The sequence below is a fragment of the Lissotriton helveticus genome, chromosome 10 (assembly GCF_964261635.1).
Source record: "Lissotriton helveticus chromosome 10, aLisHel1.1, whole genome shotgun sequence".
In the NCBI taxonomy this organism is placed as follows: domain Eukaryota; kingdom Metazoa; phylum Chordata; class Amphibia; order Caudata; family Salamandridae; genus Lissotriton; species Lissotriton helveticus.
In genome coordinates, this window is record NC_136071.1 from 162,820,949 (window position 1) to 162,893,037 (window position 72,089).

Sequence of the window (72,089 nt, forward strand, 5' to 3'; positions counted from 1 at the left end):
TTCCCAGTGCTTTCTCGATGGTTGCGTTCCCTCTAGCTCTGGATTGTATGGGGGTGGCCTTTCTGACAACAGCCTCTCTATCAGGCTGTCGTCTGTCTCACTGTCCTCATCCTCTGTATTCTTTTTCTGCCTGTCCCCTGCACTTTCCAGCAACGGATACAGCTTATCTACTGCAATGGTCTGGCCTCCATCTCTTTTCCATGGCATCCCATCTCGCTTCTTGGACCGCCCTTACCGATCATTTCACTCTTTCCTGTCTCCTGTCTCTGTTCCTGTCGTGGGCTGCCCTGATCCATGCATTTAGCGCTTCAAACTGGGTTGGTCTGGGCAAAGGTCACAATGCAGCCATAATCGCTTTCAACTGGTATAACACTTCTAGTCTAAACGTTCCATATTTAGGAAAAGTCAATTCCTCATTTCCATCTGTCATCTTACACCAATTATCAAGCCACAATATGGTATGCAACCCAACATTCGCTGCCATATAATAGGCTGGAGTATCCTCGGGTGGAGCCTCCTCCCCACCCCGAGGTTCTATCTTGTTTTCTCCTTTGAAACATTTCCGCAATATTTTAAAACATTTCATGATGAAACCCACAACGTTTCCTTGTTTACAACACTCGTTCACTTCCTGATGACAATCCACCAATCCCAGCGCGGCTTCACGCTAACCGCCCTATCCCAGCGCGACTTCACACTAACCGTCCTATCACAGCGCGGCTCATTGTGACGTCACTCGCCTCCGTTTCGCAGCAGTTCCCCTCCTTTCTCCGATGTCTCGCCGGTCACGCATGCGTCCCAATCATACACTAGAAATTATTACTTCCGACCAAGCAACCACTTCCTTGACTGTACGGCCACAGTCTAACTGTAATTGTCACCTTTCCCGGCAAATGCCTGTCCGCGAGCAAACAGACAATCACCTCAACTTTTCAACACCCGGTAACTTCCGACCAGCGTCCGTTACCCACACACTCCTTCGGGCGATCAATGGTACCTCATGACCCCCTTTCACAACAGTCGACAATTACTTTGGATGTTCGATACACCCGAACCACTTAAGCTCTCCTTGAGTTTAAGATTTTCACCGGTTGCGCGCGCTCACAACCTGATCTCCTTTCACGCTACAGGCATTCAACTCCGCAAGACATTACAACACAATGACACAACATAACACCGCAATCTAGCAACGCATGACCCTTTTCATACTCACTCTCCTCCGACCTGCTGCTTTCTGCCGCACTGTTACTCTCCGTCAGTTTTCATGGAACGCCATCCTCCGTCCGTGACTCTCTGGACACTCTTCATGTTCTTCTCTATAGGCCTCGGGGAAATCTCAACCTACTTCTAGATTACCCATACTCCAGAAGAGAAACCATCCTAAACTGCTACCAACTGAAAAGGCGGGATTTCACCTCTAGAGTCTGCTTACCATTCTCCAGAATCCCGTCACAGGTCGACTGGACCTTTTCTACCTGTCATAGACTGTATTAGGCAACCTAGTCCTAACTAAACAATTCAAATATCCCAATATCCAATTGCTTTCCCCAAAGAACCACTGACTAAAGACTGAATTTAAAAGGTTTATTACATAACCAAAAATAACTGAAGATACAGGCACCTCAACATGAGGTTCAGAAGATAAACCGGCACTAATACAAACACAATCCTTCGGAAAAGTCTCAACCGGCTAATGAACAGAACGAGAATCAACTCCAGAATCATTAAACTAAACAGAATAGCTATAACTTGAGTTCTGGTACTCATCAAGATATAAGACATTAATTCAGATTAGTCTGTCCCTACTCTATGCTAGATGACATCCCTACTCAACAATAGCCCAGCCTAACCAAAAGGTGTCAGCCGTGGTGACTTCCTAAGAAGTTCGTCACCTTCTCTCTTAGACTAGAATTTCCATCATCGCTGCTAAGCTCTTTGCCCATGCGACCGCTCTCTCTAGCTCCTCAGCCATCTGCTCTGTCTCCACCCTCGGGGTGCTGTCCCTAATACGAAACCCCACAATGTTGATGTCACACCTATAGGTACGCCCCTCTAGAAGGTGTTGGGTTCTGTAAAATTCCACATGGCGTGGATCCATCTGTGTCCGTTCAGCAGTCCTTGGGTCTCAGACTCTTCATCCTTTCAAGTTGCCTCCTTGAATTCCTGGTCTACTCCTCCATGTCTGAGTCTAGCATCCTAACCTACACACACAATGGGCCCTTCTACTCTACTATCTGCTCGATGAGGCGCCTGCAAAGGAATACCCGCAAGTAGCTCACAGTCTACAGATATTGCAACATTTTATAAAGGTTCATTTATAAATCATTTCTACAGTTAAATGTCAAACAAGGCATTTTCCAACAGGCCTACACCAATTCCAAAGGAACTAGGCCACAGCTTGTTTTATAGGCCCAACGCTTTACATTGGCATTCCTTCTTCTTAGTTCACTAGGCCTCCAACCTTAAACAGCAAATACATTTTCTACTTTAAGCAAAGCATTATATATATGTGTAGACCGTTACGTTTCAGATAAAGCAGATCTCAAGTTCAATTGCATTGCTAAACACACGTTGCATAAGAAGAAGGTTTCATTTTAAAAGCATCTATTTTCAGCAAGCATGGATTGCACTTTGTAACGTTGGCTCTGCACATTTTCTGATACCTATTTACTTTAGTACTCTTTCATACATTGCATCTAAACATGATTAACAGGCCTCTACATATGCGGGTGCTGACTACGTGTACATATGCTACACCCCTACAAATTTCACTTTAAATGGCGCTCTCTCATTGTCAACGCTCCGTCCATCATTTCCTTTGGTTTTAATCCTTTATGCATCCCACATTCTTATAAATAGAGCAACATTATAGTCTATTAAATGTCACACAATAGATAGGCAGCAGCGGCTCCTCCGTTATGGCGGAGGAGCGTCGCCCATTGCTGGCAGCCAGCACAGGCAAGCGCGGAAAATAAAATTATAACATCATTTTATTATCATTTAATTTTCTCAGAGACAGCTGAATCTTAGGGCGGGGGTGGGGCAATCACAACGAGTGTCAGCAGCAGGGAGGATGAGTGGCGGGGACTGTAAGTGTGCATGTCGGTTTGGCCGGCTGTCTTAGCAGGGCCAAACCGACATACGCACTTAGGAAATATCAACCCGATCTGTGTTGCACAGCTGGGGGGAGAACTGACACATGCTCCCAGGCCCTGTCTGAGTGCCAAACCTGCACTTCTCTCATGCTGGGTAATAGTATTCCCAGCATGAGATCAGCATCTCTTTTGGCACCTGGGAGGCTGTGCAGTGTGCACCAGTTCATGGACCTCCGGGACACGAGGATCAGGAAAGGAGCAGAGGACAAAGGCGGCGTACTGCAGAGGCATGTAGCTGCTCTTTTGTTTCATTATTTTGTCCATGTTTTTTTAAGTATTTCACCCGCGCTGCCCACCACTTGGGATTGAGAGCAGACACTACTGACAATAGGTTTTGTACAGCTGGTACTCTGAAATCATGTATTTGAAGGTGCTTTCATATATAATAGTGAAGAAAAAGGAAGAAGGGTAAAATAAATTATTTACCTAAGCTCACACAATTTGGTTCAGTGTGGAAGCCATAATTAATCCTAGTTTCTGGTTTCACTTTGTACAAATTAGCCATTAACTTGGTATTTATGTGCCTCTCCTTTTTAGCTCAAATGTTAATGTTTTGCTTTTACTTTTTTTGCATGAGGGTAGAGTGAGAGTGGCAGGCAGAAGCCAAGTGGAGCTTGGCTTCCAACGGGGCACCAGTCTAAGCCAGGGCCCGGCTTCAGGTCCGAGCATTGTTGAGCTTTTAGTGGTTCACCCTCTTCTGAGTTAATTATTACTTCAGATACCTGCATGTATTACCGGTTGTTGAACTGATGAAAAGTGACATATATGTTTATAGACCTACGTGGTCCCAGCCTGGGAGAGAAAGAATTGTGTATGTAGTACAATTTAAAACTGTGTTACAGGCTGCACACAATGTAAGATAGACTGCCAGAGAATGTGCAGAAAGAATCACGGCAGCAAGAGCCCATCCGTTTGGCCTGCAGGCCACCCCCCACCTTTATGCCCTGGCAAGAAGAGTGAGCAATGGTCTGTCTGACAGGCACTCTTCCTGTTCAGGCCAGGCAGCCAGGAGCTGCGCAGGCACTAAATACTCAGGCTCCAGGCTGCCTGAGCTGATCTTTGCCAGGCTGAGGATTTCACAGCCCTGTAGGCGCAACCTTGTCAGCCTGGCAAAAGTGCTTCAAGGCTCTCCCACTCATGACAAGGGGGAACGTCAATGATTGCATTGGACTTTGGCACTTTACCTTTAAGTCACAAAGTTCCCAGGGCCCCGTGTCAACGTTGTCACAGAGTGTGGTGGGTTCAGCAGTCTCACTGACCCCATCCCACTCTTTGACGAGTGAGGGGCTGCTGTCTTCCCTCATTGGCTGACCTATGGGAAGGAAGGCAACAGTCCCATCCCTCTTGGGACCTCCAAGGCTTCCTTCCCAGAGAGCGGCACAGAAAGTAAGTTTTGTTTGGGAAACATCCTTTACAACGCAACTTTTACCACGCAGTGCCTTTACGACGCAACTTTTACAACGCAAACCATTACAACGCATTGCGCTGGGGGGCGCTCTAGGCTAGGGAATAGATTTAATTTACTATCCAACACCTTCCCTACTATCCACGGGGACTGGAGTTGGAATAGTAAATTAAACTATTCACTATCCAGCACCCCTAAGCACTATGCGTTGTAAAGGCATGCCTTGTAAAAGCCGCGTTGTAAAGGCATGCGTGGTAAAAGCATGCGTTGTAATGTCATACATCCGTTTTGTATTTTAATGTTTGGTGCATGCATGAATGTATGTATATATGTGTATTTGACTGAGTGAGTGCTGTGAATGGGTGTGTATGTGTGTGGGTGTGAGTGTGTATGTATGCGTGTGCCATCCCCACTACCTTCCCTGCTAAAATTTCTCTCTGCCACTCCATCCAAGGGAAATTTACTAACTTTTTTTCACCAGGTTTTCGTCACAAAAAAGTGATGCAAACCCAGGACAAAGTGTTGTACTGTAATTTACTTTCCAACACACATCTCAATTGCATTGGAAAGTTACCCAATATAACTGAAAGTAGAGCTGAATGCTACTTTCCAGCATGGGTACGTTCCATGAGTTGTACATGCGCATTCCCGTTAGACGTGGGCAACCCAACTAATTAACAGGGAGAGCAAGACCTGAACCAGTGGTCTGGCTTGGAATTTTAAACCTCTACCGCTGTTTGAAGAAACAATCGATTAAATTGTTCCACCCGTTGAATGTAAACTATTCCTCCAATTCAGATATAGGGCCCTTCCCACTAAATTGTTCTGTAATAAGTGGCGAACTAATAATTATTCTGATGATAAATGTCCAGCTTGTAAAGGAAGCCCTGAATCCCTAGTCCACTTGATACTTTTCTGCCCCCATTATAAGAACTCGAGTGGAAAGTGGATAATCCCTTTGTGTAGGCTTATTGGTCATGGTCACTATCTTGATGTGCTGAGAATTCTTTCTAGAGGCACCTGAAGAGTGATAGTTTTTGGTTTACCAACATTTCTGTCACCTTTAAGGATCAAATGCTCAAAATGTATTGTATAATGATTTGTATTGCGTTTTAATTGTATATATGGAAGAGGTGTATCTTTTTTATTGCTTTTATGTTTTTACTAGCAGCCGTCCCGACGTTGTCAGGGTATGAATTGCTGCCGGCCAGTAGTATATTGTTTTGTAGGATTTCGTTTTGATAGCATTTCTTATCTGTGACAGGCCTGTGAAATGCTCCGATTCACAGTGCACTGCTGATGCACTTGAGAGTGCCCGTTCAGTAGTGTGTGAACTCGAGTTTCCCTAGTCTATTTTTCCTTGAAATATTATATAGCGCGAACTCGACAGCATGGCATGAGCACAATTTACATTACAGAAGAACACATTCATTTGTGGTAGGCACCAGGAGACAAAGCGATTTGCCTGGAATCACAGGATGTTGAGCTGATGCGGAGATTCGAACGTAGCTCCCCAGCTCTAAAGTTCGCAATTCTAGAACTTGTGGCGGGAGGTGTGTCTAAAAGTGTATGTCGGTGCTGGCCATCAATGAGAGAGACCTGTGCATTTTTCAAATGGGTGGTGAAAAAATATGAGTATGTTGCTGGAGATGTGGGCCGCCGTGCCACCAATGTACTTACCGGGGGAGGGTAAACACCCATTATTCTGCAACTTTCTTTCCGCATACCATCACTCTGCATACTTTCATTACGAAAGTACCATGTCTTCGCAATGCCATTATAACGCATGGCATTACATTTTATATGCTTTTACCACGCATACATTTACAACGAAATTCGTTGTAAATGCATGAATGGTAAAAGCATGTTTTTTTTAATGTTTGGATAAGGTAAGTATGGGTATAGGGGTATATGTTTTGGGGTACTGAGGTATATGTTTTGGGGTGTTTGGGTATTTTAAGGGTTCAGATATAGTTTTGGGTTATGGGGTTCAGGGGTAGTTTTAGGGTTTAGGGGAAGGTATGGGTTTTGGGGTACAGGGGTATTTTTAGGGATCAGGGCTAGGTTTGGGTTTTGGGGTATAGGGGTATTTTTAGGGTTCAGGGGTAGGTTTGGGTTTTGGGGTACAGGGGTATTTTAAGGGTTCAGGGCTAGGTTTGGGTGTCGGGGTACAGGGGTATTTTAGGGTTCAGGGGTAGGTTTGGGTTTTGGGGTACAGGGTTATTTTTAGGGTTCAGGGCTAGGTGTGGGTTTTGGGGTACAGGGGTATTTTTAGGGTTCAGGGGTAGGTTTGGGGTTTGGGGTACAGTGGTATTTTTAGGGTTCAGGGGTAGGTTTGGGTTTTGAGGTACAGGGGTATTTTTAGGGTTCAGGCCTAGGTTTGGGATTTGGGGTACAGGGGTATTTTTAGGGTTCAGGGGTAGGTTTGGGTTTTGAGGTACAGGGGTATTTGTAGGGTTTAGGGATAGGTTTGGGTTTTGGTGTACAGGGTATATTTATAGGGTTAAGATGGGTTAGTGTTTAAGGGTGTTGGGGTATTTTAAGGAGTATGGGTGGGTTATGATTATGGGGTGCAGGGGTATTTAAAGGGAGCAGGGTGGGATTAGCACACGATAGGACACATGGCATGAAGGGCGGAACATAATACACGCCCCCAGCGTTTGTCACGCCCCCAGCACACGCCCAGAGCACAACACAGACACGCCCACAAGGGACTACTTTGCTGGCACGGTTCTTTTACCTTTTAAATGTATATGGTGGGCGTCTGCATAGCCTATGTCTTTCTGCTGCAACTGCCCTTTCCAACGCTGTATTGGATGTTGTGATTGGTGCTGTGGTTCCTGAGATTACCCGCCTCAAAGGTTTGGGCTCTCACTTTATAGATGATACTTTTGACTGTCTTTTCCATGTACTTTTTAAGATCCTTGTGATCGAAATAAAGTTATGATGAGGATGTTGTACATGTGCATGGCTGTCTGCATTGGTGCAAGGCAGGTACATGTGCACCAGCACAGGGAAAGACAAAACTGGTGTCATAACTCAGTAGATCTGGATCTGTTCTACTCTCTCATATTGATGCAGGAGAGCAACCTTGGCTCCTGTGGTACGTTGTATACAAAATTACAAATTTGCCTCTAGGTGTTAAATGCTTACACTGCTTTAAAAAATATTTTTTTAAGTACGACACATTTGGACTGTACCTAGTGGAAACATTTTCAGGACTAGTAACAACCTTAGGAGTTCCTTTAAAAAAATAAAAACTCTGACACCAAGAAACCTCAAATGATTGTAGGAATTAAAGCCTGTACTGACCCCAAAGAAGACCTTTAGATTTGGTTAATAACCAAGCATCACCAACACTCATCTCGTTTTTCATTTTTCCCAATACTTAATATCTGTGAGCATCACACAAGCCGGTGACACATTTCTCATTGTTTCAAGCATCCCCCGATGTAGGGTTCTCTGTGTCTCACACAGCTAGCTTTATGCATTTGTATGACCTGTCACACACACTGTATCTCGTTTTCGCGAACATTTCACCCACACATACGCACTGCATCTTCTTTTTGATGGCATTTCTCATACTTGGCATTATGTATCTGTTTCTTTCACATTGGGTTTTTCATATTTGCAAATCATCTATCTTCAATACACACACACTGTGCATCTCATTGTGTGAGCATCTCATACAGAAGGCAAATTTCATGTCTGCGTCTTCAACTATTCATGTTTCTGAGCACTCATGGCAACCATCTGCACGAATTCTTCCTGCAGAGTAGACAGCAAAAGTTCAACGTTTTTTTATTGTGGTTTATATTTTGAGTGCATATAGTGCCTTGATCTCCGGCTTCCAGCCACAGGACAGCAAGCAATACACTTAAACTGTCTGTAGTAGTATCCTCACACTCTCTACCCCCTCCTGTGCAATGCTAAAGCAAATGGCAGCAGTTATGTGTCGAAAATATTATTGGCCAGAAGGACATGGTTTTTCAGTGGGGAGGCTGGGAATAATAATGATTTCTCTTAGTTTCACATTGCTCACAGCACTGCAGTTATGGAGGAGTTGGCTATACTGAAAATGCCCAGAGATTGCCTTCAGGGACAAATGCACTGTTGGGAGTGAAGATTTAAATGCAGTGCTTCTTATATCCTACTTTTTTTTTAAAAAAAGCAGAAGCTGGGATTAGAAATCTTATAGTTCTTTTACTAAAACGTACACACAGGACACTATCTAGTGGAGTGTGCTGTCTGCTATTGCAGTGAATTGCAGACTGGTGGTCTGGTCAAGGGTTTTTTAATAGCATTGTTTCTAAGCACTTTCATTCTTTGGGTCTTAGATTGTTGAGCCTCTTCTAGAGTTCTGGGGTTGTAGGTGGTTATGGAATGATGGATACTGTAAGAAATTGGGGTTTTGATTGAGTGAGGTGAAAATCTTTCTGAAGCAACAGCCACAATCCTGGTTAGTGTGAACCATAAAAGTCATTAAATTAACCTGTACTTACCCTCTGGTTGATTGGCACAAAAGTCATTAGAACTGGAGATACGCAATTTTAAAGTTTTAAGCAAAAATAGTACCAAAAAGCAGAAAGTTCTAAGTGTGGATATCTGGTCGCTAGACCGGGACAAGGTCAAACGTTCAGGCACAATACGTCAGAGTGCAGGCTGGACATAGGGACCAGGTTAGTTCTGCTGAATAAGGTTACCTTCTCAAAGTCACATGCGCATAGTTTAAAACTTCAGGATTTCACAAGAGGAGCGCAACTAATGTCAGCCAATGGCCCAGGACCTGGGAAACACCTCTTGGGGATCAAAAACTCACCACAGCTGAGGCCAGAAGGACTCAGGCATGTCCAGTTGCAGGTCCAGGCAGTGCCAGTTGCTGGTCAGCCCCTTAAGTTTGTCGTGCCCCTGGAGCTCAGAACATGAGGTCAGCTACCTGACCCTTAGAGTCACTCTGGTAGCCCTGGGTTCAAGGAGATTGTACTCTCTCTTTCAAGCAACAAGGCAAGCCTCAAGAAGCAGGGTAGTCCTTTGAAAAATAAGGCAGGTCCCAAACAACAGGGTAGTCCTCTGAAGAAGAAGGCAGTCTTCTGGTAGCAGCAGGGCAGACCTCTGTTAGCAGCAGGGCAGTCCTCTGAGAAACAATGCAGGCCTCAAGCAGCAGGGCTGTCCCCTGGACAATGCAGTCCTTCACTAGTGTGTAGCGGGAATTCCGTTCTCCTACAGAACTGTGCGTAGAGATTCGGAACCTCAGTGAATTAGGGTGCCCCAAAACTCACCTCAGTACCCAAAATCCCCTTACCGAGCTAGCTACAGTGTCTCATTGGTCAGTATGTCTTCCCAATGTTTAGACAGACCAGAACATGAACTTAGTATCCCTCAGGAATCATGGAACACATAAACACTCTTTCGTTATGCAATCATTTCAAACCAGAACGTGGAGTGATGGAGGACACGTGCATATTTGAAATATTTATTTACTAATGCAGGGTTCTCAAATGCAGTATCTTAGATAATACAAGCAAACATATTATCACAAGCAAAGTTATCAGCATAGTTAATAGTCCATAAAATGCGAAAGGTGATAGCATGCTAAAATGCTGAAATGAATAGGAGTTAGCAACACCTAATTCTCACCCTCCCTAACTAGCATAGTATATTATTATCTATGAAGGTCTCTTTGGATTTTAGCAGGGCGGGCCCATACCTCAAAATCTCAGTGGCAGAGGATCACATCATCTTCCACCAGCTCTCTGCATGCGAAGCACCATCAAGTGTGTTTCGTGTACCCTCAGCAAAGCAATATAAAACGCGCGTAAAGCCAGTTTTGGCAGCAGCTGCATTCATGTTATGTCTAGAAAGGTGCGAAGATCAGACCTTACAACAACACTGTGTCGAGTTATCCTGGGAAACTTCAGCACTCACTGTGCAGACATATTTTACCAAACAAAGCTGTTATCAGAGCAATAACATATTATTCTCATGTAAATCACACCGATCTTCTAGGTTGAAAGCTAAAATAACAATTATGTGTCGTGTGCAAAAGCAGCAAAAGGAAAAATAGCGTTTAAACACTTTAATAAGCTCATGCTAACTTAACACGGTATATAGGTAAGCAGTATCTATATGACTAGTGCTTATGTAGTCTTTCATAGGTCTAGGAGTGTACTGAAGAGTTTGTCTGAGGGTGCAATATTTATACATGGTGCCAGCCTTTGCAGTGGGAGCAACATATAGATTTTCCCACACTTGGTTCTAGAATTTCCTTCCTTCCACATCCCAGGCTCACAGGGGTCTTGGGTGACAATAGACTGGTGTCAAGTTCTCAAGTGTGCTGAGGCAGCCCCTTTGAAATATAATTGGACCAGGGAACAGCTCTTCTCCTCCCATTCTGCCAATACCCAATCCCCTTTGTCTCACTGTCAAGGAGGAATATTAAAAGGCCAACTGCTAACTACACTCAGTCATCTGACCAAGGACACAGGCACCAAATGGTTAGGACAATAAAATGCCAACATTCTAAAAGTGCCATTTTCAGAATTGTGTCTTAAAATCCAATCTACCATTAAAAAGGATTTTAAATTACAATTCTTTAGACTTGACCTTTCGAACTGTTCCCAATTGAAAGTTATCATTTACTAAATGTAATGAGGTAAACCAATGTTATGTTATGGGAGAGGAGGCCTCCAAAGTAGGGAAAAATGAATTTAAGAGTTTTTCATTTCCAAGACATATAGGGGCATATGTATCAAAAAATCAGTTTGTGATTCTCAATTTGCGATGTTTAGCTAACCGCAATTTGAGAATCGCAAACCGTGATGTAAATAAATAATCATAAAATTTTTGCAATGCCTTAAAATTTGCAGAATACGTTTGCGATTTCCATAATAGTGATTCCTCATTTGCGAATTCGCAAATAAGAGATCACAATTTTATAGAATCGGCAATTCAGGTGCAGCATGATGACATCACAACCAGCAAGCGTGACTGCCCATGCTGTTCCTATTGCCTAAGGCTGTGTGAGCGGCTGGGAGGAGAATCAAACCACTTTGGACTGAAACACCAAATGAATCCACAGGAGAACGATAGGGAGGAGGCTGGGAGGAAAAGGAAGCACAAATTCATTGAGAGGGAGCAGGAGGTTCCTATTGAAGAGATGGTCCATAGCCATAAGTTGCTGTTCGGGGAAAAACCCTTCATGTCCCAGAATCACAGAAAAGAAAAATAGGGCTGGACATACGGGCAAAGGTGAATGCCATCTGTGTAACCCAGCGCTCCATTGCGGACCTACGCAAGCGCTGGTATGACATTTGCTCCCGGTCCACGGACAAGGTGGCAACCTGGCATGTGGAGGCGAAGAAGACTGGTGGGGGTACATCCACTGAGACCGACTCCGTGCCCCTTGAGGAGTTGGTGGAGTCCCCTCTACAGCCTGAAAGTATCAGTGGTGTGGCTGACATTGACAGCTCTGACACTCCCAACACCAGAGAAGGTAAGATGCGTGCTAAATCAACCCTGACACATTACCAACTTAATCACACACTCAGGAATGCCCCAACTACAAAGTAAAAATACAACTCCATTCCCATTTTCCAGCATATCCAGTAATGCATCATGGGAGATGTAGTCACACACATAATACAGTGGAGCAGTAAAACACAGCAATGTATAAGCAGTTGTAGCAAATTTGTAAAGGAAAAAATGCAAGACAGTGCTTAGCTAACCTAAATTCAGAAAACTTTATTCAGTGAACAATGTGAAGCTGAACACAAAATAAAAAGTGCTTTCTTATTTACAGTTGGACCTGAAACACAGGCTGACAATACTGAAGCTGAGGAGGCTGCACACGCGGAGGACCAGGCAGGGCAAGAGGACACAAAGCAGACAACACTGCCAACACCTGTCCCACAGAGACACCGTCAGATTGTGCCTCTAATCCCTCTGTTGGAGGGAAACCAGAGTCCATAGGGGTTGAGGCCCTGCCAGAGCAGGAACAGCGTGCACAACAGCTCCAAGATTAGTCCCCTGTGCACCGTGGGGAAGTAACTTGCAGGAGACGCAGGCCAAGGGCACACACCAGCGCAGTTGCTGGAGAGGATCCAACTGTGTTTTCTGGCCTGGAAGGCACCATGGTTAAGGTACAGCGCCTACAAGAAAGAACCATGAAGTCAATACACAAGCAGCTGGTGTCTGTGAACCATAACCTGACTGACATGAAGGAGGGCATCAGAAAATTGAATGTTAAAATAGATGAGAGACATAAGGCCTGTGCGGACAGAATCAGTGAAATGATGGGAGCAATAAAAGAACTCTGTGCCACCATGAAAAGTGACCAGGCATCCGGAAGCAGGGGGAAACAACGTCTCTACACATGTCTAGACACTTATAGCAAGGCAGTCAACCGGTTAACAAATGCCACATCCGTGCTGTCACGCCGCACAGTGACCATGCTGGTCGAAATGGCACACTGCAGCCAGGATGTAGCCAAAGGGTTGGTGCATGTGATGGATGCAGAAGACCAGCTGCAGACAGCTACCATAAGTGGCTTAGGTCTCCCGGGCTCAGGGGACAGTGAGGGTCTCTCAAGCCGAAGCAGCATCACCCCACTAATTGCCGAACACAGACGGTGTAGTGTGAGGCAGGGTACACCATCGGATTCCTCGAGGGAGAGCAGTCAGCACCCTGAGCGTCCAACAGCAGAACGTGCACACAAAAAATAAACTGTCACCACAGCAGAATGCCAATGGGTGGAGTAACCCATAGCATATGGACTTTTGTTTACCCTTCATCCATGCACTGTGGACATGACATGTGCAACAGATTGTGCCACACATAAAGTGTGTTTGTAGGCTCTGTGACTGATATTTACGTGAAGCTAAAGGAAAAAAAAACCACAGTAATTGTCAAAACATAATTAGCATTATGTTATCATTACTCACCTAGAAATAGTTCTGTGTTATCTCATCACATCTCTGTCATCCCGCAGCTGCCCCTACACCACCTGCTGGTCTGCAATGTGGGCCTGGTACCACATCCTCATCTGATTCTGTGTCAGTTCCACAGGTATGTCTTTTCTAGTCGCAATGTTGTGCAGCATGGCACAAGTAGCCACAATCGCAAGGCTGTATTGCAGTGCTCCTCCACTGTTATGCGGGCAGCAGACCTGCTCTTCAGAATACCAAATGTCACCAAATTACACAGTGCGTTGACTTGTGCAGGCAATTGTATCTTTGCTCTCTTAGATTAGCCGGATTGAGGTACGGTATAAGGATGAATTCGCGGACTGCATATGCACTGCCGCTTGCAGGATGAAAGACATATGGTTATTCACTGTCCTCTCACTCCAGCCCTTAACTGTATGAAAGAGTGCTTGACATGCATTTACCTAGCAGGTAGCCCTCGCCAAATTCGCCCCCAGTGAGACGTTTGTATATCCCACTGTGTCTGAAAATGAAGGAATCGTGTGAACTTCCAGGGTATTTTGCCACTTTAATAGTTATGATATATTTGGCTTTGCAGCTGACCTGTATGTTGAGGGAATGGTATGATTTGCAGTTTCTGAATATATACTCATTGTTGGAGGGGGGTGAGAGGGCTACATGGGTACCATCTATGCAACCAATGACATGGGGAAATTGGGCAATCTGGTAGAAGTCCAGTTTGGTTTGCTGCAATGCCTGTTGTGTGGAGGGGAATGTGATGTGATGATGAATCTTCTGTACCATTGCATCCATGGAAGAAGCGCGACAGGCAACTCTGGGAGAACGCTCCTGCTGAAGCTATCACCCCCTGGAAGCTGCCTGATGCCAGTAGGTGCAGTGAACAGAGGACCTGCACATGTGGTGTATGGTTTGGTTCCTGCGGGTGGCGTCTTCAATATAGGTTTTATCTCTGCAATCAAGTTCAGTATGATAGCTGAGTCCAGCCTATACTTCTCATGTATCTCTTCCCCTGTCTGCTGGAACAGTGTGATATGCGCACTCTGAACACCCGTTCCTGTCGCCTGCTTCTCTGTGCTGCTGCTCGAATCTGCATCCTCCTGGCTATCCCATACAGTGCTGAGATTGTGGAAAGCCCTGTGGCATTGTGGGCCTGTTGAAATAGGTTGCACCTGGTTACCACCTGCTCAGAGTTGGTGGTAATAATCATGTGCAAAATTGCGAATTTTGTGAAATCGCTATTTGTGATTTTTTCATACATTGATTTTGCGAATACACAATTTGCGATAACGCTATTTGCAATTATCACAAATAGCATGTCTGTATTTGCGAATTCGCAAATTATTTTCACAGATTGCGATCCTCGCAAAATAGGTATTCGCAAATTTTGCGAATACCTACTTTGCACTGCGAAAATCTGTTCTACATAGGAGTAGGCTATTTTGCGATCGCAAACACTGTTTTTTAGCGAATCACAGTGTTTGCGACCTCAAAATAGCTTGATACATATGCCCTTTAGAACTTAAAAGCACATGATGAACTTATTAAATACACTAATCCCTGCCTTATGGTCTATTTAGCTCCTATCCCATGGATGACTAATATGAATTGCAAAGGAAGGTGTAGCCCTGGAATTTTTTTTTTGCCGAGTTGAAAAAGCAGTTTAAAACTGCACTACAGGCTATAGTGGCAAGTCTGAGACATGGCTTAATGAGCTACTTAAGTGGGTGGCACAAAAGGTGCTGCAGGCCCACTGGTAGCATTTAATTTACAGGCCCTGGTGACAAGTAGTAAAACTTTGCTAGGGACATATACGTAAATTAAATGTGCAAATTGAATGTGAGCCAATTTTATTGTGTTTAAAGAAGAGAGAGGGCACAAGCACTTTCCCACTGGTTAGAGGTGGAAAAGTGCACAGAGCCCTAAAACCCAACATAAATGGGTTAAAAAAACAGGATGGCAGTCGCGGCCGTCATGACTTCTGGGTGGGGGGACAGGGGTCGCTCGTGGGGGGGGTCATTTTAAATACAAAATAAAAGCTTACTTTCATCAGCCCGGTCCGGTCCCGTATCGCATCAACTCTCAGTTGTCCTCGCAGAAAGCAGGCTGCTTACCTCCCCTCCCCTAAGCCAATCACAACTCTGCAATGGCAGCGTTGTGATTCGCTGGGACGCCGACCACACAGGCATCTATGGGGAGGCCATTTTCTCCATGTAGGCTGCATGCAAGGGAGAGTGCGATTGACTGGTTTGGTCGGCCCTGGGGCCAACCAAACAGTCAGCGCCCACAAGAATGGGCAAGCCACTCCTCCCCTTCCCTGGAGCAGGACCGCCCACCCACCTGCCACCAACCAAACCATTCTGCTTTCTTGCAGTGTGAGAAGCAGAAACATAAAATGATATTTATAATACCATTTTATGTTTCTTTAGGTTGCACTGCGAGAAACCAGTGGCCGACCCTCCTAAGCCCACATGGAGGAGCCGCCCCTGCAGGAAGGTAGATGGCAAAATGTTTGGGGGTGACCCTGCATAGAGGGCCAAGTCCAACAGATACTGTTTTTATTATTCACGTCCCATTGCCTAAGATATTCTTACATTGCAATTCAATAAGCCTTTATACAACTAACTCTCCAAAAGTGTCAACAGCGTGCAGTCAAAATTCAGTTGAGGTCATAATATTTTATTCTATATTTTCAAAGACCCCTTGTCGGTCGAAATGCGTAACGCATGGATTTATGAGGAAATACATCTGTTTCTTGCATCCACCCTTTTCGCCTGAGAGCGTGCTGTACTGTTCTTTGGTGTGGAATAGTGACTAACCAGCTAGCTCTGCAGGCTAGCGCGCCACTTCCCGAGGGTCGCTGGTTTCCAGTAGGAGCAAACTGTGGTTACTATATATATATATATATATATGTTTTTTTTTTCAAAATCTTTATTTCGATCATAAAAGATCATGAAAGATATACAAGTTAATTATTCACTTTGAGCAATTTAAAAACTTTATATAAATATACTGTCCATTTTAAAAAGAATTTCCAAAAGTGGTATTTACGCCAATGGTTAATAAAATACCATGCCCTACAATTGCCTGTGATAACATTACATTTTAATTGATGCTTTGTCAAGGTGTATAGAGCAGACTACCAACAGACTTTCCCTGAGATGGGGTTCACACAAGTCTGAAAAAAAGTCCAACAGCTGGAGCTCTCACATGAAAAAATATACGTACTGAGGACTTTTACCCTCCTTGCTCTTACGGTGAATTGATAGCAAAATTGATAGATTGGCTTCTGCCTTTCAGTTGAGGAACTGGTAATGTAAAACAAGTTACAGAAAGTGTTATCCAGATTATAACTATAGGCACTCTGTCAAGTGGCACAGGCGTGGACTCATCAACGTTCTGTGCTAAGTGTATAATGATAGTTAAATGATTTTAGCCCATATTGGATTGCAGGTGATAAAGGTTTTAATGGCAGATCCTCCTGTCATGATAACCCGCTAAATGGGTGCTTGTCAAGAAAAATCACCGTTGCTGTCCTCTTCAAATCACTCTATCTCCCTAGTAAATATTTCTGCTAAGGTCTATAGCGATTAGACCAGTAAATCTCCTTAGCAACATAGTTGAGTCCCTGACTGTGATGCCTTCACACATATGGATATGGCTGTTTCACTAGCCAACTGAGCTGAATTGACCACCCTCCAGTCTGTGCCCATTATATTTTGAGCCACTGAAAAGGCACAAGTGTGTGTAGAATGGCACATGTGGGATGGTACTAGCCTATATTTGGTATAAAAATATTCCTTAATTTTCTTTTGTCAAAATATGTTAAGGTCCAGCATTAACACAGCAGATTTGCCATCAGCAACCGACGGTGTATGCCTTGTGGATGCAGCCATATATTTGCCATTTATTCAACTCTTGTCACATTCCTTTCAAATGCAGAGATCACAAGATCAGGGTGATGACATGAGAGTGTAACTCACTCACTATGACTGCATTTGTCTTTGTAGGTTTTTTTCTCCAAATTAGGCGAAGTTATTTCAAAATGTATTTTGTCATGACCAATGATTCGTGCCCCTGCCTTTGCCACATAAGGGTTAAGCCATTCTAAAATGAAGCTTTATTATTGGTCGCCATGGAAAAAATGTTGATGATGTTTATGCAACCAGATCTTTTTAATTTGTTGATTAATATCTTCTTGAGTATACCACATGTGTACACTCTTCGACATTTGTGAATTCAAAAACAGAGCCACAGAGAAAGGAAGGCGAAAAAACTAAAGCCAGGTACAATACATAACAAATCCAGCTCTGATAATACCATACACGAGACCCCACCATCAGCCAGAATGGAGCTCCCTCCCCCGGTAAAACCCCCCAACATCTCCATTGACCATCCGCCTTTCACAATAGAACACAACACTGAGACAGTTGAAGAGGATATTACACTGGCAGACATAGGAAACCTGCTTAGGTCACTGCTTAGTCCTATAGAAGCCCGCCTGATTAAAATAGAAGCGAGGCTTAATAAATTTGAGAAAACTGCCTCCCAGTTTATGGACAGTTGGAAACCTGTGAACTCCTGCCCCATAGCACCTAGCGCAGACTCAAAACATAAGAAGGACCTCGAGTCTCAGAATTCAACTAAGAACAATGAGGCTGGAAACGCGAAATCCACAACTACATCTACAAATCCAAAATTAGTTAATCGCCAGGCACCCAGTCTGAAGCAAAACAATCCCCTCGTTAGACCACAGCAACCACTGACACCTGCGGGTGAATCCCACAAACAACCCCCCAGCTCACAACAAACACCCGCACCCACCGATGCAACAAATTCACAGCCACAACATACAAGTGCATTCAAACCTCCACCAAACAAATCACAAAACCTTCAAGATCACAACATCACATTGCAAAAAATACAAAAAACAGTAACTGTAAATCTTCCACCAGAGGTAGCTGCATACACTGTCATTCTAGCTGGGGCACCTGAATTAAAACCTGCATCAAGCGAAACAGGGGCCTCGCTAAAAAATAAAGTAATTAACTGGTTATCTACATTCAGACCACTCCCCAGAGGCATGATCAGCGATATTCGCATGGTAAGAAGAGTTTCATGGGTAGGAAAGACGCCCAATCAATCAGTGGAGACTGTATACTGGTCAGTTTTAAAGAACCAGGAACAGTCTCCTATATTTGTGGTTGCTTCCCAGAGGACGAGGGAAATAACATCCAGCCACTTCCCCTCTCGTTTTTCTACCCATCAAACACCCACACATCCAATGATCAGAGATGAGGACACCCGCATGACCCACTAGGAAACTGGGGGGGAAACTTGGGAGTAAGGAGAAATCCTTACAACCAAATGCGAATGGCATCGGGTTACCCCTTAATTCATGATGATGCCCAGGAATGGGAGACTGTTAAAAGAAGAGGAATGGGAAGGGGTGGTTTCGAACGAGGATCAATTTGGCCCCTCAGACACTACCAGCCACCATTTCTGCCGACTTTCAATCAATTTGATTGTCTTGAAATAGTGGATTGACAGTTTGCTTCTGAAGATAGGGTACCCCCGCACCCACTCGAGCATGCCATACCTAATTTCATTCAAGATGCCGGCCATAAATCCTTTAACCCTACCCATGGGGACGAGCATTTTGCTCCCAGAAATTCAGAAAATTTCCAACAGAGTGTATATAGTGTAACTGAACCATAGGCCCTATACAGGGGACAGGGGCCGATACAGGGAACATCCCCAAAAGATCATATAAATTTAAAGCTAAATCAAGTCTACTCCAGACCAGTCTCCATATCTGCCACCTCTAAAACCATTGGCGAAGTGTCCTCTCTATTAGAAACCATTCCAGAGGGGATATCATACCTAGTAGGGGGAGACTTCAATTCGCATTTCAAACCATTACCCGGCTTACTTGATGGACCCTCCCTAGAGGAGGATTCAAGTTGGCAGGTTCCAGCGACAGAGGCTCCGCCCCCGAGAGCATGGACGCCATTAGCTGTCCAGATCAACATGCTTACCTTCACGCATGGCCTTAGGGCCTGCAATGGCCGTGTTAAGACCGATATCCCGAGCAAATGTACGTATAATAAAGTCGGGAGAGAATCCAGATTAGATTACTTTCTGGTACAGTTACATGCTTGGAAAAGGGTGGCTGACTTCAGAGTAACACCTAGAGAGGACAGCGACCACAATGCCTTGGAACTGGCATATGCCATCCCCCGTATGGGGGATCGGGTATCAAACGAACAAAAACCCAGAGAGGGATACCTCCTAGAAAACAATAGAAGGAGGATAAGATGGGAAAAGCTATCTACTAGTGAAGATAAGCTAGCTGCCCTCTACGCTAGGATCACTCCAATCCTCGCGGAGGCATTTGACCTAGGGGCCCCAGAGTGTACACAGGAAACAAGAGAGGATCTTGCACACGTACATGAGCAACCTATTAAAACACTTGAGGCAGACCTTTTCTGCACTAGACCTCACAGAACCCAGGGATCACATAAAGGCACATGGTTTAACACCTCCTGCCGAAATGCCAAACGTGACCTCCTAGTTACCATTAAAGCTGGAGGCCCGAGGGAAGAGATCCGCTTTAGAAGGAGGGCGTACAAAATACTCGTGACTAACGCTAAGATAGAGTGGGACCTCCAACACTGGGAGAATCTTTCTGAGTCATTAGCAATAAGAGACTCCCGCAAATTCTGGCGAGTAGTCAACCATGGTTCTGAAGACCTCCCCTCGGCAACCGAACCAAACATCGCCGCCAGTGTTTGGCAAAACCATTTCCAGTCACTATATTCTTCGGAGGCTGGAGGGATAGAACCACCGCCTCCCATCATCCAAGACAATCAGGCCTCGGATCCCTTTACTGAGAAAGAGATTAGGATGGCGATAGCAGGGTTATCCTATGGAAAGGCACCTAGCCTGGACGGGGTGCCGGGCGACCTATTTAAGCAGGAACCAGGAGTCTGGGCACCCTATCTGTTAGTGATATTCAATGCAGTGCTTGGGGTGATGGAAATACCTGATACTTGGCTGGGGCTCGCCCCTGCTCCAAGCCAATTATCGCCCAATAAGCCTCATTGATGTCTCCCAGAAGTTATTTGGCAGACTAATACTCAATAGGTTACAATCTTGGATAGAGGAGACCAACATCCTAAGTCCTTTGCAGGCGGGATTTAGAAAAGGAGTTTCCACAGTTGATCAAATACTCCGATTGAACATCATTTACTGGAAGACAGTACTTATCGAAGGCGGCACACTATACGCGGTCTTTGTGGACCTCCGTGCCGCCTTCGATTTGGTCCCACGGGCTAAACTGTGGGAGGTACTGGCTGAGCTGGATGTCCCAGGAGATATCCTCCATATCTTAATTAGATTGCATACTGACAATTATGCACAAGTTAGATGCGGGAAAGAGGGCAGGTTAACAGATAGGTTCCCCGTTCACAGAGGGGTACGGCAGGGTTGCGTACTGGCCCCGACCCTGTTTTGCCTATTTGTGAACGGGGTGATAGAGCACTTGAGTAGGATCCCTAACATCGATGCACCACAATTGAACAGCAGCAGGGTGCCCGCGATTATGTTCGCGGATGACACCCTGCTGCTGTCTAAATCGCCAATGGGGCTACAAAGGGTCTTGAATGGGTTCTTGGGGTTCTGTAGTGAAAGGGGCCTCGAAAGTAAACCCCTCAAAACCAAAATTTATGATCCTTAACCCCAAGCCCAAAAAGTGCCCAAACCCCCGCCTAGGCTCTACACTTCTGGAAAGGGTGCGTACAATAGAATATCTCGGAATAACCCTCAACCAGAATTTGACATGGCTGCCACATAAAACAAAAGCAACCACAAAACTAGCTCAGAGGGCGGGAGGCATTATAAGAATTGCTAAGAAATCCCCACTACGCCCGTTGGTACCTGCCATTCACATTTATAAAGCTCAAGCTCGGGGGGGTATCATTTATGGGGGCGAGCTTTGGGGCACATTTAGCTATATACCATACAGGTCGCAGAAAACAACTTCATCAGACAATTGGCTGCACTCCCCCCAAGCACTCCGCTTCTCCCCCTAAGATTGGACTTGGCACTGCGACCAATCACTGAGGAACTGGGCCTCAAACCCCTAACCTATTGGCGTCGCTTGTGGAGTAGTCAGGACCTTGTAAATTACAGAAATGAGCTGCAGGAATTTCTAAGATTAACTAATGCCACCAAAATCCCCTGGATAAAGTACATCAGGGAGATGTGTACGACTCTCGGAGTGCCAGAACTATGGACAGATCCGGAAACTGTGTCCGCAAGGATTTCTAGAAAAGCACTCTCAAAACTATTTTATAGTTTTATGCTTCAAAAAACATTGAATCCCACTCGGGAACGGTCTTTAACCGACACATTCATTAAAACAAAAGACTCATATTGGCACGAACATGTGTTGGATGGCATGACGCCAGTGCTCGCGCGGAAGATCTATATGCAATGGAGGTATGGATCTCTCCCTTTAAGGTCCCTCACAAAATCTTGGGCTGGTTGCTTGGACTCAGGGGTGTGTCCGGCCTGTGCTTACAAACTGGAAAGCGATTTGCACGTGGTCTTGTTCTGCAGAGCCTATAGCAGAATTAGGAGTTTCTGGCTGGTTCCTCTGTTAAAAAACCTGGGCTTCAGAACATATGCTCCGGCCTACAGAGTTCTTAAGACTGATTTATCTGCACCAACAGTGTTCGCTATGGCAAAATTCCTGACTGCAATGTGGCGACTGCGTGCAAGAATAATTATGGACACTACAACTGTGTGAAAAACCTTTTCTAACTCCCTCGTATAAATGCTGATTTTGTTCTTAAAAATGGTATTTTATTAACCATTGGCGTAATTACCACTTTTGGAAATTCTTTTTAAAATGGACAGTATATTTATATAAAGTTTTTAAATTGCTCAAAGTGAATAATTAACTTGTATATCTTTCATGATCTTTTATGATCGAAATAAAGATTTTGAAAAAAAATAAAATTGTAGGGCTTGTAGACGAAAATTTCTAACATAGTATGACTCAATCTCCAGCAAGAGATGGAGCAAAAATGTGGGGTATGATAACAGCAGAATTGCAATCAATCACTGATGGGGAAGTTAGATGGTCACGTCACTTACTATGATAGACAAAGATATTTATTGATGCATAACATTTTGTATGTAACAGTTCTATTACGGGAGCTGCACTTGTAATTATATGACAATATGTAGACCAAAAAACTATAGTGTATAAAAAGATCAGGTTAAGAACAATGGCCACAAAAAATGTACTTTGTATACTTATAACGAAAAGAACCAACATATGGTAGTCACAAATATTTTAGTAATAATATATAAACATTTGAATGGTATGTTTATATATGTATTTGTAATGAACATTATTATCACTTGAAACAAGAGTGTAATTATTGTTAATATAGTTACAAAATATATATGCCAATAAAAACATATAAATCTCATTTTATTAATGTTTGATTATAAAAATACATGTACATTTATAAAATATTTCCAATTAATGAAAAATATAAAGTAATAATACATAGTTATACATTACTTTAAATTTATCATGCACAAAATAATGTTTACGTGAAATTTATGTGTAATTTATGAGTGAATAAAATACCACATAAACATATAAATGTTAATTTAAAAAACATATTAAAACATATTGTATTCAAACATTATAAATTATTTATAAATGTGTAACAAGCAGATATTTTTAGGATACTGAAAAATGAAACATAGTAAATAATAAAAAAAATAGTAAATTAATTAACAAAGAAAATATTGTAAAAATATGTAGAATTTTGAATGCAATGTTATAAAAGTTTTATCATAAAATCCAAAAATGTAAATATGTATTAACCTCAATCTAATCCAAAATTAATTTAAAAAACAAATTAAAAAACAGTTAACAAACACTATTCTAGCAAGCATTGGAGGAAGTGCATACATTGGGACACGGAGGTCAGATTTGCAATTGTCATTCCAATCTAGCAAACATTGGGGTAAGTTTGTACATTTGGAGTTGGAGGTTACCTTAAGGACCTCATTACCATGTTGAGCGGAAAACATTCCGACCGACTCGGCTAAGGGGAGTCAGACCGACCGATTTCGATGTTTCTGAACATCGTTTGATCAGACTCTCATTTACTTCAATGGGAGCCTGTGTTCCGACCGACAACACAGGCTTCCATTGAAAAAAGGGGTGGTTGCGGAAAACCTTACACCTTGTGGCGGGCACCACCCCATGGTGCATGCCACACTGTGCATGGTTGTCAAGAGGGGTCCCATGGAACCCTCACGCGCCCCAACCTGAGACCTTCGGGTGAAGGGTGGCCTGCTACGGGTCCCCAAAGTCAGTTTCTGACAGCAGTTTCGTGTCGGACAGACCGATTCGAAAAGGCTGCCCGAATCCGACATGTAAATGTAAATGTATTTCGATTTATATAGCGCACGATTCACCCAGGGGTCTCAAGGCGCTTGCTTAGGGAACCCGTCCTGGCATTCCCCTGTGAGAGATACCCCGGCAGGGTATTCACAAGGTGAAAGCCAGGCATCCCGCTGCGAGGGGCCGTAGTGGAGATTAAGCAAGCTATTGCCCAGAGTCGCAGAGTGTGACCCCGTGAGTCGGGTAGGCACCGGAGCGAGAATTGTCAAGTCCGTGGAATTTTTTAACCCGAGACCCGTCGAGGTATCGAACCCTGGTCCACAGCTGATCTCAGCTTCCGGGTCTGCCGCCTCTAACCACTGAGCCACACTTCTCCACATCACAATATGTTGGTCGGAAACGCAGTCGATAGACCTGTACGATTCGCCTCAAACCGACTCGGAGTGAGAACCGAGTCGGAAAAACCAAATGGTTACCTTTCCATCGTAAACGGATGATCGAAAATGTTTCTGAGTCGGTCAGAAACATAGGTTCCTACACGGATTAGAACAATCCAAATGCCGTTCGGAGCCTTTCTGACCGATATGAGGCTCTAAATATTCTAACTCCAGTGTAACAAACAACTGAGCTTACAGTGGGGAGGTCAGATTTAATATTTTAACTTCATTCTAACAAACATTGAAGACAGTGGATACAGAGGGTCAGATAAACTATTCTAACTCGTATATAACAAGCAATGTTAAAAAATGGGGGCAAATGTATTATTCTAACATCAGTCTAACAAATGCTGGGAAATGTGAATACATTTGGAGCGGTAAAATTCAACACTTACAAATACAATAAATAAACATTTACATTTATTTCATAAATGTAAATAAAAAGATATAAAATCCTAAAAATAAAAAAATTAAAATGAATTATAAAAATAACAAATGTATGAGAACTGCACTGTTATTTTTTATTGTAATAAATAATAATTTTTAAAAGCATCCTAAATCACACGCCAACATAACACAAAAACAAACACATTTAAATATAGTCTGTAATGATAAAATGTCTGTTAATTCATGTTAAATTGTACTATTACTAATATTTAGATAAAAACACTACCCACTCATTCCCCAATGCACTCTTGTTACTAAAAAATCGAAATTGCATTAATACCAAATAATTCTCAAAGTGTAAAATTGATTAGCATTAAACAAGAAATAATAATTCATGTACAGTTTGTAAACCACAACACCCACCCAAACCCAATACAGACCATTATCCATAAAAAGTACATAAAGTAATAGCTTTACGGGCCCATATATACACAAACAGTTTTATAAATTCAAAATAATGAAACCTATAGATAATCATATTTAAATATAAAAATAGCATAGTTAATACATTAATCAATGTATGTGTATTTTACTTAAACACTACACACCAAATTCCCCAATAAGACCTGTAGCCCCAAATTAAAATGTACTAAATAGCTTAAATCATGTAAACAAATAAATTACAAGTAAAAAAAAAAAATAACACCGAATATAAATGAATAAAACTTATTGGCAAATTCCAATGAACCTCCAAATGAGCCATTTTTTAAACAATATCTTGAGTAATTGGTATTTTTATTTATTTATTTAAGTGTATTTTCTATAGCGCGCAGCTACCCCAACGGGGTGTCCTGGCGCTTTAGCCGCTGTGCATGATCATACTCAGATGAGGGGAAATTAACAGAAGAGGAGAGTTTTTAGAGCTCTGCGAAAGGGTAGTTCTTCATTAATTATACGAATAGAAACAGGCAGTTTGTTCCATAGGGCAGAGGCACTGACCTGAAAAGTTTTGCCCCCTGAGCGAGCTCTTTTGTATCTAGTAGTAGACAGCAAATGTTGAGAACTGGAGCGGGGACACCTTGCATTGCTGTAGGGTTGGAGGCAGGAGGCCAGATAGGTGCAACCTTTACCCCTAAGTGAACGATGTGCAAGGGTGAGAGCCTTAAATTCTGCTCTTCTTTGGATCGGTAGCCAGTGCAATGCCCGTCGGTGGGGGGAAATATGCTCTCGCAGAGAGATACCACACACTAACCGAACCGCTGCGTTTTGGACGATCTGGAGCCTGTCTAAAAGGCCAGAGGCCAACCCTAGGTAAAGACCATTCGCATAATCTAGATGCGAGGTGTTAAGGGCCTGGACAATCGTTTTCCTGGTGTTAGGGGGAAGGAAATTAATGAATTTCTTGATCATCCTGATCTTTGAAAAACAAGAGGAGGACACTGTTTGGACCTGGTTCTTAAAGGAAAGAGTGGTATCCCATCTAACCCCCAGGTTCCTAACTGAATCCTTCGGGAGAGGGGCAGAGCTCAAGTCGAGTGGCCACCAATGGTTAGAGTCCAAAGGTGATGGCTGATGAAAAAATAAGACCTCCGTTTTTCCGGCATTGAGTCGGAGGAAGTTGTCATCCATCCACTGAGCAACTTTACGGAGACAATTTTTTAATGGGTCAAAGGTAGTGGCAGTAGGGGTGTCATCATAAGCAAACAACAATTGAATGTGGTCTGCATATGAGATGGCCTTAATTCCCAGCTCCGAGATAAGCTCTGCAAGTGGGGAAAAATACACATTAAATAATAGCGGACTCAATGCCGAGCCCTGGGGGACTCCCCATTTTAGTGGGCGATGATTGGACTTGAAAGGGGAGTAGACACAGCCTGTGTCCGATTGGCGAGGAAAGAGGACAGCCAATCCAGAGCCTTACCTCGGATACACTTAGACCTAAGGCGGTCAATCAGGACGGGGTGAGAGACGGTGTCAAATGCTGCCGATAAATCGAGCAGCACCAACACCGCTCTACAGCCCCCGTCCAGTTTCCACCTTACAGAATCGGCCATTTCAATCAGTGCCGACTCAGTACTATGGCCAACCCTGAATCCATGCTGAGAGGTATGGAGAAGGCTATTGGTCTCAAGGAAACCGGCCAATTGCTGGTGTACGAGCTTTTCTAGCACCTTGGCAGGGGCAGGCAGTAGCGATATAGGCCTATAGTTGGCCGGTTCATCGGGGTCTGCATTAGCCTTTTTGAGGATAGGGACGAGGAGGGCATGTTTCCAGGAATCTGAGAAAAGCCCGGACCTCAGAGACTCATTCCAGATGTCATTAAGTGAGGGATTTAAGAGAGGAGCCAGCAATTTGTATTGTTTGACAGGCCACGGGTCAAGGGGTGAGCCTGATCTGCATTTAGACAGCTCAGTTAAGGAGCGTTCTAAGGTAATCTCCTCGAAGTCTGAGAAGACCGATACAGGGTCAGAGGGGGTATCAGTTTTTTTAACCATGACAGAGTTAGAGTTGCTCGGGAATGAATCATAAATATTAGCAATTTTTTCCTCGAAATAATCTGAGAGACGGTTACATAGGGCTTGAGATGTCATAACACGTTTAAGGGCTACTGGTTCTGAGAAAAACTTGACTGTATGAAAAATCTCTCTGGATGAGCCATGGGCCCTGTTAATTTTCTCTTCTAAGAAGATTCTTTGGGTGATTTATAATGTTCTTACGGTAGTCCTTAAGGGCTGTTTTATATATCCGCTTACACTCAGGAGAGTAAGACAATCTCCAGCGCCGCTCTAAAAGTTTGCAAGCGGATTTAGATTTGCGTAACTCATCAGAGTACCAGGGTGAAGAAGGGGCAGCTCGGTGCGTTTTTATAGGCCTGATAGGGGCAAGGGAATCAATAGCAGAAGATACCCAATTGTTAAAGGTGGTCAATCGGGAATCTAGATCCGGCACTTCCCATGGGGTAGCAGCCGGCAGGCAGGCGGCCATACTGTCAATGGTGACCTTGTTCCAATTACGACCTGTGGTCTTGGCAGGAACAGGATGTTTATCTCGGTGGTCAAAGGAAAAGGTAAAAGTTATTAATCTACATACTTTAGTATTCTGAAGATTCATTATTTAATCTGTGAAGATCAAATGCCAAGATTCAGAAGTCACAGATAGCCATGCAAATACCCAAAAGATTTAGAGAGTACTGACTTTTTTGGGCACAACTGGGAAAAAGGAACTTTGGTAAAAGGGCGTAGTTCAGGGATATCTGCACTGAAAGCATAAATAAAAAATATTAAGATAAATAACAATCCCCTTCAGCTTGAACTGAGAAAAGTTATACCCCAAAACACTGTCACCGGGTGGGAGGGATGCCACCATAGAAAGGCCTTTCCTATGCCCACATCCTAATTTGGTGGATGGTAACTGCTAGGCACTGCCACCACCCAGGGGCCCTGCACCGTCTGCCAGGCAATCGGCGCGATTGCCTTTGGCGGTGAGGCGGCGGACGCACCACCGCGGTACCCACCGCCATCCTAATTTGGCAGTGGGTAATATGCTTGGTGATGGCGGAAGTAGCCCCTTAGTCCTCAACCCCATTCTATTGAGAATAAGGATTAAATACAATTGGGCAATTTTGAGTTTTAAGATCAGGTGGATGTGATTTATTTCCTCTAGGCATCTAACTGTGGAGAAACCTCTGATGAGAATTCCTCAGAAGAATCTTCTGACTGCTCAAAGTCCCAAAGTTGATCGGGGGAGATACCCTACATTTTAACTTCAGAAATGGAAAAGAAAGTGAAAGTAAAATGTCAAATGATCCTGATAGCAGGAACATTCTCGATGCTCAGAAATGGAAGGTTTAGAAACAGCAATTTTGACTACCTCGCTAACAAAAGGAACAGGTATTATTCTTTTTAATGTAGTTGTCAAGAAAGTACAGGTTGAGGCTTTGATTGATACAGGGAGTATGTCTAATCTAATATTTGTCCACAAATGTAACAAATGAAATAAAGAATTACAAGGCCCTTGCAGAATAAATCATGAAAGGAATGAAAGGAACTGCAACCAACTATGAGGTAAGTCAGAGCTCATTATAGGGGTAACTCAGATACTAATAAAATATATCATTGTTCAATGTACAGATTCACATTTTTTATTTGATCAGACGTTCTAAAAAGACTGGCCCCCATCATTGACTGTAAGAATCACATCTAATTATAATCAAGATCTAATACGAAAGCACCAAATTGTCTAGAAGACATTGGAAAGGTTTAAGGGCCAGTATCATAAAGGTCAGGCAAAGGCAGTTCAGAGAAAATCTTATATGTGTGCATTTGAGTGAAGAATTGTAAAAATCATGTCATCGCAATGATTTCACATAATGACCAATTCACACCGAAGTCTTTCTCAGTTTGGCGTATTGTTGTTAAATAGAATGATTCTGAGCAGGCGACAATGAATTGCAAGATAAAATTTTGAGGTTCCAAAATCCTACATATGAGACAGACTAAATATTCATGCTTAGGAACCACATGGGATGAGATTGGTTAAGATTGTAATGGAGGATGCAAACCTCTTCTCCAAGTACCTTTGTGGAAAGGTGTCAAGGCTGTGATGGCTCCTATTGAATCAGGTAACGAAAGAAGTGTCATTAGAGAAATATTACGGTTAAAGTTTAATAGAGTATCTGAATTTAATCAGTATTCCTTCAAAGGGAAGAATTTCAAATATAGCAAAGGTATGCCATTCCCACTGAAGCTATTGGAATCGGTTATTTGGAAATCACAAGCATATCCAATAAGTCATTTCATGCATTTTGGATTATGGAAAAATCTTGTGTAGTTTCTATATAGGATGTGACATTCAAAATCATTGGCACTGAACCTAGAATGAATCAATAGCCAGTCACCACAAACCACCAGATTCTTTTCACATGCCAGATCAGGCACTGAATTATGCAAATGTGTGCCTTATGCAGCTGTGGCAAATGATACTAAAATTCCAGGGGAACCGGTAAGGTTCCACATTTCTGTTAAAAAGGTGATGGGGTACACTATGAGAGAAAGAGACATCTGGATTAATCGGTGTGTGCGTGTGTTTGGGGGAAGTGACCTAGGTTGTCCAGTCAATCAGACTCCCGGGGAAATATTATACATACTGTTGGACCTGGCCCTTTTTGCAGGGTTATCCCCAAACGTTTTGGCTTACTCCTATATTTTTGTACCTGTTTTTGTTGACTTTAGGACTCTGGGGGCCAGATGTACGACCAGTTTTGCAAGCGCAAATGGGTTTTCAAACCCGTTAGCACATGCAAAAATAGCATGGGGAATGTACAAACCCTATTTTGCTAGTCACAATTTTTTGCGACTTGCAAAATAGGGTTTTGCGACTCGCTATTAGAAAGGGGCGTTCCCTTCCTCATAGCGAGCACAACCCTTTGTAAGAATGTTTTGTGTCCGCAATTGCGGGCACAAAACACTCACAAATTACCACCCTCTTCAAGAGGGCGGTAATGGGTTCGCAAAAGTTAAAGGGTCCCCAAGGGACCCCTTCCCCTGTGCAAATGCAGGGGAAAATATTTTTTAAGGGCAGGCAGTGGTCCCAGGGGCCACTGCCTGCCCTCAAAAATGAAACAAAAACATTTCAGTTTTTTTCATTTTTAAATGCATCCCATTTTCCTTTAAGGAAAACGGGCTGCATCTAAAAAAAACTGCTTTATTTAAAGGCAGTCCCAGACATGGTGGTCTGCTGAGACCGGCAGTCCACCATACCTGGGAGGGCCTGCCATTCCCAATGGGGTCGCAAATTGCGAGAGGCTCATTAATATTCACGAGCCTCTCTATTTGCGACCCCATTGGGAATAGCTAACAGTGTGTTACACACTGCTGTACATCCTATATAGCGCCTAGCAAATTGTACTATTTTGGGTGTCGTACATCTGGCCCCGGGAACTTTACGTGTAATAGCACAAAGGAGCCAAGAGGGACAAGCAAGGTACAAAAAGGGATCGCCCTCCACTCAAGTAAATTCAATAACAAAAGATCCCTGTACCGTGGATAATGGTTAGCATATGTCAAATCACCATGAGTATACAAAAATCTGGATTATTTTACTGTCTAATACCAGAAACACCCCCTTTCTATTTACGGTGTGGTGTGTATTCTCTTATGACTTCCAGTCCACAACAAAACAATGTTTGTTACTTAAAACCAGGAGGATACGGGTTGAGTTCAACTCGACAAGTCCAATGATATCTGCCCCAGTGAGACAGTACATCCGCCCACACTCAAACAAATAATCAATGGAAAAATGTGTGGTGGAAAGGAAGGCACCTCACGGGCGAACAACCCTCGGGGACCTTGGCAGATGTTACCAATTCAATGCCCCTTTCTCATCATCGGTTACCATTCCTATTCCAAAGAAAAAGTGGTGTACAAAACAAACAAGTGCGTGCAAAGTAGTGCTAGACAAGGGGCTAAATCAATAGCTCCCTAGTGTGACCAACATAAAAGAGTGATATAAAACCATCAGAAACACTCAATATAGAACTTTATTATTCTTGCTAGTGTGAACTGGTGAATTAAAAAGGCTGGTGGCTTAATATTGCATACCACTACCTGACACCGTCATGTTTCGCTGCCCCATTACTTTTTGGCAGATTCATCAGGGTATTACCACTCTGTCACCACACCACTGTCAGACATCTTTTTAGGACACTGTCGAGTTGAAAAACAGACCCATTAAAAACCATATCTGAACCAATATCACTACCTTCTTAATGTTAACATCAATGTGGGAATCATTACCCTCAATCAGCCATGTCCACTCGTACCAGCTGATCAGGCAAAAGTCCGCCCTTATGTAGATTGTAGCATCAATCTAAAAAATAAAGGTCTATAGTTAAAGCTGTCCAAAAAGCTCTGCATCGATGTATAGAATATGAAATTACATCTACACAAGGTCACTCATTAAGTTGTGCCGGGGTCACACATTGCTCCGGTACTAGTCGTCTCTCTATCACATCCACCCAAGGGACGGGGCCCCAGTGTACAAGAGGCCGACATCACCCTGTAGAGATCGTTTGTGCATAGAGCATACATCTCTGGTAAACTACCCCGACTAGGTATTAGTGCCGTCTGTTACCTTGTCCGGCAGGACTAAATGATCGAAACCACAAGTATCGCTAATGCCGCCAAACACTCTCCTCACCGTACACGTATGGAGCCGGGGCGTTCTATCATCCCAGGAACGCCGCAGCCTGCCTCCCAGCGTTATTTAATGGGGTATCGATTCTGCCAAACCCTAAGCATTTCCGGACACGTGATTTACGGCGCATGCTCAGAAAGGAATGATTGTGTGTAGGAAAGGCGGGCGCCATCTTAGAGCGGGGTATTAAGACGTTTTCATATGTATTACTGAACCAGAATACGAGAAACGCCACTAACAGTCTACAGGTTCTGTAAGTATCGAGAATGATACAAATTGAGCACATGTAGCACAACTGTACTGTTTATTCCCACGCCAGTAGGGACAGTGGGGGAAAAACCTATCTGGAAAAAGCAATTCGGGCCGGATGTCCCAACCCAACTGTATTAGTGCATTGCAAAGACCTACTCTATTGCCTATAGTGAAAGACACCGTCAAAAACTTTATTAGCTAGATGATATAATGACAGAGTGTCTGACCATACACATGCAACATGGGTCTCAATGTCCCCAGTATTTAAGCAGGGGTCAGAAAGTTAATACATAGCCTCCAACACTATATCACTAATAGTGAACAGAAGGAGCATCCAACCTAGCAGAATGTTTGTTCAGTCAAAAAGACCATGAGTGGACAAAAATACCAAGGGATATTCATTTCACTCTATTCCACTCAATGATCTCGTTCAGGCCCTGTGTGTCACTGCGTTCTCTGTAAATCCATCTAGCTTCCTTGTTTAGTAGCACTGCCTCCATGTTCTTCGGGTTACCTTTTACTGTTTCTAGCACGGTCCAAGTAAAACCATGTTTCTCCTGATAACAGGGCTGAACAAGTTTAGTAGTGAGTTTACCTGACTTGATAGTGCTTAGGTGTTCTTGTATACGCACCTTAATTTTCCTTGTGGTTAATCCAATATATTGGAGACCACAACTGCACAATAGTCTATAAACCACATTAGCGGTGTTACAATTGCTAAAGTGGTTTAAAAACCATTCCCTTCCTGTTGTCAACGTAACACTGTTACTCTTCTTCGTTAGTGGGCAAACCGAGCACATCTCACACGGGTAGTGCCCATTGGGTACAGTTGTAGATTCATTTCTCTGGGGCACCCGGTCACGGGTATGGACAAGCCTGTCCTTTAGATTACCTGACCATTTAAAAGGTCCCAGGGGCCACTGCCTGCCCTAAAAAATGAAACAAAAACATTTCAGTTTTTTTCATTTTTAAATGCATCCCATTTTCCTTTAAGGAAAACGGGCTGCATCTAAAAAAAACTGCTTTATTTAAAGGCAGTCCCAGACATGGTGGTCTGCTGAGACCGGCAGTCCACCATATCTGGGAGGTCCTGCCATTCCCAATGGGGTCGCAAATTGCGAGAGGCTCATTAATATTCACGAGCCTCTCTATTTGCGACCCCATTGGGAATCGCTAACAGTGTGTTACACACTGCTGTACATCCTATATAGCGCCTCGCAAATTGTGCTATTTTGGGTGTCGTACATATGGCCCCGGGAACTTTACAACTGCTATTCAATGCTAAAGTGCATGTGCGCTCTCCTTTAAATTTGGTAAGATAGGTCTACACCTGTTTAGCTTATTTAAGTTACCTGTAGATCCCTTGTACGGTGGTATGCTATATACCCAGGGCCTATCATTTAAATACTACTAGTGGGCCTGCAGCACTGCTTGTGCCACCCACAGAAATAGCCTTTCAAACTTATCTCAGGCCTCTGCCACTGCAGAGCTGCGTGCGCAGTTTACTACCACAGTGACTCCCTATTTAAAGTTACTTGACAATCCCAAAAGTCCCCTTTTTCTACATATAGGTCATCCCTAAGGTAGACTCTTGGTAGCCCTATGGACAAACAGGGCGCTTTGTAGGTAAAAGGTAGGACATGTGCCTTTGTTATGTGGCATGCCCTGGTAGAGACAAACAGTCTATTTGGTTTCTCACTGCTGTGAGGCCTGCTCCTCTCATAGGTTTACATTGGGAATTCCCTGATAGATGTTCAGTGGTAATTTCTGATCTGAAAAGAGTAGCGTTGCCATGTTTGGTATATTTGGAATAGGTGTGATAAATCCTGCTTATTGGTGAGGATGGATTTTCATTACTATTTTAGAAATGCCACTTTTAGAAAGTGGGCATTTCTATGTGCTTATGCCTCTTTGTGCTTTACAGCCTGACTCCAATCAATGTCTGGTTTAGACTGACAGGGGCTGTTTGTGCATTCACTCTAGACAATCACACAATAGGATCTGTGGTGTGCCCTGCATCTCCTGATGTCCCATCGCCAGGCAGCGGAGTCTTCCTGAGCGAGAGTGGTGGGAGGAGTTGTCACTGTCCCCTGAATAGGGCTACGCCTGTCCTCTCACACAGCTGTCTCCACCCTCCTGTAGTGTGTCTGGACCCAGGGCTGAGATTGAATGGGGGTGTTGTGCTTTTCTAAAGTTAGTTTGAAGTTACCTCCTCATCAAAGACATTTTGAGTATAAGTACAGGGGCTCTAGCCCCACGTTTTTAGACACTGCATAGGGCTTGCAACCAGACGCTGCTGGCTCAACATTCTACACATTGTCGGAGAGAACTGTCTGGGCTGTCAGGTGAAACCACAAAGCTCCCCTTTTGCAATAAAACCACCACCATGTGTGTAGCACTGCATCACACCTCTGAACAATGTGCAGGACACTCTAAACCTGCTGCTGGCTAAGAGCACTCGGAAGGCTCACACTCTGTGCACCAACATCCTAAGCCACATCCCACCCTGAGTCAAGAGCACTCCTCAAGCTGCACTCCATATTGAAGAGTGTTGGCGTGGGTGTTTGCCTGAAGAGCCCAACTGTGCTTGCTGGCCCAGCAAAGACGCCACTAGCACTGCACCGGGTCCCTCCTTGCCTCAAAGCATGTCGCGTCCGGGTCGGGAGAGACCTTGGTGGTGCCAAAAGGTTACTAGGCTTGGCAGCTGCATCGCGCACTTGCAGGCAGCTGCCCTTTGGTCATTTTACATGTGGGGGCCAGCGAGGCCTTCCCGATTAAACCTGTAAATTATGTGTCTCCCCGTTGATGTACCGGGCAACACGTACCTCGGGGGTACTTGATTAGCATGGCAGGACAGGGTTTAACCTTGACGGAGGCCCCCATTTCATGCCTGAAGGAAATCCCTTCAGCTACCATATTACGAGTGATAGGTATGTGGGTGCCTCTGAGGCTTCACTTGTACTTTGATTACGATATTGCTGGAAGTGGAGGCACCGAAATTTCTGTGCCCACGTTTTCATGCCAAGTTACTGCACAATACCTAACAGGAGCACAGGAGTACTGTGCCGTATAGCTATAGGGAGAGATTGTCGGTACTAAGGTGCATGTGATAATTTACATGTTTTCCACCAAAGTGCTGCATGTCAGGCCCTGATGTTATGACGTATGTTGTTTTTCCTTATATTGTGGGGACTTGCATAGTATGCCTAGCAGTTATGGTTTATGTATGTTATAACCTGCATTTCATGCCTTGATGTTATCTAATATATGACGTTTTTTCTGTGCATTGTCAGGATAGTTAGCATTATTCCAGGATTCACATTTGCGTGTGCAGTGATGGTGTTTTTATGAAATGTGCAACATATAATGCTTTACTTTATCGCACTAACTGTGATGTTATGATAATTGCCTAGTTGGCAATGTGAATATTGTTTTATGTGGTTTTGGTCTATGTTTATATGCAATACAGATATGTATTTTTATATACTACTGTGGGGTGTCTCTTTTGTAGTGTATTTATTGTGTCACAGGTGTGTGTGTGTGTTTTGCGGAAACACTTTACACGCTGCCTCTGCGATAAGCCTGACTGCTCGTGCTAAGCTACCAAGGGAGTTAGCAGGGATTATCTTGGGTGTGTAACTCCCTTACCTGAGTATTGGGTTCTGCCTCACTTAGGTGCCTACCCTCGCCAACCAGAAACCCCATTTCTAACACATTCCAATTGACAATATGTTTAAGGGCAAAATGAAAGTAATGGAGGTATATTCATTGGTCTAGTAGAGGACTACGACTACCCCGCCCACTTTTTGAAAATCCCAGTACTTGATGCCTTAACCAGTTACCTTCCTCATGTTGAGGGGCCACATTTCCCGGTACAGTGTTTATAGTTGAAACAATATTCCTATTATTCCTAAGGATGTTGTTTGTTTCCATGGAAGTGAGGAATTGAGCATCTACGTGGTCACTGAGAAGATTCCTAAAATACTGAAAGAAAAGAAGGCCAATTGGCAAAGATGTGACCCTCTATGGCGCATAAATAAGCATTACCAACAAGGAAAGGAAGTAATTGAATGGAGAAATTCTGAGTTGTAATCTTTAGAAACATATAAATATATCATCTATATAAAGAAAATGTATACTTGCTTCCCAGCCACAGGTGTGCATGCACAAGATACTGTCCTGTTTCCTTCCTGGGGATCAGGTGATGTGAATGACTCTCAGTGCTGGGTTCGGACACCAAGCACAGCGCCGAATCCGTTAGCTGTGACAGGAGAGACCCCAAATGCCTTACGCTCGCTGGTACTTGGAGAGAGCTAAACTGAGTGTCAACTTGCTAGATGATTGCACCCAATATTCTGCTGCAACCCAGTTATGTTAAATGATTGGATTTTGTATAGTGCTTGAATACCCTACGGTGTCTTCGCGCTGCCTTGGGAAGGGAACACGTATCTAAGAAGAGTTGAGGACCACTATTGATTACAAAGCCATGTTTTCAAGGCTTTCCTGAATTACAGAAGATTTTGAGAATTTTTAATATCAAGGGGAAGAGAATTCCAGAATTTTGAAATACATATCAAGAGAAGATGACAGAGAAGAAAGACCACAAAGTGGTTCAGCATAAAAACAATGATGCTTCTGGGGAAGTCGCCAGTGAAAAATTACCATCAGGATTGGTTCCATCTGGACATTCGTTCCCAAACATGAAACAAATTGGGATCAAACGTTTGTCTCTGAAAGACTCCATGAACACAATGCCAAAAAGTGCATTTGGCAACTGGGAACCATACAGGGCTGAATCAAACAGAAACAATCAAAGTCTACCTTTCCAACCGATTATGCAGATTAAAAATGACATAAATTCATGAGTTTTTGAAAAAATTGACACTCAATTAATGCATGAGACATTTCTTTGTAATAACGAATTCACCAGCACACTGCTTTCATTAGTTTCGGTGTTATTAACACATTTTTGTTGTTGTGCACGTTTAACTCAGAGGAGCTCAACAAGACCTCGACGTACTGTCCTCGTAAAGCATGTGAACACTTCAGGAGAATTGAACCTATTTCCTCTTTGTACAGAAAGCATAACATCTATTTAAAACAGAATAGTGGGTCAAAAGCAATGGAGATCTGAGTTGCCCGAGGCAGTGCAAAAAAAAAAAAATGATGCCATACCACACGCTCATATAAATATTTATATTAGTTTTATGTTTATGCTTTTAACTGTAATCCTTAGAAAGAAATTGTGGCAATTAAGAAGTTCTTCTCTAATAAATTGATTTTGAAATGTAATTAAGCATCCCAATATCAAACCTTTTCATCAATATGAAGTCCCCCATAGTAGTGCTAGAGATTATTTATTACTAATGCAAGAGCCTAATGCAGTAAAGCTTGTGCATAATTGCGCTACATGGTAAGAAAGCTGATGGCATTTATTGTGAATGCCATTGATTTTTAAATTAGAAAATATGTTTTTATGTTTGGCTGACATATGTGTGGTTTGTTTCAATTAGAAATATGTTGCACAATTCAAAGGTCCTGAGTAGCTGTTAACAGCTCATATGACATTTGGATGATCAATCTTGCAAGCGGTATGCTCATTTTGGTTGGTAAATATACTTATGTGATATTTGTGTAGAATTAGTTGAACTCCCCTAGTTTCAATGAAGATGGTTGAAATGACTAAGTATAGATCTTTTCAGTAGGGACCACAATAATCTCAACACTCACAGAGAGATTTGGAAAGGTAGGGGATTTTCAAAAGCATGTGTGATCAGAATATTATTTTAAAGTATAGGTGGGACACTAAATTTAACTTTAGAACTGTGGAAAGTTATTACAGGTCATTCCTAAAGGTAATTCCCAGTCTCAAGCTCTTTCCCACAGCCCAGCCCAGAGGAGCTCGGAACTTTATATTGAATTTTTTTTTTAAAAACACAGCTTAAATTACAAATAATCCTAGGGCATGAGTGATATCTGGAACCCCCAATAGTCGTGAGACCCATAGATTTTGTGGTGCACTGCCTTTTACAACATCGACCATACCATCTGCATCTACAACCTAAAGTCTTCAATGGAGTTCAATGGCAATTACTTTCAATGGATTTCCTTCTACCTTTACAAACGAAATCAGTTTGTTCACATGGGCACCTCCAGGTCTAAAGAGATACTATCTCCCCATATGAGTTCTCCAAGGCTACATCTGGTCCCCATCATCTTCCACCTCTAATCACTGCTAATTGCATAAAAAGTTGCTAATATGCTGATAATACATACCTACTTGAAAAACGTCTCCACTCTAGACATCCAATGCTTCCAAGACTGTCTGTACCTCATCCATACTTTGAAGTCCAGTACCTACCCGAAGCTCAATTCCATCAAGGCCGAATTCTAAACTAGGATCAACTGCATCCAGAACACCATTAGGCAGGAGGGATGGACGGACGAAAGAAAAAAGAAAAAGAAACAAGGCAACAGGCCTTCTTAGTCTAAGCAGCCTTGATCTGCAACAACACCCTCTAAACAATCAGGATTGCCCAACCATACTATATTTTACAAAAGTGCTGAAGATGAATCTTTTTAAGGAACATTACATCATGATACAGTATCAGTCCACTTCCGCTTCCAGATCCCAGCTACCTCTTTATAATTTGTTTACATTAGTTTTGCCTTTGACCTTGTACAGTGCTACGCTACCTTTTGGCTAGGTTTCAACAAAACAAATTCCACATACAGACTTACATACTAAGCAAACACAGCTTCACCAATGTATTGTTTTCGAGCTTCTGTGAAAGTTGCTACAAATCTTCACCTCTCATAATCTCTCTATACTGGTTAAGTAAGTGAAGACTTTTTTGCAAATTTGCAGAACATTCAATGGTATGAAGCATATCACCAGTTACAATTACCTGCTACTCTTAACTCTGCATCTAACACGATTCAAGAAAGATTAATAATAATGGTAGATTACATTACAACTTCTGCTTATTTCACGTTTCAGTCTCCTCCTCTTTCTCCGAGGAGAGGTCTTGATTCCGAAATCAGGGTCTTTACTGGTTCTGGGGATGGTGCCATGCGAGCCCCTGACATGTTACAAATACCCCAGCAACTTTCCACAGACGCAACATGAAATGTGATTACTCTACAAAGTTAACAAAGAGGCAAGAGTTCTCAGGTGAATCTGGCATCAAAAAGTGACAAGGTTGTCATCTTCACAGGTCGGTGCTATCACACTACAACCTAAGCTAGATAGAAACCGAGCTGCTAAAAACTCTAGGATCAAAGTCACTCTTAAAACAGTTGCTGCCTCCACAAAATTCTGGATTATCAATACCAGGCTTACACCTACCTTACTGCAGTGTTGGTATCTCTTCTTTTAAATCTAAGGCACTGGCCTACCAGTGTTTTAAGTGGTCGCTTGTAGCATTATGCATACATGTTTGATGTGAGTATTCAGATGTTTCCATTTGGGACTGGCAAAGATAACATGCTATATTTATTACATTTGTAGTGTACAATTGAGTTGTTTTCTGATGACAAGCCAAATGTTTGTTTGAAAGAATGAATTTTGGTAGGATGTGTCTTCCTAAATAATCCTTTTGATACAGGTAAACAACACAATTATGTACAATGTCGAAGTTTTCTGGATGGAATTTATTTCTGGTATCAACTGTAGGCTATAACAGAAATGTGGACCACAGACTCCAGATATTAAGGAGTGCAGTCCAGATATAATAGCCTATATTCTATGCTTCACCAGGTAGGTTTTACAGTCTTATTTTCCAGAGGAAAATATATGTTTTCAATTGTAGTCTTCCATATAAAAAACAAAGAAATGATCACCAAGAACTCTGACTTTTCAGTTCTTCTAGACGTGGTCCTTTCTTTGGGAAATTGGTCTTGATAGGAAATAGCACCAACAGTTACATTTGAGCATGGCACAGTAATCCTAATGCTAGTAAGATGAATTAGTTAGTGAAGAAGAACACTTTTACTTGTCTCATGGTTAAGGTATTGGTGTTATATAGGCACCAGTGATGAAGATATGTGAGAAATGCTGAAGTGCACTTCCCTGAGAAGCTTCATCTCGAGGGTTTAAACACTGATGCTACAAGGCCAGTGGCTGAGTAACTCACAGTGGACCTTGCTGGACCACAAAGTTCCTGCAGCAGATTAAATCAGTTCTCCTCCTCTCTAGTTGTCCAGCAAGAACAGAAGAGAGAGAAAGGCCCTTCCTAAGGGTTCTTATGTGTGTCTAGTTTTTATGAGGGACTGGCTGTACTCCAGCTGATCCAGAGGGACATGTGGGGCATCCCAGCACCACAACCTGGATTCTCTTCCTAAGATGAGGATGAATCCAACTTTCCTAACCTTCTGTAATGAAGTTATCAGCGTAGCTGACCCCATCAAACCATATTGGACCGGAATCTAGTCCTTCTTCCATTATCCATGCCCAGCTTCCTCCGCAGGCCCAGCTGACCACAGTGTTGCCTTGAATATCCAGCTAGTGATGTAATCCAACCTTCCTACATTTAAAAAATAACTTAGTTCTCCAGTGATTGTTTCTGGTATTTTAGTTGCTCAAGGAAGTCATCTGAATGCCCATTGTGCTCTAAGTCCTGTATTGTTCCATGCAACCGTTTTTGTGCCATAGTCGCAAGGTTCCAGTATTTCTTCCGTTTAAGTTTGCTGCTACTTGCAATAGGATGCACTATGTGTAGGTATTGCAATTTATGGTTAAACATGCTCTTCTATACTAATTTAATCTACGAATAATTGCATTACATCATCACATATTGGTGCCTAGATTGAGAATTCCTTGCAATGTGCAATTTGATTTTCTCACTTTTCTTCGATTACACTCATGTGATGTACTGATGCCAGCTGATTTTGGTATTTGGTGTCCTTGGTGCAGAAACAAGATCGTATTCCCTGCACCTTTCTGGTGGAAATGAGATTTATTCGCTTGCCACTGGTACAGGTTCTTCTGCTACCCTGCATCTTTCCATCAGGGACTACCATTGAAAATTGTTTGAAATGGTGATTCGCATAAATATCATTTCAAAAGCATTGTTGATCTTTCTTAGTGTTGTAAATAATTGTGATGTCTACAATATAGTGGAACATAATTCGCAGGTAAGAACATCATTTTCTTTTCTTTGGTGAAGCTATTGAAGTAATTATTAATGCTTTCATTATAATTTTTGAGTACAGTACCTAATTGTTTTTTTCTAATATTTTATTAGTTTGAGTTTTCTAAGTTCTTCATATTATTTAATTGTTAATTATTTCTGAATAATTGTTTAAAATAGCTTATTTTGTTTTGTTAATATACTTACAGAATTATGGGCCTCATTACGATGTCGGTCGGATCGCAACTGACAGGCAGTCGGTTGCGGTCAGACCGACATCTGGTTCCGTGGTCTGACTGCCCCATTATAATGTGGGCGGTTGGAGGCAGGGTGCACAGGGACCGACTGACGCTTCCGACGGGTTCATGGAGCCCGTCTGACCGTCGGTCAGAACGTAATACCCTACATTAGGGGCCATGGATGCTCAGGCACTGTGGAAAGGATTAAGATGTCCATTTCAGACAGTCTTTCAATGGCAGTCTGACCACCATTGAAAGGCTGCCGGAAATGGATTTTGGGGGTCCTAGCAGGGGCCCGTCCTCTTGCAGCCTCTGCTATGGGCTCTGGAAGCACCTGTGGTGCCCCCTAAATATCCATGCACCATGCGGCACAGTGCATGGATGCTTTAAAAAAAAAATCCTAGTGCTGCTTGTGCTGTGGCCCACAGCACAAGCCGCAATAGAAGAATTAAAGTTTCCGACCACCGTGAAAGCACTTGCATTGTAATTTGGGAAGAGGGACCGCCAACTCCTTGTCGGGCATTCCTGTTTCTGATACGATGCTGGTCGGACGCTCATCCAACCAGCATCGAAATAAGGTCCTAAACCTTTCTAATTGTAGTGTTTTGTTAGTGCATTATTGGGTTTAATTTCTAATGAATTATGTGTATTTTTACACTTTAAATTACTAACTTAATGATTAAATATGCATATTAAATAATTATTTTCATGGGTATTTTTTTGTACAGTTGGATTTTCTTTAAACTAGTATTGTTTTGTGTAGTGTTTGTGTTTATATATAAAAATAGTATATTTTTTTTCCATACTACTTTGTTTTATTGCAGTATGTTGATTTAAGAGGGCATTAGGGTGGGTAAGTGTTTTAAATATATATTTTCATTTGTGAATAATTAATTTTAATCGTTGAATTTTTTTATTACCTCTATCAAAATTATTGTTTTTCAAAAAAATCTAGTAATAGTTTAAGGTTTTGAAAATTATAAAATGCACACTTTTCCTTATTGTGTTTATGAATATTTTTACTTACATTGCATTTGTGTTTATTATGTTTAATTATTGTTCATATTTATTTTTGTTTACATTTTGTGGTTCTATACAAGTGTGGTGGGAATTATTTATAAATATAATTGTAGTAATTTAAAAAATCTTAATTTTATAAATCAGTGAAATCATAATTTTGTCGGAACATTGTTTAATTGTTTTATAGAGAGTTTATACATATTTGTTTATTTGGTCAGAATATTTAATGTATATGTTTTTTGAATTAGGAAGTATTTTTAACTTTACTTTAGTATGGTTATTAATATTGTTTTAATTTATTTAACTTTTTACACTTTTTTTAATCGATACAATGTTTAATAATAGAATTTTGTTATGTGAATGTTAAAAAATCTTTTTTTATATTAATTGAGTTGGAGGGTCAAACGCCAAAACACTGGCTATGGAACTGGCTCAACATCTGGTAATACTGGGTAAATCACTTAATTGTCCTGTGCCTTAGAAAAAATCGGGTCTTGTGTAATGTACTCTCGGGCTCATGGAAAGTTCTCTAATGGTTTCGGGCCAAGTACATTTTATATACAACAACAAAAAACACATATTTATTTTAATTAATTAATGTACTGGGTCTGATGTGATTTTAGTCAAAATAATGTTTTGTTATTTTTTTCATTCAATATATTAATTGTTTACATCTTTAGCAGACTGCTATGTTATTTTTTTCTAGTTCTTAAGATAGGTATTGTAGATGTGATTTTTCTGCAGTGATAACTTTTTCTGTTCTACTTGTCAGATTGGATTGGAAACAATACACTGGACTCCTCTAAAGTAAAACAATTTCCTTAATGTAGCATAGATTGAAGAGAGAATATTTATTCTTACACCTCCAAGTCTAACACTTTCCCAACTGTTGCTCAGATTAGAGTTGGAATAGTAGAACTGACCCATCCAAAGTCCAACACTTTCCCTATTGTTGCTCAGTTTCTATACTATTTATACTATTACTCAGGTTGGATTAGGAATGATAACTCCTCCAGCTTCGAGTAACGTCCTGAATTTTGTTAAGTTTGTAGTGGAATAATAATTCTGACCCCTTCTAAAGTCCAACAGGCCGTCAGTGGCAGTCCGCCCGCCATCTAGGGCATCGGTTTGACCGCTACATGAGAATGCAGCTGGTCAGACCGCAGAGATGGGTGTAACACCACCGCCACTGACACAATTGGTGCCATCCAAACATCAATGCACCAGGTGCCAGGCACTATATGGTGCCTGGCACTACATTGTGCCTGGCACCCGTTGCATGGATGTTTAAAAATATCCCTTTTGCAATTGCGGCCCTTTTCTGAGCCCTAGCACAAGCTACAATTGAAAAAGGGATGTTTTAGACCACCTACACAGCGGTTGCATCCTAATCTGGCAGGTGGGACGCAGAATAGCTGGTCCCAATCCCGCAAAGATGGTGGTCGTATGCACGTACGACCGCCATCGTAATGACCCCTTTTCTTCTGCTCAGGTTGGAGCTGAGTTAGCAATAGTACATTTTAACTCTCTAAAGTCTAACATTATAGCTGCAGTTGCTTAGTTTTGAGTAGCACTCTAAATTTTAACACAAAGTTCAACACTTTCCATACATTAACTCAGTTTGGAGTTGAAGTATTAAATTTGATTTTCCTTGATGTGTCTTTTTATAAGTTCTGTTTGAATTGAGTTATTGAGTTAGAATGGTTTGCTTAGTTTTTATATTTTTTAAAAATATTTATTAAATTCGAGTGAAATTGTAAATACTTTTCCCCTTGTATCAGAGTCGTATTCATTTGTATTCATGTTTGTTGGATTCTGTTCATAGTAGTATTTGTGTATAGTTCAATTGAATTTTAATTCTGATAACTCTTCAGTATTTAAATATTTTTGGTGTATATTTTTGGTAATTTCGTTTTTTTAACTTTACAATCATTTAAAGTCTACATTTACAAAAAATATTAGTTTCAATAATTTATGTTTACATTTAATTTAATTATTTAATAATTACATTGCATACTTTTTCCCTATAATTAAAAAAATATATATATGTATTTATTGCATGTATATTTATAATTTAAGTTAGTAGTTATATCTTTTTTCACTATTTTATTTTTGTTTGATTACTTTAGTTGGTTATATATTAATTTTATAATATTTGTAATTTAAAGTTATATTTGTAATTATAGTTAAGTAAGTACATTTGTCTTTACAGTTTCTATATTAAACATATATTTTTCCTTATTTAACTTTTCTTTTTTCACAGGTATTATAATATTAAATACATTTATATCGATATTAGTGTCCACTATATTTTGTAATCAATATTTTTGTACTTAAAGTGAAATTTATATTGTAAAATTGATATTTGTCTCTTTGATATTTTTTCCATGTTATTTGTTTACAATATTTTTTACCTCAATATTAAGTTGTAGATACTCTTGGAATTCCAGCATTTTCATTTCCCAACCATCACAACATGTATAGTAAAAGTGTAATATTTTTTTTCGAACTCTACAACATGGATTTGAAATGTGCCACACTTGAAGATTATTGGGCGACCGGGGCGACTGGGTCTGGAGAAATAAAGGAGGGTGATGATGTTTGTGAAATACAGCTCACTCATGGGGCAACTTGTGAAGGTCAACAACAAACTGAGAACATTCAGGTCGATGGGAGCAGGGGTGATTTAAGTAAGCACAGCAGTTGGTGGGTTATCTACTCCTCTATGAAAAGTTTGCACCTTTTATTTTCTCTGCAACTTTTTTTCTCCCTCTTAAATTCCACTTGGGTGGTTAGGCAGCTCGCGCTGTTTTCTCCTTTAGATACTGAGCATTGATTTCCCATCAACCTGCTCTCCTGTTCTACTTTGGACCTGCCAAGGGACTCTGGTGTAAGGCCTAGCTCCACTGAAGTAGACTCTTGTCTTTGGTTCCTTGACGTTTTTCTGCTGTGTACATTGAGACAATTCCTCATATTTAATTAATCTCTTGAAATATATTTACCAAGATTGACAGTGTCTTATTTTATTGGGGCTATGGGGGTTCATCAACCGGTCAGCCCAGACTAAGAGGTTTGATCCAATACCGCTCCTACCATCACCTGTTAATGTCCGCCAGCCCAGAATTGAACAGTGTTTTTCTCCCTCTGTTCTTTGCCCTTTTAACTCTTTACTCAGCCTTTTTAAGAGCAGGTGCTTGGTACCGCGATTGACTTGCTGAAAGGGGAAGGGGCAGCGTTAGCATCTGTTAGAGTCTGTGGTCTGAACATCACAGACATTTTGACAAAAGCAGATGATATTTCACATTGACACATTGAGGTCAGTTACAGTTTGGAACAGTGCATGTCTGTCGTGCATTATTCGGGCACAGTGCTGTCTGTACAGCTTTGGCAATTGCAACACTTTAGATCAGGGTTCTCTAAAATTGGTCCTGGAGGGCCGGCTCCATGACACATTTTAAGATCACTACATTTATCTAAATAGGGATATGCTAAAAATCTGGCTTGGAGTGGCACTCCAGGACCGACTTTGTAGAAACCTCCTTTAGATCATCACACAGAACATGTTAGAATGGCAGCTAACTTTAATTTCAGTTGAGGATACTTGTGTTCCCTGTCAGAGGGAGCCTGCCCTGGCAGTTTGGGGTGGACTGTGTGTTGTGAAAATAACCAGGTCCTCAAATGTAGGTTTGGTTCCAGGATAAGGATTTATTCATAGATCAGAGGAACAGCTTAACAACCACGGAGACTGGCAGCCAGCACAGTCAGGCTCCAACTGACTATCTCAGAACCTCTAACAAGGAACATTGATAGAACATTCTAAGTTCTAAGAAGCTTGCATGTCAAGAAGCACACAAGTAGCATACAACACACCTCCCTCCATTGAGAAAAAAAACCACAAAATAAAACTAAAAACAAACATAATCTTTCATTTTTACAGGTGGATGCGAAACACGTGAACTTTTCCTAATCACACAATCTGCAACTCTTTGCACAGATTCATCTTGACCAACAGGATCATTATCAACAACCCCATGATCACTCAAAACATCAGAAACATCACCGGTGTTGTTGACAACATCCTGTGAATCAAGAATGGTAACAATAGGTTCATTAGAACAAACAGAATCATTAGTCATAACATTTTGAGAACCCTGGAGAGTAAAAAAATCATCCCAAAAAAACTGATCATCATCCTCATCATACACATGAGAAGAACATTTTTTAGAATTAGCAAACGATTTGTCAGATCTAACAATAGATACACGTCTAAAATTCCAGATTTTCCCCCCTTCAACACGTACAGCTTTGCTGAACACTTCGATAACTTTAACAGGATCAGACCACTTAGCCCAACTTTTAGAAAGTGAACTTCCAAATTTTACACGTACCAAATCACCAACTCTGACCTTGTGACTAGAAACTCTCTTGTTGGAACATTTACCCATTTTCGGTATACAACGTTTACAACGAAACTTTTACCACGCACTACCATTACAACGCAGGCATTACAACGCAAATCATTACAACGCATTGCGCTGGGGGGCGCTCTAGGATAGGGAATACGTTTAATTTTCTATCCAACACCTTCCCTAGTGTCCACGGGGACTGGAGTTGGAATAGAAAATTATACTTACCACTATTCAGCACCTCTAAGCGCTATGCGTTGTAAAGGTTTGTGATGTAAAAACCGCGTTGTAAATGTATGCGTGGTAAAAGTATGCGTTGTAACGTCATGCATCCCCCATTTTCTCTTGATAAGTTTTAACACGTTCTCTCACTTTCTCAATATCCGGACCAGACACAGCAGATTCATCAGACTTTAACCACCAGGGCAACAGTTTAGAACCAGCTTTGCGACCCCTTAATAACTCAAAAGGAGAACAACCAGTTACAGAATTGGGTGAGATATGATAAGTGAGTAAAGTAGCACGTAGTGCCTTTTTCCAATCTAAATTATTCTTAACAGTAACTGAATGGATTCCTTAACCACCCTGTTGAAACGCTCAATTTGACCATTGGCCTGCGGATTATAATTGGAAACCCTCTTGTGAATAATACCATGCTCTTTAAAGAATAATTCAATCTCACTGCTGATAAACTGCGTGCCATTATCAGAAATTATTTCTGAAGGTAGACCTTCACGACTGAATATGTTATTTAGAAAGTCAATTACTTGACTAGAAGTAATCCTTTCCACAATTTTGACCTCCGGCCATTTTGAGAAGTAGTCAATCAAGACTAACCCATAAATCTCTTCACTACCAGACAAATTCAAAGGACCAATAATGTCAATCCCTAATCTTCTCCAGGGACCCTCTGAATACTCAATGGGAGTAACCAAAGTGGATAAAGGTTTTACAGTTTTGTCACTACTGGAACAAGGAAGACAATTCCTGACCCATCTGTCAACAACAGCGTCCATTGAAGGCCACCAATAGTATTCCCGTAACCGCCTCTTAGTGGTTGACATGCCCATATGACCTTCATGAGCAATCTTAATCAAATTTTCCCTGACATGAAAAGGAGGAATAATTTTGTCACCTCTGGTAATAATATTGTGAAAACTCATAAGTTCATCCTTGACTTTGAAAAAAGAACTCAAGTCACCTGACAACTTCCTCTCTTCAGGCCATCCACACCTCAAATAGGTATCAACAAAACCAAGGGTGTCATCTTCTGACATAGCCTTCACCCATACATCTTCAGAAATCACCTCCATGTGATTCACATTTATGTCCTTCATGGTATAAGCTACATCACATTCATCAGAATGTTCATCATCTTGATGAGGCAAGGCCAACCTAGACATGCAATCAGCATGCACATTGAGTCTACCTGGAATACACTCCACAGCGCACTGATACTCTTGTAATTTGGCTGCCAACCTAGCCAAACGAGCTGTTAAAATTCTTCCACCACCCGCAGCTAGCATATTCACAAGGGGCTTGTGGTCGGTTCTAAGCACAAATTTAGTACCCCACAAAAACTGTCGAAAATGCTGAGCCGCCCAAGTACATGCCAACAATTCTTTCTCAATCGTTGAATAATTATACTCAGCACCTTTCAACGTTCTTGAAGCGTAAGAAACAATGCTTTCTTCACCAACACCTTTCTGCAGAAGAACTGCCCCATATCCAGTATTACTTGCATCAACTGAAACAATACATTCTTTTCCCACAACAAATGGTTTTAAAAAAGGAGCGGAACAAATTTCCTTTTTTAAAACATCAAATTGCAGTTGCTGTTCATTACTCCATAAAAATTTTGCATTTTTTTTTTTAGTAAAACTCGAAGAGAAGACACTTTAGAAGCATCATTTTTTACAAATTTGCTAAAATATTCAGTTAAACCTAGGAAGGAAGACAATTGATCCTTATTGATAGGAGCAGGAGCTTTGGAAATACTAGCAATATGATCAATCTTTGGTTTAATACCTTCCTTGGAAATCTCATGTCCCAAATACTCAACCTTCGGTTGTCTGAATTTACACTTAGAGAACTTTAGTGTTAAACCTTTTGATTGTATGCTTCCCAAAGCAGCTTTCAAATTCTCATCATGTTGTACTACATCACTGCCAAAGACTAGAATGTCATCTTGAAAAGCAATAGCCCCTTTGCAACCATCCAACATTTCTTTCATTAAGCGTTGAAAGACAGATGCAGCACTCGCAAGACCGAATGGCATACGCAAATAGCGAAACATACCCTCAGGTGTGACAAAAGCTGTCAAGTTCCTGGATTCCTCTTGTAGTACAACCTGATGATATGCGCTAGCTAGGTCTAACGTTGAGAACACGCAAGCACCAGATAGGGTGGAGATTAGTTCATTAATTTTTGGTAAAGGATGCATGTCAGTGACTCCAGATTTCTTTATTTAGGCTGCGAAGGTCCACACATAAGCGGAGTTCGCCATTAGATTTAAGGGAAAGAACAATGGGGGAAACCCACGGAGATGATTCGATAGGTTCAATGATGTTGGATTTAACTAAATTATTGAGAATATCTTTTAATTTGTCACGATAAGCTAGAGGTACGTTTCTAACTCTATGCCTAACGGGTACCGCATTGTCTTTAAGAATAATTTTGTGTTTAAATTGGGCATATTCGCCTAATTTTTCCTCAAACACATTAGGAAAAATATTCCTAATATTATCAACAAATTCACTATTACTTGGGGTTACAACAAACACTGGCAGTGAAACATTGGGATCAATGTATGCTGGAGGTGAAGCATTAGGATCAAGTTTGATTCCCATATCTTTTTGGTGAGGCCAACCTAAAATAGACTCCCCTTTACGAGCAATGTAGATTTTAGCTTCAGTGGACCTGTCTTTGAAACCTACTTTGGCCCAAAAAAAAACAATAAGTTCAATTTTATGTCCTGTATAACTACCAGGTTTGATATCAAGGCTTAAAAATTCCCTATTAGGCCATAACTCTTCAAAAACATCTTTGCCAATTATAGAATACCATGCACAAGAGTCCACTAACATGGAAATCTCCTTACCATCAATGTTAAATAAACTTGAAGGGAAACGTTTGCAGTTATCTGAAGAAATACATGAAATGCAGTTAAATTCACTAAATTCTCCAACTGACTCTTCTTCATCAAAAGAAATACAATTTACTTTTTGAGGCGAACGACACATTTTCCCAAAATGTCCAGACTTTTTACATTTTACACAAATCTTATTTAAAGCAGGACAACTTTTAAAATTCCCCACATGGTAAAAACTTCCACATCTATAACATATTATAAATGTACGTCTATTATTAAACTTATTCTCTTTCGTAAAACCATCTCTTTGGAAAGTAGGAAAACAGTTTTCTTTTGGACAGCTTGACTTTTGATAATTGAAACTTCAGGTATAGACTCTTGTATCTTGACTGACAGACTTTGACTCTGACCTCTTATTTCAGTCACAAATTTTTCTGATTGTTCGATACCTTTTGCTATATTAACAACTGCTTTGAGTGAAATTTCAGTTCCCAGCCACAATCTTTCTTGTATTTTCTTGCTTTTAGTTTTCATCATAATTTGATCCCTAAGAACTTGTTCATAGTTGATAGTGTCGAATGCACAGGATCCAGCTAAAGCACGCAAAGCAGATATGTAATTTTCGATAGATTCGTTATCTTTTTGTGCCCTTGAGTAAAATTTAAAGCGCTCCATGACAGTATTAACTTTTTTTCCAAATCTAATAGTAAGTTGCTTGACAGCAATTTCAAACACATCAGATTCAGTATCAGAGTCTTCCAATGGAGGCAAATCTGATAACTCTTTGATGCCTTGACCACCTAAAGACAACCGTAAAAGATCTAATTTCCTTTTAGACGAACAACCATCTTCTTCCAGAACATTTACGTGTGCTAAAAACATGGGATACCACAAATCCCAATCCATTTTAGGATCCCCAGCAACTGGTAAAAAATGAGGTGGAACCATTATATTGGACATGACGATAATCTAAAAGAATAGTCTTTTAAACAATTTGTAAATTTGAAAGACCTGAAAACCAAATAAATACTTTGCTAAATAACTGATTGCATTTTAAAAATGTAAACTTAAAAAAATATTATTTTTTTCAACAAGAATACACAATAATAAGCGTGTGCATCGCTGTGGAATGCTCTTGTAGAAATAGCGTTTATAAAGCTGAGAACTATAATCTTTAAACGATGAAAATACTGTCATGAAGACAATGCTATTCGCTGACTCGTGAAAATTCCCCAATCCAAGATGGCCGAAAACTCTGTGTACCCAGAATGCACTGCGATGATGACGATCGTAAACGTGAACAGGAGAAAACTCAGAACGTTCTGAATCACGCAGTAAGGAATGGATGACGAAGTCCTCGAGACAATACAAAACGAGTAAGTAACCGTTAATCCAAGGATATAACTTGGTTACTTTAAAATCGTAAATTAAAGAAATGGTTTAAGTGTCTGCCGCAGGTGCTATCAAGTGCACAGTTTTTTAAACTAACAGCCGCAGTAGCATTCAACGCTAGATTATAATTAAGAAATAAAGTACCATTAAAACAAAATAGTTCTGCAGCCGCTGGTGCAATCAAGGCACAACTAGTAAAACAGCTGCCGGTGCTATCAAGGCACAAGTTCAAATAAATTAAATTTCTTACTTCCCACGAAGCACGAAGTGAACGCTGTGTCTTCTTGCAGATCTAACTCCCCTGGAACAGTACTCCCACTGTCGCCAATATGTTGTGAAAATAACCAGGTCCTCAAATGTAGGTTTGGTTCCAGGATAAGGATTTATTCATAGATCAGAGGAACAGCTTAACAACCACGGAGACTGGCAGCCAGCACAGTCAGGCTCCAACTGACTATCTCAGAACCTCTAACAAGGAACATTGATAGAACATTCTAAGTTCTAAGAAGCTTGCATGCCAAGAAGCACACAAGTAGCATACAACACTGTGTCTACTGGCGCAGGACTATGACTGATTTGCATATGGCTAGTTCCTGTCTGAGATGCCATGGTGGACAAAATGGGTGGACTGAAATGCAGCCTGAGTAATTACAAGCAGCTGAGATTAATTCAAGTATTCCACCCATCACTCTTTTGATTTCCTCAGTATATTCAATTCAGAGCATTGGCAATATGACTTCTCAGACTCCATATCATTGGATCATTACATACATGAGACCTTGGAAGTCATGTTGGAGTCAGCATTATTATGATCAGGTTCTGCTTTGTGTTGTGGCTTTGGAAATGAGGTATTTCTCAGTGCATGCTGTTTTGTTTAAATAAAATAGTGTTTGAGAATTCATTTTCAAATCTGTCAGAACCAATATATGCACCTTCCAGTAACTATACTGTGTCAGTTTAATCGCCCTGCTAAACTTTACTGATGTTCCTACCTTTTTGTTTATTAAGCAACATTAGCCTTAGACATTAGACTGTTTTACACCACAAAGAGGCCCTCAGTAGGATGGCGGTTGGTCGGACCTCTGACCGCCATCGTATCGGGTAGATGACCGTTGATCAAGGAGTCAGCAGTCCCACCCAACCTATTACAATTAGACGGCCGTGTAGGAAATTGGAAAGTGCCTTTTTCTTCTGCAGCTTGTACTGGAGCCCAGGCAAATGGCCACAGCACAAGCTGGAGTGGAAAAAAGCCCTTTGTACAGACCCATGCACTGTGTGCCAAGCACCATTTGGTGCCTGGCACACTGTGCATGGATGTGTGGGGAGCCTACATGTGCCCCCCCAAGCCACTTAGCAGTGGACCATGGGGATGGGTGACCTTCTTGAGGTTCCCAAAATCTGTTTCTGTCTGCTTTTTAATGGCGGTGAAAAGGCAGTCGGAAAGGGACATCCTAATCCCTAACGTAGGGCCTGTGCAGTCACCGCCTCTATTGTAGAGATAGGATTCCGACCACCGTCCCGACAGGATCTTGGATCCTGTCAGAGGCAGCAGTCTCTCCCCTGACCTCTGTGCTCCAACTACCGGTATCGTAGTCTGGCAGTCGGTCTCATGGCCTGGATGTCGGGCGGAACGTCACCGACGGCCTGTTGGGGTAGCCTGCCCGCCATCGTAATGAGGCCCAGAATGTGGTACCATCTAACACGTTTTTACAAAATCAATCCTTGATGGTTCAGCACCCCATGTTTACCAAAGTATATAACTCTAATTGAGTAGTAGTAGTTCAGCACATTTCTTATGATATTCTCACAAACAGGACCCATTAATTACAATACATGGTACAAAATATCCTTCAAATGTGTTTAGAGGAGAATTCTCTATTCATTTTCCTCTTTAACAATCGTCTTAAAACTGTAACCAAAGCGTTTGGTCCTCACAGATGTCTTCAGGGCTCTATTTAGGTTACTTCTTAATAGAAAGTATAATGCCGTTGCAGATGTCATAAATGTTGTGTCCATATTCATTTCAGAGAACTGGAAAGTGGGATGAGTATGTTGAAGGACTGAATGACTTTACAGCGCATGTGATTCCCACGCTTGTCTTTGCCACGCATGGTAAGTATATGTAAGGTAACAACCTAACGTTGTGGAACCACATACATTTTTGTCAAGGCTACAAATTACATACAATTGTGTCAAAGAGTATTTAGTTTTGAGCACAGTAAGGCTACTTGTGAATTTGAAGGTTGTTTGACAGATCAGTACATAGGAGACAAGCCAAAAGTGATGTGCAATAGTACAAAATATATAATAACATATATTATATTCCAGAAATCTCATTGTGGAGGAAACTGTTATTGAAGGGGTGGAGCATTCAGTGTTGTTGGATAAAGTGATGTAAAAAAAACTTAGAGCTGAGTTCTTCATCACAAGTGAACACAATTAAAGTAAATGTGAAGAATTAAGTAAGAAGTCAGAGTAGGAACATGGAGAGGGGTATAGATTGGTTCATCGATGGATGTTAATAGTAATCTATCATATCCTGGCTAGAAGATGCAACAATGCAAGAAAATAGGACACTTCGGAAAAGCTTTTCAAAGTGAGTGTTTCATGAGAGTAGTGTACTAGGAGACAAGGATAAAGTGACTCAAAGCGCAATGCATGTTGTTCTAGCAGTTGGTCTGGGTAATAATGTCTCTATTAAATGAGATCCTAAGTGTAATTTATTGATCATTAATATTGTGTTACAAGTGACAGTTTTGGGATCGCCTAAATTTTTTATTTTTAACACAACATTTTAAAAACAAATGGTGAAGTATGAGGGGCTAGTGTTAATAGGATGGAGTATACCTCGGTGGACAGGTGCCCCCTAGCTGCCGCAAAGTGGGCAGGTGCTCAGGGCTGCTGCATGGTGGGCCTGTGTCTTTGGAATGGAGTGTGTTAATATTCACAAGGTGTTGTTTTGTGGATTTAAGCCCTACAGTTTAAGTGAGGAGCGTTTGTTTGCCTAGGCCTCAGCATAATATGGTGGGTTACTGTCCTGGGATGAAGTGCTATTTGCTTTCAGCAATGGCTCCTTCACTTTGGCCAAGGAGCTGAGAGCGGGAGGTAAAAATAAAATGATAATAAAACCATTTCGTTGGACTTGGCCCTTTTTCCCCTGAATTTTTTCGCTTTTGTGGGAATCAACATGTCATGTTGATGAATCTGAAATGCCAATGTTAAATGTGATGCAATGGTGTACGCACCTGTAATTCCTCCATTGTAAGAATGCACCTTGGTAAAATGCTACTTTTAAAATGGATGCCATGGCTTTGTGTGGTGCCGCCTGACTGAGGTGTGTTACCAGTCTAGTTGTTTGTTTCCCAGCCATCCCAGCTTTTGGGGGGAAATCTGGCACCCAGGGTGCTCTACTCCTCCCCCTGAGCCAGTCAGGACCGGTTTCCCCAGACGCTTCTAGAAGCTTCTGGCACTGTCTGGTAGGTTGGGTGAGGGGCGTGCCACCATGAGCTCAGTCAGAGCGTGGACCTGAGAGCGAGGGGACCTACTGCCAGGCCATGAGACCTGTGTGCTGGCCCCTGTGCCCAACTGTAACCCCTCAGCTGTCCACAGGGCTAGTGAGAGCCCCGCTGTTGGGGTAAAGGCTGCTGTATCAGGAGGAGTGCCACGTTACAGAGGATGATGGTTCCTAGGACTTACAGCCCTGTTCTGATGAGTGCCCACTGACTGCTGATCTTGCCCAGTAGTGCCTGCTGCTCTACTACCTAGTGCCTGGAAAGGAAGGGGCGCTAAACTGGGCTGTGCTTCCCTGCCTGCTATCTAGCGCTTGGTGAGGGTGGCGCTCTGTACTGATTGCCCAGGAGAGAAGGAGCGTGGGCACCATTCCCTACATGGCCAGGAGGTGAGGAGCTGACACCTGCAGCGCTGTGAGAGCGCTATATTCCCCTACTTGAAGTGCCTGAACTCCCTGCCTGCACTCCTGCACAAGGAAAGTGATTTAGGGTACTGCTCAGGAGAAGAGAGGAGTCAGTGACTGCAGCGCTTTATGGTAATTCTGCCCAGCCTGTGCTGCTTCCTAGCGCCTAACGTTAATTCCCCCAAGAAGAAGAAGCGGGGATCCAGCAGCACCGTGTGACCAGGAAGAACTGTTTATTCAAAAGCACTGCGGGAGCCAACCCCGTGTGATTGCCGCCACGTGGGTTTTATCCTGAAATTAGCGGGAGCCTACCCGCCTGAGGACGCTCTGCTGTCTGAAAATTACAGCGGGAGTCTACCCCGCATCATTGCCGCCCACGCGCATGTGTGCCGCGTGTTATACTTAAAAGCCCAGAGGGCACCCTCCCCGCAGGTTTATTGTCACACTAGCGGGAGCCCACCCCGCACTTTAATCTGGCTGGTAATCACCGCTGCCAGCCCGGGCAGAGTGTTGCTGGAGAGCGCTGAGGGCCGCCGCACTGCCCGCGGTGACCCGGAAGCCTTGCCTGGAAGTGGGTGGGGCTTGGATGACATCAGAGCCTCCCGGACTCCGTGCCGATGCCCCGGGTCCCAGGAAGGGGCCCGGGAGAAGCCGGGAGAGGTGCGGCGGCAGTCGGGGCTCCCAGGAGGGGAGGAGAGCCCCGTGCCTGAAGCTTGCTGAGGAGCTACGGGAGGTCCTGAGACCCGAGAAGAAGAAGCAGCGCGACGCCTGCAGGGCTTCGTGTGGTGAGAGAGCCCTGCAGCCATCAAAGGGGTCAGGTGACCAGCGGAGGCCACAAGAGGAGTCCCGGTGAGTGGGGCTCAGGCTTTACTGGTGGGGGGTGGAGACGGGGCACGTTGTCACTGCCTGCCCCCCTGTGGCTACACTGAGGGCCCTGTGGGGCCCGTGCCGGTTTCACAGCTACCCTGCTAGAGGGCGGGGAGCTGCTATGTTGTGGGCCACATTTCTTCACTCACCGAGTCCCCGAGGGGGGCCTCCAACATTGGGGGACAAAGGTGTAAATAGAAAGCCCCAGAGACCATGCCAATTCCCTTGAGGGCTCACATCTGTGGACCGTGGAGCCCGTGGTCGGTTGTCCCCCAGCTGCACCGCTGGACAGTGGGCAGCTGCCACATGTTGGGGCCTTCGTTAACCTAGAGACCCTTTGGGGACTGCGCAGTGGCGCCAACAGCTATTCTGCTACATTAGGCCCAATCTGCACAGGGTTGGGGGACACTATGGTCGTCTCATGCTCTCACTGATGACTTGCGGCGTAGCGAGGATTCCACAAAGCAATGATGCCTCCATGCCCAGGTGTATTCACCTAAAGTGCCCTGCCAATGTTGTTTAGGCCCACAAGGATACCTACTCTAAGGTTACCTAAAGCTGACTGGATATAGGCCTGAGGTTGAGGCCCAGATGTATTGAGGTTGTCGTGTGCCCATTGTAAGGCCCTAATGCTTACACAGCAGGTGAATGTGCCCTATGCTAGTATGATTAGGCCTAAGGTACTACATGATGGGATTGATACCTGTGATAATGTCTACTGCCCTGAATCATGTGTCTGATGCCCCTAATGGTGTCTAATGGGGAGTCGCCCCATGGTATTCACAGGATGTTTCAGGGTATGCCTATTGTTAATGTTGATTATGCTAATGCGAGGGCTAATAGGATGTTTTAGTTTAGGCCTGATGCTCTTAAGCCTAAATATCATTCGTGTTTAATGCACCTATGCCAACGGGGTTCTTATGCAGGATGTGATTCATGCCTAATAAGTTTATTCCCCAGGATTGGTGCAGAATATGTTTTGTTAGGCCTACTGCTACAGTCATTCCTATCGGAAGTATTGCCCCATACGGAGAATATTATGGCCAATGGGACTTATGTTGGTTATGCATAACGCGCGCGAAGCCGCGGGGCTTGTGATGTGCTCAGCTCGTCATGCTGCACAGTGGAGCTGTGCTCATGACAAGCTGAGCTCGTCATACCTCCGCCCACTTAATGGAATGCCCAACACAGCAGGGGAATTATCCCCGCATGGGCGTTCCACGACTGTTATGACGAGCTCAGTTCGTCATGAGCACAGCTCCACTGTGCCTTATGACGAGCTGAGCTCATCATGAGCGCCGAAGGTGTTAAACCCTCCCACCACAACTCATCACCACCCGCCCCACCATCCGTTGAAAAGAGCAGCTGCTACTGTTTGATTAGGTTGTTCTTCTATGGATCTAGAGAAGGAACATAGAAGCATCACTATTATACAAAACTCAACATGTACATTGCCAAGCGCTAATGGAATGCAGAACTGTTCAGATGCTGAAACATACATTCAGACTATCCCACCAATAAAGGGGGCAAGCCGAGAACAAACACCAGGAGCTAGCAACCTGGAGCAAGTTTTGTTTGCAGCTACTTGCATATCAGACCTTTTGTTGTACATGCATTGGGCAGAAGTTCTCAACAGCAAGAACTAAAAAGAGTGGTATGCTTACAAAAGGAAGAGATATTCTTAATAGCTAAAAAAGCTCCATCCAGATTTTCATTGTTCAGAGCACAAGAGAATGAGCACCTTAAAGGCCTATCAGGCTGTTAGACTCAGGATGGAAGCCATATGATATTTTTATAATTATTATTTTGACCTTACACTAAGTAGTGACTGCATTTGACACTGTTTTCACTAGTGGGAGATTTATGAATTTGAATGTTTAATCACAGCATCTGCTAATGTTCCAGGCTTATGGAGCATAGCCCATCGGGACTTTATATATCCCAATGGGTTACTATGGTGACGGTCTCCGCAATGTGCGGTCTGTAAGTAAAGTAAAACTGACTTGCCTGAAGATTCTTAATAGGTAATAATATTGGGAGACATGTAATTTCATGTTCAAGACCTGCCTTTCATTTTCTAATTACAAGCTGGTATTGAGGCCACTACCAATGGTTTCTGCATGAGAGAAATGAGACACTGACAGCTAGCTCCCTTGGAAACTGCGTAAGCAAAGCTACTGCTACGAATTACTTTCTCTCCATCGATATCAACTTCCTGTGTGATATTCTAGTGAACTGCACTAAGGATTTGCTTCCCAGGACCAAGGCTGTTAATCAACTCGGGGTCAGAGGTCATGGAAAATTAGGAATTTTAATTCACCTCTTCCGTGTGTGCCGTCCTGTGAATTCCAATCCACAATGGTATTTATAGCAAAGTGCATATTTATGTGTGGTTACCCTTTTTGTCTACTGTGTTTGTGGTATTTTGGAATTTTAGCCATTGGGAAGCTGCAACTCCCAGTGTATACACTGCAACTCCTAAACATGCTACATAATTGGCTAAGCCCAATTAGCATATCTGACTTTTAGTTAAGGCCACAATAATATGGCATAGAAATTGCACCAGCGGCATGAAAGTAGAATTAGTGACTTAAAACGAATGGTTGCTGCTGGACTGCTAGAACTGCTGTAGACAAAAGCGGTGTTCAGCGCATGTCTGGATAAACTCTTTTTACATTATATAAAGCCAGTTTTTAACAGTAGCTTAGTCACTTGCAAGTAATGCCTTGGAGCCACAAGGCTTTAGTGCATAATGTGTAAAGATGAGGCTTTTTAAAAATGGAGTTGGCATGCCTCTACTGTTGAAAGATTCATAAGTGCTGTGCTATTGTAAAGGACGCAGCAACTGGGGCGTGGTATGGTAGCCAAAGATGGCGGACTTGTGATTCTGAAGATGCGCTATGGCACGTGTTTTTTTTCCTGCTAACTAGCGACAATATGTGCCCATCTGTCAGGGGAGGTGCGCTCAGGCCCTTGACAGTGCTTGGCCTGCGGCTGTTGGCTCGAATCGGTGGTTGGAGATGCCCTGGGGCCGCATGCAGTGATGGACAGGGAGGTGGTGGCACACATTCGGCCCCTGTGCTTCGACAGGGACTGGCTGCACGACAGGACCACAGCTATGAGCGGAGCGACTGAGGAGGCAGGTGGCATACACCTGGGTGAGGGGCGACTGCGCTGCGAAGCACTGAAGGAGATGGAATTCTGGGGCAAATGAGTGGCACACAGCGAGAGGCCTGCTGGCGATCTTCAGAGGTCGGCCGGTGAGGAGGCATCTGGTGACCTCGGGCACCTTTCAGCTGTGAGGGAGCAGTGACCCCATCCCAGGGTGCGTGATCAGGCAGGCGGTTCCCAGAGGCCTGCATGAGCTGCTGGGAAGAGAAGCTGGAGTGCCTAGGCTATTGGCTTGCGGTCTTTCAACAGGACATAAGTACAGTCTCCGTAGGCCTTGCCCCGCAGAGACCAGAGCATCACAAACTGGCCTATAGAATGCGAGAGACAGAAGTTGGGATCGAAGAACTCTGCCCGGCTCATTTGGACCTCACCCGGCAGCACTGTCCGACAGCATGCGAGTAGTAGAGCAATGATGGGAAGATGCGGATGGCCGTAGTAGGTGAAATAATGTTTGTGTTGTGGCTTCACGGAGGGAGTGGAGGGAGATATCATGACTAACTTGAGGCTTGGAAGAAAGCCGGTTCAACTTACACCCTTTTTTGCACTGGACCGAGTGCACAGGGTGTCTTACCCGCTCTCCGGCTTCTTGCCACCAGCCGCATCCAGTTCCTTCACTTCTGAGCTAGGGATGCCTTCTTACAAAGAGCCCACTCTGATGGCCCTTACCAAGTTGGCAATAGTAGAGTCTCCCTGTTTCCAGACTACACAGCAACAGTCCAGGCCCAAAGAACTTCATTTCTCAAAGTGAAGTGAGTGCTAAGGAGGAAGGACTCATGTATTACTTAATGTTTCCAGTCAAGGTGAAATGATGCTCAATGGCAATACTCACTTCTGTAGTGAGTCAGAAGAGGCATGAAATTGGCTGAAGGCATATAGAATGGGAACCCCCTTTGGCAGCAAAATGTCGAGAACCGGGGGACTACTGGCAGGCTAGAAGCAGGCCCAATTAAAGAACCCGGTGCACCAGAAATAGAGGCCTATTGAAAAAACTGACAAAATCACAGACTGAATGCGAAACGACGGTGGCCATGCAGTAAGCGGCAGAGATCGTGATACAGGGGGCATACAGCTTTTTCTTAATCTGTGAAATCAGTGCCGGAGGAGGAGCGACTCACTGCTTCCACATGGGAGCCCCGTCACTTGTTTCCCTTCCGCCCAGTTGTCCATTGGAGCAAGGTGGGACTCTGGACGGTGGGGGACTGCTTTTTACTAGCCATGTTGATACCATTCGAGGAATTATCTGAACAGTATACTTTACCTAGTGGGCAGGTCCTAAATTATGAGGAGTTAATGCGGACCATCATTGAACTGTGGGATAATAGAGGAGGTGAACCCTCCCTTCACATTACACTCCAACTCATACTCACGATGGGTTCCACCTGCCGTCTGGTTACATGGTTCGACTGCTCCCGGGTTGGTATGGGAAGGCCGCTGACCGGTTTGAAGGCTAGATGGGAGACTGTCTTGGAACAAAATAATGGCCTATTCAAAATAGGTTTCAAGCAACACAAAACTTAAATATAGCTAATTTAGTCTCTTACATATGATATATCTTAAAGACCATAGATTGCGGGTGATTTACAGGGGAAACCACAGAGTTGCCCCTGATGAGGTCTATCTGATGCTGAATTCGGCCATATGTCATGGAATTGCCCCACCGTAATGGTGTTTTGGAATGTGGTCCTCGATAAACTTCAACTCACATTAGGGCACACTATTTCATGCCAAATGTAGCCCTGCCTACTGGGAAGGTTTTCTAGATCTAAGAAGGGCAAAGTGGGGATTAGGTTTTTTGACCTGGCACTAGCACTAGCCAAACAGGATAGCAATGGTTTGGAAATCGGTGTAAGGCCCCAGATTTGACACATGGAAACAAGATGTTATTCACTGAGCAGAAGCAGAGAGGAGGGTTTTTCGCAGAGAGATGGATCAGGAGACACCCGTTAGCAGGTTTCTGGACTGAAATCATCTGGTGCTGAGAGCATCTGAGAGACATCTCGGCTTCAGACTTGGGAGCTTCTGATGACCCCGGAGATAAACCCAGGGAGATGAGAAGTATGTCGAGAGCAGCGGGAGGAACAACAACTGCGAGCTGTCCATGCCTAACTCCACCTACAGCTAGTTCTCCTGCTGTCACTGTCACCAAACTTTCACCACCCTCCCCACTCCCATGGACACCACCCCGACATCAGATGCCAGCACCACCAAAGTTCTGAAATGCATTCTCCTCAACGCGCACTGCCTGCACAAACTCAACGTAGAGAACTGCAACCTCCTCGACACCCTCTCACCAGACGTCACCTTCTTATTAGAAAACTGGACCAACGCCGCCTTCGCCCCGATATCCCTGATGGATACAAGATCCAGAGGAAGGACCGGCCCAAACGCCCAGGAGGAGGGCTCGCCATCACACACAAGAGCTTCCTCCTACACACCACCTCCGCCACGGGCGACTCCCCGTCCACCACCGAGCACCTCCACTTCAAGATAAAGACCAGATCCACACTGCGCTGCACAGTTACCTACAGGTCCCCGGACCACGCACTGCATTCACCACTACCATCGCCGACCTCATTGCATCACACGCCATTGCCTCAACCGACTACATACTCATTGGGGACATCAATTTCTACCTCGACAACCTCAGAGACCCCAACTTGTTCACCCTCTTAGACAACCTCACAAACCACAGACTGAAATAGCTCATCACGACCCCCACCCACAACGCAGAACACACCGTCGACCCCATCTTCGCAGGAGGTAGCAACATCCACTTCAACCACACCACACCACACAACCCCTCTGGATGGACCACAACTGCGTATACTTCCACACCAACAAACCCACCGCCCCCAAACCTGCACCCCACCCACCGCGTAGGAACTGGAGCAAAGTGACCGAGGAGCACCTCAACTCGATCCTCGCCCGCATTGCCCTCCCACCTTGACCGACGCCAAATTTGCTGACAAAGAACTACACGGATGGATCTCCAACTGGGCAGACAAACTCGCCCCCCTCCGCAACCCCAACAGTCTACATCCCAGGAATGCCACCTGGTTCATCATCGATCTCCAGGAATCCAGGTGCACCTGCAGACGTCTAGAGAAGATTTGGCAAAACAGCAAAACACCGGAAGACCATACCACATACAAGAACACCATGACAGAATACCACCATCACATCAGATCCACCACACAAACCTTCATCCAGAACAAGATATCTGCCAATGCCAGCAACTCAATGGAACTCTTCAACATCATCCAAGAATTCACCAAACCCCCTTGCAAGGCAACGGACATCACCCCTTCCCGGGACCTCTGCAACAAGCTTAGCTCCTATTTCCACCTGAAAATCAAGTCCCTCTACGACAATTACAAAGAATGAAACCCACCGCCTCTCCAACAATACCAACCAACCCCCCATCTCTGCCTGGACCCAAACCACCACCGAAGACACTTATTCAACCATGAAAGGCATCCACTCTGGAGCACCCACGGACCCATGCCCTCTGCACATCTTCCACAAAGCCGCCTCCACCATCGCACCGAATTTAAGACACACTATCAACACCAAATTCAAAACCGGCACCTTCCCCGACTACTGCCTATCCGGCAGGACCCAAAGAATCAGGCTACCACCCTTCCTCTCACAACCCACAGAGATCAACTGCGGAGTGCCCCGAGGATCATCACTAAGCCCAATGCTCTTCAACATCTATATGGCCCCCCTCGCCGCCATCGTCAGACAGCAAGGACTCAACATAGTCTCCTACACCGACAACACCCAGCTCATCCTCTTCCTCACCAAAAACCATGTCACCACCAGACTCAGCTTTCAGGAAGGTATGAAGTATGTTGCATCCTGGATGTGCAGCAGCTACCTGAAGCTCAAATTGGAGAAGGCAGAGGTCCTCGTTCTCGGACCCTCCCCCACTTCCTGGGACAGCACCTGGTGGCCCACCACCCTCGGCAGCCCGCACATCCCCACTGACCATGCCCAGGACCTTGGCATCATACTCGACTCCTCCCTTTCCATGACCCGTCAGGTTAACGACGTCACCTCCACCTGCTTCAACACCCTCCACATCCTCTGAAAGACCTTCCAGTGGTTCCCCCGAATAAAAAAAAAGCCGTCACCCACGCACTCTTAACCAGCAGACTAGACTACAGAAATGCCCTCTACGCCGGAATGAACAAGTCTCTACTCCACAAACTACAGCCCATACAGAACACCACAGCCAGACTCGTCCTTGGCATACCTCAGCAAGAGCACATCACCCAACACCTGTGAGACCTCCACTGGCTCCCTGTTGAGAAGAAAATAACCTTCAAGATATTTACCCCTGCCTACAAATGCTTCCACAACACTGGACCCCAATTTCTCAACAAGAGAATCTCCTTCCACGTACCCAAGAGAAACCTCCGGTCCACTGACCTCACAGAAACCCCGTGGATCCGTAGAGCCAAAACAAGCAAAAGGGCCTTCTACATCGCGGCCAAGACCTGGAACGAGCTTCCGGTCGACATCAGACCCCTCTCTGAACATCTTCAGGAAGACACTCAAGACCTGGCTCTTCGACTGACTGACCCACAGCGCCTTGTGACCCCCACGGTGAGTAGCATGCTTACAATTCTCTGATTGATTGATTGATGCTGGCTGGTGCTCTTGAGGGACACCCAGATTAGGGCCCCATCCATGTCCCAATTTGGGCTGACAGACCCGTTTCTCCTTACCTACCATCCATGATAATCGGTAAGCATTTTTCAGAGGTTTACCGATGACCAGCCCACCCAGCCACATTTATTCATTAATATAGATTATTCTCATCGAGCAGTTTTCTTTTGCATTGCACATTTTTTTTGTGTTCCTTACTTATTTTACGGGTTGGCAATTACATTGAAAGACATCCGCCCACAGTCCAACACCCACCTTTCTTGACTCACGCAGACTACCCCTCACTCTCGCAGAGCTTGTGCCACAGAGCTAAAGGGGAATAGATATGTATATATATGTATATATATTCACACACACAAACATGCACACATGCATGCACACATACACACACACACACTCAACAGACCATACCGACTACTCAGTACACGCTTACTCGAAAGCTAAGAATTGTGATCCCATCATGATAAGATATAGGCAGATTGTCAAGTATATGGCAGGCCTCTGCAGAACTATAGCAGGAAAATATCAAGGTTAGGACAACTAATTACAATAATGTTATATTCACATTGTGCCTTTATCTGCCTTAGACCGGGTCTCGCGCTGAGCTTGTGACTTGTCTGTGTTGTCATGGGTTGAGCGTTCGGACTAACGGCGGTTAGATGCCCGTTTGGTCCCGGTCTTGCTGGTTGGGTTTTTCTCTACACTGACACTTAATAAAACAAAAGCCTAAGTAATCATCGTGTACAGCCTGCTTCTTTACAACATTTTATGGCGACGGTGAGGAAGATTATTAAACAATTATTAGAAGATGACATAATTGAACCTGTTGAGGCCACACAGTGGTTGAGTCCAGTAGTGATCACTCAGAAACCGGACAAGTCTTTGCGTTTCTGTGTGGACATGCGAAGTTTGAATAAGGCAGTGATAATGGATAGTTTTCCGCTTCCCAATATAAATGAAATTGTGTTAAGTTTGGGTGGGGGGAAGATATTTTCTAAATTGGACCTTCGAAGTGCATATCACCAGATAAAACTTCATCCAGACTCCAAAGAATACACGTCGTTCATCACTCCGGAAGGAACTTATCAATTCAGGAGACTCCCATTCGGACTATGTTCAGCAGCGAGTGCTTTTCAGAGAAACATCAGTGATGTTCTCAAGGACATTAAACGGGTTGTCTTCTTCCAAGACGACATCTTGATTTATGGTTTGAATTCAAATGATCATAATATGATTTTGGATAAAGTTTTAACCACTCTTTCAAGGGCTGGTCTAACATTGCGAAGAGAGAAATGTGTATTTGCTGTTGAGGAGGTAGAATATTTGGGATACCATGTATCTGGTCGTGGGATACAGCCAAAACAAGATCTCGTTAGCGCAATATGTAATGTGTCTGAACCTAATGACAAAGAAAAATTGAGATCATTTATGGGCATGGTAGAGTACTATGCAAAATTCGTAAAAACATTTGCAGAGAAAGTAGAACCTTTGAGGAACATCTTGAGAAAAGGGAAAGGTTTTGTTTGGGGGACTGAACAAAGAAATGCATTCAGGTTAATCAAACTGAATATTTTGGATGCAAATATCCTTTCTAGTTTTGTGCAGTCATTGCACACCATTCTCACTGTAGTTGCGAGCTCTGTTGGAATTGAGGCGGTTCTAACACAAAAAGGTTCAGGAAGACAAAACACTGTTGCGTTTGCATCCCGTTCTTTGACCGAGACTGAGAGAAATTACTCGGTCATAGAGCAAGAGGCATTGGCAGCTGCATGGGCAACACGCTACTTCAGAGTGTATTTATGGGGAATTTAATTTACACTAAGAACTGACCACAAGCCTATATTAAAAGTTTTAGCTCCGGGAGGAATTAGAAATTGCTCAGGAAGGTTAGCAAGACTTGCAGTTAGTGTGTAGGAATTCACATGCAACGTGGAGTATTTACCAGGATGGTGCAACAATGTTGCAGACTGTTTATCAAGGTTACCAGACACAAAAGTAGAGCCAAAGGAAATGGTGACTGAAAGTGTTGTCGCATTCTTAGATGACTTGGAGAGTGATTTACCTAGTTCTATATCTAAGCAAGAGTGGATGGAAGAAATGAAAAAAGATCTTATCATGGAAAGTTTAATTAAAATGTGTAGGGAAGGTGTGTCCAGGCAAAGTACTGTCTCGCCTACTCTTAGGCCTTACGTACAATTACAGGATGAGATTTCATTGCAGGGCGAGGTCATTTTAGTAAGGGGTGAAAAGTATATACCACCTACATCTCTTAGACCCCGTATTATTGCGTTGGCACATGAGGGCCATTTAGGCCAAACCCTCACTGGTAAACGCATTAAAGCTAATTTTTGGTGGCCGGGAATAGATGCACAGGTCAAGACTTGGGTTGAGCAATGTCAGCCCTGTAAGGAATCTGAGAAGAGGTTACAAATTCGTACAAGTCAAAATTCTATGGGACAGATTGTATCTGAGGAAGGTGAATGGCAGAAAATTTGCATCGACTTCATAGGTCCATTTCATGACTTGTTGGACACTGAGAAATTTGCTTTGGTGTTAGTGGATTCGGTCTCTAGATGGGTAGAGGTTGCTTTCATGAAAAGCATCACTGCAGAATCCACCGTTAAGGTCCTTGGTGAGATCTTTAGACGTGAAGGAATCCCCTCTATGATTTTAACGGATAATGGCACACAGCTTACTTCTGGAGTGATGGAAGATTATTTTACATTTTTGGGGTTAAAGCATTTACGTACATCACTCTACAACCCACAAGGTAACGGACTATGCGAGAGGGTGAATAGGCTGGTTAAGGGCAGTGCAGAAAGAGATAAAAGAAATGCTCTGGGCATACCGCACAACAATACATAACAGCATGTCTAAGACACCTTTTGAACTCATGAGAGGGAGATCAGCGGGTACAAAACTGATTCCCACTTGGCTACACGGAAAAGTGGTGGGGGTGAATCGCAATGTGTCAAGTAAATACAATGGTTCTACTAATATAGCGGAAGGTGATTTGGTTAAAGTGAAACCTGGCGGAAATCAGAGAATGCTTAACAAATTTAGAGGGCCTTACCAAGTGAAATCGGTTGTTGGTAACTATGTAAAGTTACAGAATGGACAAACTTGGAATCTCCGCAGGGTAGCACTTTACCAAAAGAGAGACAAGCCGACAGTGTCGGCCGCTAAGAAAGTTATTGGGGAAAAGTTATGCAGACCACTTCGTAAAAGAGTTTCACCTGCTTATTTAAAATACTTTGTTTGCTGTATATTGTTTAAGGAAGGGAGTGGGGTTACATTATTCAATGAAATCTTGAAACTTTGTACTCTGTGATGTTCAAGTTAGAATGGCAACCTTTATACATCTTTTGGTCTTTTATAGGGTGTATGAGTATATTCTTTTGCTTTATGTTTAGGTTAATTTTATTATTATTATTATTGTTTATTGTTAAAGGAAAAGAGATGTGTTATATTCACATTGTGCCTTTATCTGCCTTAGCCCGTGTCTCGCGCTGAGCTCGTGACTTGTCTGTGTTGTCACGGGTTGAGCGTTCGGACTAACGGCGGTTAGATGCCCGTTTGGTCCCGGTCTTGCTGGTTGGGTTTTTCTCTACGCTGACACTTAATAAAACAAAAGCCCAAGTAATCATCGTGTACAGCCTGCGTCTTTACAACAAATAATCTTCACACAAATCACCTTGTTTGTTCCCAAATATTATTGCCACACTAATGATGTCGATGTTGCACTGGAACATGTAACGAACTGTGTCAGATGTTTAAAACATTTGAAAAAAAATAAAAGGTTGCCGCAACCTTTCCCTGTGGGAAAGCCCTGCTGTGGATTTAAAAGTCACAGGTTCCGATTCTGTATTTTACTGTACCCGGTAAATATCATTGCCTCTGTGTGAGGTAATTAGTATATGTGATAAATACCTCCCGTTCTGATTTTTCAACTTTAGAATGAGCCTTGACATGCAGATTTGGTATTTAATATACAGATTTCCACCAGATATTTCTAGGCCTTTTTCCCTGATAAAGTTAAATCAGCTTGATCTGTAGAGTGTGCTAATTATCATACAATTTGAAATTCAGATCCCTGTGCTTGCAGAGGGATGGGAATTTAGCTCTGAACCGGTAATCAGGGACATCGTTTCATAATATGACTTATGAAAGATTTAGATAAATCATTTAGATGATTTTGTGATATTTATTAAAATTTGAATTCATTGGTGAACATGGATTTGGGGTGCATGGACTGGTTCTGCCTCTAATTAGATTTTCACACCTCAGTAAAAAGGGATGAAGTGGTTTCAAGGAAGTAACAAATAATCTTTGTTAGCAGGTGGCCAGGCACAGATCTCTAGCAGGAAGACAGGTGGAGGATAATTACTGGAACATCCACTCTAAGGGGGTCATTAGGATGACAGGCGGACTTTGCCCGCCCGTCATCCCATCGTAAATCGGGACCGCCCGCCATAAGTGCGGGGGTCCCGGGGGTGCTATTAGGATGTGCCCGCTACAGTGGCGGGCACATCCTGTATTTGCAGCATTGTGGCGGGCGGTGCTCTCTGCACCGCCCGCCACAATGCTGAAAATGCACTTTCACATTGTCATTTACAAAGCGGCAGGCATTTACAAAGCGGCAGGCACCGCGCGGTGCCTGCCGCTTTGTAAATGACAATGAAGGGGGGTACCACAGGTACCCCCCATGTGCACCCCCCACCTGTACTTCACTCTGGGGGCCCGCAGGGGGCCCCCAGAGTGAAGACCGCATGCCTTTCCGTGGCGGCATCGCCGCCGTGGAAAGGCACTGAAAACATGACATCATAATATGTCTGGCGGTGTCTATTAGACACCGCCACCATATTATTCCTTTTCCGCCCCGGCCGCAAGGGGTGGGGCGGAAAAGCGGCGGACGGTCTTTCAGTCCGCCGTGGTCCCCCCGCCATCCTAATATGGCGGGGGGGAAATCTGGTTATGATATCGGGCGGATTGCCTCCGCCAGGCTGGCGGTGGCTACAGCCAGCCTGGCGGAGGCAATCCACCCGATATCATAATGGACCCCTAAGTATCAAAGAATGCATGGGAGGGGAGAGCACATATGATACAATAAGGTGTTCTTGACACTTGAGGATATTAAAAACACATTAGATAAATACAAAAATAACTAAATAAATAATTAACTGAATAAATAGTTTAAAAAACAAACACTAGCCAACATTTTCTCTATCTAATTATAGCTTCTATTCAAGAGGTCTGTAATACAACTGGACTGGAAGAACAACAGAAGAAGAACCTGCTGTTCATGTCTGCTTGCACAATGAACAAAGGTTTGGAAACTGCTACCCACTGAACCCAAGCTATAGACATTTTTCTCAATGGTCAAACACACTGGCTTCTTGAGTTTTCGGGAAAGGCCAGCTGAACAGTGTACTTGACTTTGGCTGTGCGTAGCTAGGAGAAAGGACTTTGGTATTAGTAGAATTAAGTTACCAAGGTAGAAATGTTTATCTTCTGGAGGACCAGTAGGTTCCAAGGCCATCTAACCAAGATAAACCTTCAGCGGGTAAGATTTCCTATATGTCCAATGTATAATGTTTGGTGACCATGTTTTAAGCTTCAGCAGGAATGCAGTACCTGGGTATCCAACCATGTGGAACCCTACCAGGCTACTGTTTTCAGCATTTTTCTTATGGACGTTTTTGAGCTCTCAAACCCTAACACAGTCCTGATATAGCGAGTGAGAGATGACGGAAACGCCACTGTGGTGAAAGAGGACTATTTTCAAACTTGCTGAGCTCAGAGCTTTTCATTTCAAAAGCCAAGGCTTCAACAGCACCATGAAAATACATCTTTGTCCTTGTGGAGCCCCTGCTAGCTACAGTATCCTGCTGTCAGGGACTGGACATTAATATGGTCTGTTCAGTCTTTTTCTTGATTGTCTAATCGAATCTGAACGCGGCCACTGCCGCTTGTGCACATTGGAAGACGCGGCAGCCGCCGCAAGGCTTTAAACGTGGCCGAAGCCGCTGGAGACCCGCGGCAGACGCCGCAAGGATTTAAACGTTATTTGCTGCCGCTGGAAACCTGCGGCAGATGGCGCAAGGCTTTAAATGCAGCTGAAGCCGCTGGAGACCCGCGGCAGACGCCGCAAGGCTTTAAACGCGGCCAAAGCCGCTGGAGACCCGCGGCAGACGCCGCAAGGATTTAAACGCGGCCGAAGCTGCTGGAGAGACCCAACCGGGTGTGGCGTGGCGGCTCGGCGGGGGCGGGTAAATGTGCAGGAATAGAGGAGCGCCAGCAAATGTGGATGCGTGCTGGGGTGGAAGACTCGGTCCCTTGGCGTGTTGCTCCCGGCGTGTAGCTCCCGGTACAGAGAAGGTGAAGGAGGGGCTGATCTAACATAAATTAGCCCAAATTAGCCACATCAGCACAAGATACACGGGGAGACGCTCCAACTAGGGGCAGGAGCAGGCGAAGGGAAGCAGCCCCTGAGAGGCAGCATCCCCTACTGAAATAAGGAAAAGAGAGACTAAAAGAGGATCCCCCAAAAGATCGGCAAGGCAGGCTGGCGGGCATCTGGCACAACAGAGAAATTGCTTTTGTGAATGGTGCCGCTTGCAGTGGTTTTGCTCTCTGGTGTTGCTGTTCGTGACTTTGCTTTGGGGCAGTGATTGACGGCGGGACTGCGAGGACCAGCAGCCCGTCCTCCATTTCAGCTGTGCCTCTTCCCGCCCCTCCCACTTACACCTATTGTTTCACGCGCCCTTCCCGCTTCGCTTCCAACGGGCCAAGGGCGGGCCCGTTGGAGCCCAGAGGAGACCAGACCGGGCCACTCCTCTTTCGTCTGGGCTAATCTACTTTCTAATTCATAGGAAGATTCGTAAGTACCTACTGGGGTGAAGTTTTGTAATATGGCAGGGCGCGAAAGTAGGAGTAAGGCAGCATCTTCAAGTGGGAACCTAACAGGGACATTGGACAACTTTATAATTAGAGCTAACTCTGTCATTGATCAGGGGATAATTCTAATGGAGCGACGAGTATCCCAAGATCTAGCTCTCGCCAAAAGATCCTCCCTGGGCCACCTAGCAACCGCTCGTACACCAGAACCCGCTATGCGAGCAAATACAATTGTCATTCCAGCGACTGTACATAGTCCACCGATGTCTCAGGATCAGGGCTATATCCCCCCAGTTGAGCAGCTTCAACTGATAGAAGCTACAAACACTACTATTGTGTCAACTATGGCTAGTTCCCCCGAAAGACCCAATACCCGGCAACTGCGGGAGAGACGTGAGGGGGTGATGCCCAAGAGGAAGAGGGGGCCGGTACTGCCACTGGAGGCAGGAAGTCAAAATTTGCCAAAGGTGCTGGCAGAACCGACATAACATGCAAGCAAAAGGGGTCAGACCCCCCAAACTGCATGGACACACATGCCTTACCTCCACTACCTGTAATCTGTTCAGGAACAACTTCTCCAGGGGTGGATAGTTATACTGAAGAAACTCCGGTTTTTATAGAGCGCATAGTAACAGCAATGAAGGACTCTTTCTTCGAAAAACTTTGTATAATATTAAAATCCTCCCTCCAAGCACTTGAAGCGAGACTTACGCGGATTGAAGAGCAGCTGTCCAAGATCGAACTTACTACACTAGAAACTGTGGACAGATTGAAGTCAAGTGTGTTGCATACGGGTAGCGCCCAAATGAACATTGCTCAGGAGGGGATTGTACCACAAAAACTTACCACTGCAGCTGAATTGCATATTCCTAAACCACCCATTGTATACCCTCCTGTATCCGTGGATATATCTACAAATATTCTAAGGGAGGGCATTTCAAGACAGCCTAAAGAGGGTGGCCGGGTTCTACCAGCTACGGACCTTTCAGGCGAGTGTATAATTGACTTGCCGCCAGAATCAAGCCCGTACCTGATAGTCCTTACAGGGGTTCCTGAAATAAGTAATTCGAGTCGGGAATCATTT